Source organism: Callithrix jacchus, chromosome 7, assembly GCF_049354715.1.
Source record: "Callithrix jacchus isolate 240 chromosome 7, calJac240_pri, whole genome shotgun sequence".
NCBI lineage: Eukaryota > Metazoa > Chordata > Mammalia > Primates > Cebidae > Callithrix > Callithrix jacchus.
The window spans coordinates 71,729,405-71,800,895 of record NC_133508.1 but is presented as its reverse complement, the minus strand read 5'-3'; the positions used below and the strand labels follow the sequence as shown (position 1 = coordinate 71,800,895).

At 43.0% G+C, this 71,491-nt stretch overlaps 1 protein-coding gene and 1 long non-coding RNA gene across 6 annotated transcripts; one reads left to right on the top strand and one right to left on the bottom strand.

The window, feature by feature from the left end:
• The first annotated feature begins 36,947 nt into the window (after positions 1–36,947).
• SFPQ (splicing factor proline and glutamine rich) lies at positions 36,948–63,073 on the top strand. Of its 5 annotated transcripts, XM_017974547.4 has the most exons (13): positions 36,948–37,874; positions 38,561–38,749; positions 39,216–39,517; positions 39,595–39,690; positions 40,493–40,689; positions 40,791–40,875; positions 41,750–41,867; positions 42,527–42,575; positions 42,653–42,774; positions 45,180–48,633; positions 51,729–51,776; positions 52,552–52,636; positions 53,146–53,241. In XM_017974547.4, the coding sequence occupies exons 1-10, from the start codon at positions 37,044–37,046 to the stop codon at positions 45,315–45,317; spliced, it is 2,127 nt and encodes a 708-aa protein (XP_017830036.2). In that variant the 5' UTR covers positions 36,948–37,043; the 3' UTR covers positions 45,318–48,633; positions 51,729–51,776; positions 52,552–52,636; positions 53,146–53,241. The 5 variants fall into 5 exon arrangements, with proteins under 5 accessions (XP_017830036.2, XP_054115098.1, XP_017830039.2 ...); XM_054259123.2 differs by lacking the exons at positions 45,180–48,633; positions 53,146–53,241 and adding an exon at positions 62,515–63,073; XM_017974550.4 differs by lacking the exon at positions 45,180–48,633 and having other exon boundaries at positions 53,149–53,241.
• LOC118142896 (uncharacterized) lies at positions 61,572–63,969 on the bottom strand. The gene is made up of 3 exons (XR_004726764.3): positions 63,848–63,969; positions 61,814–61,860; positions 61,572–61,708 (listed from the first exon to the last, which is right to left on the bottom strand). It is a non-coding gene; the product is annotated as an uncharacterized LOC118142896 (long non-coding RNA).
• Between the last annotated feature and the right edge of the window lie 7,522 nt (positions 63,970–71,491).

Below are 71,491 nucleotides of genomic sequence, written 5' to 3'. Positions count from 1 at the left end.
CAAGGTGAAACCCCGTCTCTACTAAAAATACAAAAAATTAGATGGGCATGGTGGCACATGCCTGTAATCCCAGCTACTCAGGAGGCTGAGGCAGGAGAATTGCCTGAACCCAGAAGGCAGAGGTTGCGGTGAGCCCATCACGCCATTGTATTCCAGCCTGGGTAACAAGAGCGAAACTCAGCCTCAAAAAAAAAAAAGAAAAAAAAAGTAGGAATAATGACACCTATATTGTAAGTTCCTGGGAAAATTTGGTAAGGTCATGTCTATTGATGTCTAGCCTAGTGCCAGGTACGTTGTAGGATTGAGGCAGGAGAATAGAGTCTGGAGACAGGAAGCTTAAGGCCAACCCATGGCTGCCTTCTTGGAACTGGACTAAGAGGAAAACCCTACCTTTCCATGATCAAGTAATGAAGGACCAAAGGTCCCTCCCTCTCTGAACCTCTCCTCCTCTACATCATAAACAGGAATGTCTGTAATTGGTCTATTCTGAAACCTTCATTTGCATATACATCACAGGCAGGATGCCTGAATGGCTCTGGGTGTAACCTATTAGAGGTCTCTAAAAGGTACATAGGGGTGTTACCATACTCATTTAATTCAATACAAACAACAAGGAACATTGCAATCAGGGCTCTTGCTCCAGCCATCTCCAACTCTGTGGAGTGTACTTTCACTTCAGTAAATCTGTGCTTTCACTGCTTCATTATTTTGCTGCTTTATTTGTGCATTTTGTTCTATTCTTTGTTCAATATGCCGAGAACCTGGACAACTGGTTGTCAAGACTTTCCAGTAACAGGACCACAATAAATGGGAAAGCCTTCCCTTCCTTCAGTATGTGTTCAATTAACAGATTTGAATAGGGAAGCATTGTAAAGTACAACAAGGGGATTTAGACAAAAGTTTGTGATCCTCAGAATGGTTATTAATAAACAATGCTAGTATTATGATGTCCTAACAGTTGATGTCCTAACACCTGGAGAAAATTTGTTACAAGGGAAATCTAGTGTTTTCTCCATAGGCTTCTGACTTTATCATCCAGATTTGATCTCATGAGTCTTTTTTGTTTGTTTGTTTGTTTGATTTTTTGAGAAGGAGTTTTACTCTTGTTGCCCAGGCTGGAGTGCAATGGCACGATCTCGGCTCACTGCAACCTCTGCCTTCTGGGTTTGAGTGATTCTCCTGCCTCAGCCTCCCGAGAAGCTGAGATTACAGGCATGTGCCACCATGCCTGGATAATTTTTTTGTATTTTTAGTAGAGACGGGTTTGACTATGTTGGCCAGGCTGGTCTTGAACTCCTGACCTCAGGTGATCCACCCACCTCAGCCTCCCAAAGTGCTGGGATTACAAGCGTGAGCCACCATGCCTGGCCTCATGAGTCTTTTTATACTCCCCCAAGAACCCAAGCACTCAAAAGTTAGTAGAATGATCTTTTAGGCTGTAAGTGCAAGTCAGACAAACATCTATGAGATAGTTAAAATTAAGTGAGGTATCATTTAAAATATTCAAAGGAATTGTTTCACCCTGAGAGTATGTAAGAATGCAAGATTCTAAGATCAAGTTCCAGTCTTTAAAACTCAATACATTTTAAATGGAAGACATTAATATATTATCAGATCTCATCAAATTAAATGATTTTAAGAATTCCAAAAAATGACATGTACATATCTCAAGAACCAAAGAAATGCAAAATCAATCAATTAATTAACCTGATGAGAATGTGAGGCCGGGCGCGGTGGCTCACGCCTATAATCCCAGCACTTTGGAAGGCTGAGGCGGGCGGATCACAAGGTCAAGAGATCGAGACCATCCTGGTCAACATGGTGAAACCCTGTATCTACTAAAAATACAAAAATTAGCTGGGCATGGTGGCGGACGCCTGTTGTCCCAGCTACTCGGGAGGCTGAGGTGGGAGAATTGCTTGAACCCAGGAGGCGGAGGTGAGCCAAGATCATGCCATTGTACCCCAGCCTGGGTAACAAGAGTGAAACTCCATCTCAAAAAAAAGAGAATATGAGAAGAAAAAAAATTAGGAAATGAGTATATTTGGCATGGGCTGTGGTATCACTGTGTGGTAACTCCACTTGAAGTTAATGACCCATCGATATAATAATTTTAAAGAGGTTTCAGTATGTCTCTGGTCATTTGTAATCTCAATAAATGTTTCATTTTCTAGTCTATATCTTGAAACTCTGGAATGTTTTATAATGTAATATAGAAAAGTTTAAGGGAATCAATCCATATTATTATTTTTGTGTTAAGAAATTTGTGGCCGGGCGCGGTGGCTCAAGCCTGTAATCCCAGCACTTTGGGAGGCCAAGGCAGGTGGATCACGAGGTCAAGAGATCGAGACCATCCTGGTCAACATGGTGAAACCCTGTCTCTACTAAAAATACAAAAAATTAGCTGGGCATGGTGGCGCGTGCCTGTAATCCCAGCTACTCAGGAGGCTGAGGCAGGAGAATTGCCTGAACCCAGGAGGCGGAGGTTGCGGTGAGCCGAGATGGCACCATTGCACTCCAGCCTGGGTAACAAGAGCGAAACTCCATCTCAAAAAAAATAAAAACAAAAACAAAAGAGCCTATTCTTTCTAACATTTATTATCATTATTATTCTTTAACAAAAAAGAAAACTTTGAAGAGGAACTTTTCTACTTCCTACAGTACTCCATCCAGCATGGATGACAGAGCAAGGTCCTGTTTCTAAAAAGAAGAAGGCTGGGCATGGTGGCTCACGCCTGTAATCCTAGCACTTTGGGAGGCTGAGGCAGGTGGATCACCTGAGGTCAGGAGTTTGAGACCATCCTGGCCAACATGGTGAAACCCCGTCTCTACTAAAAATACAAAATTAGCTGGGCATGGTGGCCCACGCCTGTAATCCCAGGTACTTGTGAGGCTGATGCAGAAAAATCGCTTGAACCCAGGAGGTGGAGGTTACAGTTAGCTGAGATTGTGCCACTGCACTCTGGCATGGGCAACAAGAGTGAAACTCTGTCTCAAAAACAAATAAATAAGTAAATATAAAAAGGCCAGGCGCAGTGGCTCATGCCTGTAATCTCGGCACTTTGGGAGGCCAAGGTGGGTGGATCACCTGAGGTCAGGAGTTTGAGACCACCCTAGCCAATATGGTGAAAGCCCATGTCTACTTAAAACACAAAAAATTAGCCAGGCATGGTGGTGGGTGCCTGTAATCCCAGCTACTCAGGAAGCTGAGGCAGTAGAATTGCTTGAACCCAGGAGGTGCAGGTTGCAGTGAGCTGAGATCACACCACTGTACTCCAGCCTGGGCAACAGAGTGAGATCCTGTCTCTAAATAAATAAATAAATAAAAAGAAAAAAAGAAGAAGGGCCGGGTGTGGTGGCTCACGCCTATAATCCCAGCACTTTGGGAGGCCGAGGCAGGTGGATCACAAGGTCAAGAGCTCGAGACCATCCTGGTCAAAATGGTGAAACCCCGTCTCTACTAAAAATACAAAAAATTAGCTGGGCATGGTGGCGCGTGCCTGTAGTCCCAGCTACTCAGGAGGCTGAGGCAGAAGAATTGCCTGAACCCAGGAGGCGGAGGTTGCAGTGAGCTGAGATCGCACCATTGCACTCCAGCCTGGGTAACAAGAGCAAAAAAAGAAAAGAAGAAGAAGAGAAATCAAAAATAGTGTATCAGTATCTGTTTAAGACATGTGGAAGTAGATATCAGAAAAAATATACAAATAATATAGTTGACATTCTGGGAAGTGAAGCTAGTTGGGTAGGGACTGGTAGGAAAAGGATTACTGGGTTTCGTGATAAGCCTCCTCATATTAATTTATATTTTAATTTTATGTAAGATTTAAAAGTTGAGGCCGGGTGCGGTGGCTCAAGCCTGTAATCCCAGCACTTTGGGAGGCCAAGGTGGGTGGATCACGAGGTCAAGAGATCGAGACCATCCTGGTCAACATGGTGAAACCCCGTCTCTACTAAAAATACAAAAAATTAGCTGGGCATGGTGGCGCATGCCTGTAGTCCCAGCTACTCAGGAGTCTGAGGCAGGAGAATTGCCTGAACCCAGTAGTCAGAGTTTGCAGTGAACCGAGATCGTGCCATTGCACTCCAGCCTGGGTAACGAGAGCGAAACTCCATCTCAAAAAAAAAAAAAAAAAGATTTAAAAGTTATATATATATATATATATTCTATCTATCAATTTATTTATTTATTTTTGAGACTGAGTCTTGCTCTATCAGCCAGGCCGGACAGTGCAGTGGCCGGATCTTGGCTCCCTGCAACCTCCATCTCCCAGTTTGAAGTGATTCTCCTGTCTCAGCCTCCTGAGTAGCTGGGATTACAGGCACCTGCCACCACACCCAGCTAATTTTTATATTTTTAGTAAAGACTGAGTTTCACCATGTTGGCCAGGCTGGTCTCAAACTCCTGACCTCAAGGGATCTGCCTGCCTCAGCTTCCCAAAGTGCTGGGATTACAGGCGTGAGCCACTGCACCCAGTCAATATATTTATATTTTATTTTATCTTTTATATATTTTTTTTTCTGAGATGGAGTCTTGCTCTGTCACCAGGCTGGAGTACAGTGGAGTGATCTTGGCTCACTACCAGTCTCCACCTTCTGGGTTCAAGTTATTCTCCTGCCTCAGCTTCCAGAATAGCTGGGACTACAGGCGCACACCACCATTCCCAAATAATTTTTGTATTTTTAGTAGAGATAGTGTTTCACCATGTTGGCCAGGATGATCTTGATCTCTTGACCTTGTGATCCGCCCACCTTGACCTTCCAAAAAGCTGGGATTCAAGCGTGCGCCACCACACCCGGCCTATATTTTAAAAATGGAAAATGATGTTACAATAAACATCAATGTATATACATCATCGTGCTCATTCTGATTATGTTCTTACAATAAATTCCAAGAAATGGAATTTCAGGGTCAGGAGACATACACGTTAAAGGCTTTTGATACAAGTTACAAAAATAACTCTCCAGCAGAAAAATAGCTCTCCAACAATGCTTGGCTGATTAACACTCCTCTCAGAGAAGTAGCCTGGCCCATCACCTCCCAACCAGATTTTCACTAGCTCCAAAGCTAATATAATAGGAGATTATTCTCCTTAACTTTCTGACTCATTCCTCTGCCTTCTATTAGAAACTAGAATTTTGAACTGGGAAGGTTGTCTGGTCAAATAAGAAGCCTGGGTGAGAAATTCTGTTTTGGCTGTGCTACTGTCTGACTACATGGTTTTGAACACATCTCTTCCTTTCTCTGGCTTCAGTTTTATCATGTCTACAGTGAGGTGCTTGGACCAGATTACTTCTCAATCTTTTTGTCATCCCTCTCTTGAGCACCACGTTTTTATCTGTTAAACAAAATGTAAGCCAGGTGCAGTGGCTCAAGCCTGTAATCCTAGAACTTTGGGAAGCCAAGGCAGGCAGATCACCTGAGGTTGGGAGTTCAAGACCAGCCTGACCAACACAGAGAAACCCCGTTTCTACTAAAAACACAAAATTAGCCAGGCGTGCTGGCACATGCCTGTAATCCCAGCTACTTGGGAGGCCGAGGCCGGAGAATCACTTGAACCCAGGAGGTGGAGGTTGCGGTGAGCTGAGATTGCACCACTGCACTCCAGCCTGGGCAACAAGGGCGAAACTCCTTCTCAAAAAAAAAAAATGCATTTACTAAGAAATTATTTATTCTCCTTCCTTGTATGTATTACTCATATAAGACGACAGTCAGGTGCAATGGCTCACACCTGTCATCCCAGCACTTTGGGAAGCTGAGGAGGGTGGATCTCTTGAGGCCAGTAGTTCGAGACTAGCCTGGCCAATATGATGAAATCCTGTCTCGACTAAAAATACAAAAATTAGCTGGGTGTGGTGGCAGGTACCTGTAATTCCAGCTACTTGGGAGGCTGAAGCAGGAGAATCACTTGAACCCAGGAGGGGAGGTTGCAGTAAGCTGGGGTCACGCCACTGACCTCCAACCTGGGCAACAGAGGGAGACTGTCTCAAAAAAAAAAAAAAAAAGATGACAGTCTATGAGACCTTCTGGGTAGCAGGGAGAGACACCCCTTGCAAACTAACTGAAATAATAAATTTAAGCCAAAAGAATGTTATTTTCCAGCTTGCACAGTTTGACTGTAACAAATAATGAAACTATGTTAGCTCTCTGCTGCTTGTAGGTTCCCCAGGGTGAACAGGGTGAAATAACTGCCTCTGATATTCAGTAATCCATTTTCTCTACCTATACCCCACCATCATCAGGGTTTATTCTGTTAAGACTGCTGCCCCAGCAAAGTGCCGTGGCTCACACCTGTAATCCCAGCACTTTGGGAGTCCAAGGAGGGAGAATTGCTTGAGTCCAGGAGATCGAGATCAGCCTGGGCTGTAGTGAGACCCCATCTCTACATTTAAAAAGAATTTTTTTGGCCAGGCGGGGTGGCTCATGCCTGTAATCCCAGCACTTTGGGAGGCCAAGGCAGGTGGATCACAAGATTAGGTGTGCGAGACCAGCCTGACCAACATGGTAAAACCCCATCTCTACTAAAAACACAAAAATTAGCTGGGCATGGTGGTGCGTGCCTATAATCCCAGCTATTTAGGAGGCTGAGGCAGGAGAATTCCTTGAACCTGGGAGGCGGAGTTTGCAGTGAGTTGAGACTGTGTCACTGTACACTAGCCTGGGTGACACAGAGCGAGACTCCATTTCAAAAAATTCTTTTTTTTAAATAAAAAAGAGACTGCTGCCCAGCTAAATCAGTTAAACGACTGGCCTTGTGCATTATTTGTGGGAGCTAGACTACAGCAAAAGACCAGTGAAGCAAAGATTAGCACCAAGACTGAGCATGGTGGCTCTTGCCTGTAATCCCAGTTACTCAAAGGGGCCGGTGGAGGAGGGTTTTGAGGCAGAAGAATTGCTTAATCTTGGGAGGTCTAGGCTGCAGTGAGCTGATATTGTGCTACTGCACTCCAGCCTGGACTGTCTTACAAAAAGAAATTAAAAGCAAGCCCTGTAAGGAGAGAAGGAGGGAAGGAGGATTTATTTTGAAGTTAATGGAGCTAAAATTTCAGGGCCTTTTACTTGCAGGGGCTCCTCTGAGAGGTGGGAGTTGCTAGGAGTTGTAGTCTACTCTAGATAAGGAGAGGAAGCAGTTTGTAATCAAGAAGAATTTCTGCATAAGCATTTCTGAAAAACTGCCTGAAGATTTCAGAAAAGAGGGATCCGAATCTCCATCTTCAAAAATTTGTCTTCATGTCTTTTCTCATTCTAAACACATATTCACATACATACTTAATAGTGTAGTCATGCCAGGCGTGATGGTTCAAGCCTGTAATCCCAGCACTTTAGGAGGCCGAGGCAGGCGAATCACGAGGTCAAGAGATCGAGACCATCCTGGTAAACCCCGTCTCTACTAAAAATACAAAAATTAGCTGGGCATGGTGGTGTGTGCCTGTAATCCCAGCTACTCAGGAGGCTGAGGCAGGAGAAGTGCCTGAACCCAGGAGGTGGAGGTTGCAGTGAGCCGAGATCATGCCATTGCACTCCAGCCTGGGTCACAAGAGCGAAACTTCATCTCAAAAAAAAAAAAAAAAAAAAATAGTGTAGTCATAATTCTGTATTCTTTTTCTTGGAAAGGGCCTCTGGAATTGCAAAAGCTCAGGCCGTACAAACCTGTATCCAAATATAGAAATGCATCTCTTCCCAGCAAGATAAACGCTAAAGATCTGGCTTATTCACTGGTAGCAGAAGAGAAACAATTCTACTGCCTCTCCATTTTTGACCAGCATATATGGACAAACATCTTCCAAGCCAGGCCTGTAACATGACAGCACATGTGTAACCTACAATTCCAGTGTAGTCCCAGATTATTGCAGCTACCTCTCTGGGGACCCTTAGCATCTATGTGAATGACCAGCCATTCAGATAATTTCTCAAAGTGAATTTCTTCTTAACCATTGCTTTCAAATCTTCTTCCAACATTTTTTTGCCCTCCCTTGTAATCAGAAACAATGAATTTGCTTTCCTATGCCTGGCACATTTGAAAGCATGCAATAAATAATTGTTAAATGAATAGTTTAGGAGAATGAATCCTAGCCTTTCTGGTTCCCAGCCTCTGACAAGAGTGTGAATAAGCTGTAAAATTACAAAAATATGGGCAGTCGTAGGAAGTAGGATGACAGCTTTTCTTTTCTGTTTATTCACTAAAGCAGCGGTTTGCAAACTTAGTGTGTTTTAGAAAGTCATATTTAAAGTCCAGATTCACAGGCTCTGCCCCCAGAGGTCAGATTTAGAAGTCTGAGAAGGGATTCAGGAAGCCACATTTTTATTAATGAACCCTGGTGATTCTGATTGTAGGCCACTGTTTGAGAAACACTGAAAAACATGACCTGGTCTGTCTGGGTACAGAATTTACTGATCTCACCAAAAGCAGTGGCTCACCCCTGTAATCCCAGCACTTTGGGAGGCTGAGGTGGGTGAATTGCCTGAGCTCAGGAGTTTAAGACCGGCCTGGGCAACTTGGCAAAACCCTGTCTCTACAAAGAAATACAAAAATTAGCTGGGCATGGTGGTGCACACCTGGAGTCCCAGCTACTTGGGAGGGCTGAGGCAGGAGAATGGGCAGAGCCCAGGAGGTGGAGGCTGCCATGAACCAAGATCGTGCCATTGCACTCCAGGCTGGGTAACAGAGCAAGACCTTGTATGGGAAAAAAAAATTTACTGATCTCTTGCAACCCACTGTCTGGGGGTGGTACTACAGGTTTGCTCCCTGGAGATTGTAGCAATCCTCCTTTTCTTTTCTTTTTTTTTTTTTTTTTGAGACAGAGTCTCACTCTGCTGCCAGGCGCCAGGCTAGAGTGCAGTGGCCCAATCTTGGCTCACCGCAACCTCTGCCTCCTGGGTTCAAGCAATTCTCCTGCCTCAGCCTCCTGAGTAGCTGGGACTACAGGCACATGCCACCATGCCCAGCTAATTTTTGTATTTTTAGTAGAGACAGGGTTTCACCATGTTAGCCAGGATGGTCTCAATCTCTTGACCTCGTGATGCACCCGCCTCAGCCTCCCAAAGTGCTGGGATTACAGGCTTGAGCCACCATGCCTGGCCAGTTTCTTTTCTTCAGATAAATATTAACAGCTGCTGTAGTGGAAACAATGCAGGTTTGAGAAATCAGACAGATCTGGGTTCAAATTGTTTCATCTCTTTGAGCTACAATTAATGTGCAAAATAGGGATAATGATGCCACCACAATTATTGTCAGAATTAAATACACTGACGTGTGAAAGTGTCATGTACATGCTAGTACACAGAGGCCTTCCCTACAAAGCTGTGCAGTAAAAGCTTGTTTTTACCTCGTTCTTTTGCCTGAATGATTTGAAAGATGAAGGAATTTCCTCCAAGAACCATGGAATTCTCCCATTTAGACATTTACCTCCTAGGCTTCAGTCTTTAGCTCTTGTTAAAATGTATATGGCTCTGAAATTAGTAACCAGGCATCCCACTGTTATTTATATCTTAGTTAAATGTAGTTTTGCTGAATTGTTTTGGGAAAGCAAAGGCTAGAAGAAGGCTTGGGGGTGAGAAGCCTGTGGTGGGAAAGGAAGGAGGGAAGAGGTTGAGGGACAGGAGAAGGATGTAGGGGAAAAACTGAAGGCACATGAGCAAAGAAAACCTTTTCAAACGTTTATAGTCTCAATATGGGGCCAGAAAGCCTGCTGGGAACGAACAATGATTTGTAGCCTATGCTCCTGGTGGCCTTGTGAAGAAACATTCAAGGAGTGCTAAACACAAGGGGTCTGTTGGTGGGAAGGATGTTTTAGTGAAGAGGTGCTGAAAACTTTAATAAATTTTGTGGCCAGGTGTGATACCTAACACCTGTAATCCCAGCACTTTGGGAGGCCAAGGTGGGCAGATGACCTGAGGTCATGAATTTGAGACCAGCCTGGCCAACATGGTAAAACCTGGTCTCTACTAAAAATACAAAAAATTAGCAGGGCGTGGTGGCACATGTCTGTAATCCCAGCTACTCTGGGGGTTGAGGCAAGATAATTGCTTGAACCCAGGAGGCAGAGGGTGCAGTGATCCTGGATCTTGCCACTGCACTGCAACCTGGGAGGCAGAGTGAGACTCCATCTCAAAAAACAAACAAACAATTTTTGTGGCCGGGTGTGGTGGCTCACCTGTAATCCCAGCACTTTGGGAGGCTGAGGCGGGCAGATCACCTGAGGTCGGGAGTTCAAGACCAGCCTGACCAACGTGGAGAAACTCTGTCTCTACTAAAAATACAAAATTAGCCAGGCGTGGTGGCACATGCCTGTAATTCCAGCTACTTGGGAGGCTGAGGCAGAAGAATCACTTGAATCTAGGAGGCAGAGGTTGTGGTGAGCCGGGATCCTGTCATTGCACTCCAGCCTGGGCAACAAGAGTGTCAAAAACAACAACAAAAAAAAACCCACAATTTTTGTAAGGGAAAGTATTTCTTTGGAAAAATATCTTGGCGATCGTCTTGGAATAGAAGGTGAAGCCTTAAGGACATGACTGTGGTTAGATAAACTACTTCAAGTGAGTTGAAGAGTTCAGTTTTTCTCCTGAGTAGGAGGGTAATGGAGAGTGGGATGGAACAAAGAAAGGAGGAATGACATGAAGTTGGTGGCTCTATGGAGTGAAAGTTGGTGTAAAATCCTTAGCAGTGAGCAGCCAGATGACATTAGAAAGGAATATCTGGCCAGGGGCGGTGGTTCATGCCTGTAATCACAACTTTGGGAGGCCAAGGCGGGTGGATCACCTGAGGTCAGGAGTTTGAGACCAGTCTGACCAATATGGTGAAACCTCATCTCTACTACAATAAAAAAAAAAAAATTAGCTGGCCATGGTGGCGGGTAATCTCAGTTGCTCGGGAAACTGAGGCAGGAGAATCACTTCAACCCACGAGGCAGAGGTTCCAGTAAGCCGAGATTGCACCACTGCACTCCAGCCTGGGGAACAAGAGTGACACTCCATCTAAAAAAAATTAAAGAAAAGAAAGGAATGTCTGGTGTTCACATTGACATTTTTGATGATAATATGGAGGTAGTAGTCAATAGCCACTAGAGTGTGGGATTACTGGGTTTTCCATATCCATCTTTCATGGTTAGGATAACTGCAATCCAGTGTTGGCAGAGACTGTTGATTGGCTCCCCCAAAGGCAGCCTTCTCTTCCTTCGTAGTTATAGAAATTTTAGCTGAGCCCAGAGCTGCCTTAAATAACCACATTTTTCTGCCTTCCTTGCAACTAGACGTGGCCAAGTGACTAGCTTCTGGCCAATGGAATATGAGCAGGTTGAGTGAAATGTACAACTTCCAGGTGTGTCTTTAGAAGCAAAGTGTATATCCTCCCTTTCCCAGTGAATGTGGATGTGATGGTAGGTGCTAAAGTACCTATACCCATGCAATCATGAAACTTCCATAGTAGCAAGGGAAGCCACTTGCTAATGAACACAGAACTACAGGATAGAAGAAACCTGCATCTCTTACTAATCTTGTGAAGCAAATTTCCCAAGCAGGCCCGAATTGCTTTGTCTAGACCTTTTGTTTCAGACACAGGGTCTTTCTGCCTCCAGACTGGAGTGCCATGGTGCAATCATGGGTTACTATAATCTTGAACTGGGCTCAAGAGATCCTCCCACTTCAGCCACCCAAATAGCTGGAATTACAAGGACATACCACTACATCCCATTAATTTTTTAAATTTTTTGTAGAGATGGAGTCTCACTATGTTGCCCAGAGTGGTCCCAAACTCTTGGCCTCAAGTGATCCTCCTGCCTTAGCCTCCCTAAACACTTGAATTACAGGAATAAGCCAACAGACTTGGCCTGTCTAGACTTTTTTTAGAGAAAGAACTTCTATCATGTTTGAAATTTGTTGTTGTTGTTGTTGTTACTGCAGCCAAACTTCCAATCTAAGCTAATATATAAGAAAATGCGGCCAGGAACAGTGGCTCATGTCTGCAATCCCAGCACTGTGGGAGGCTGAGGCAGGTGGATCACATGACCAGGAGTTCGAGACCAGCCTGACCAACATGGTGAAACCCTGTCTATTCTAAAAATACAAAAACTAGCCAGGTATGGTGGCACGTGCCTGTAATCGCAGCTACTCAGGAGGCTGAGGCAGGAGAATGGCTTGAACCTAGGAGGCGGAAGTTGTGGTGAGCCAAGATCACGCCACAGCACTCCAACCTGGGCAACAGAGCAAAACTCCATCTCAAAAAAAATAAAATAAAATGCATTGAATTTGTTCTTGAGCAGAACTTTAAAAGAAACTCATTTATTTCTTCATTGCAAAAATAACCTGGCTAGGCATGGTGGCTCACACCTGTAGTCCTAGAGGCTGAGGTGGGTGGATCATCTGAGGTCAGGAGTTCGAGACCAGCTCAGCCAACATGGCAAAACCCCATCCCCACTAAAAATACAAAAATTAGCCAAACGTGGTGGCGGGTGCCTATAATCCCAGCTATTGGGGAGGCTGAGGCAGGAGAACGGCTTGAACCCGGGGTAGGAGGTTGCAGTGAGCCAGGATGGTACCACTTCACTCCAGCCTGGGTGAAAGAGCAAGACTCATCTGAAAAAAAAAAAAAACTACCAACGATACCCTTGATATGATGTGATGAGCATGGTACTTTACTTTTGTGGTCTTCTTCCCGAAAACCCGTAACTCCAGTCTAATCACGAGAAAAACATCAGGTAGGTCCAAACTGAGGTTTATCCTACAAAATACCTGGCTAATGCTCCTCAAAACTATGAAAGTCTTCAAAAAGAAGGAAGCCCCAGAACTCACAACCAAAGGGAGCTTAAGGAGACAGACAACTAAACGTAATGTGGTATCCTCTGAGGGATCCTGGAATAGAAGAAAGACATTAGATAAAAACCAAATAAATCTGAATAAAGTGTGAGCTTTTATTAAGTCAATAATGATTCAGGCCAGGTATGGTGCCTCACCCTGCAATCTCAGCAATTGGAGAGGTTGAGGCAGGCAGATTACTTGAGGCCAGGAATTGGAGATCAGCCTGGCCAACATAGCAAAATCCTGTCTCTACTAAAAATACAAAAATTGGCCAGGCACAGTAGCTCATGCCTGTAATCCCAGCACTTTGGGAGGCCAAGGCAGCCGGATCACCTGAGGTCAGGAGTTTGAGACCAGCCTGACCAACATGGTGAAACCCCATCTCTACTAAAAATACAAAAGTTAGCTGGGCGTTGTGGTGCACGCCTGTAATCCCAGCTACTCGGGACCCAGGAGGCGGATGTTGCAGTGAGCTGAGACGACGCCACTGCACTCCAGACTGACAGTGCGAGACTCCGTTTCTTTTCTTTTTTTTTTTTTAAGCTGAGGTTTCACCACGATGGCCAGGCTGGTCTTGAACTCTTGACCTTAGGTGATCCACCCACCTCAGCCTCCCAAAGTGCTAGGATTTTTTTTTTTTTTTTTTAATAAGACAGGGTTTCACCATGTTGCTCAGGCTGGTCTTGAACTCCTGACCTCAGGTGATCTGCCCGCCTCGGCCTCCCAGAGTGCTGGGATTACAGGCGTGAGCCACCACACCCGGCCAAGACTCCATTTCAAAAAAAAGAGAGAGAGAATCAACATCAATAGAAAGAGTAATGAAAAATAACCCACTGAATAAAATAAGAAAGCAGTTGTACCAGTTTACTCTTCCCTACACTCTTGCTAATAGTAAATACTAGCAATATTTCACTTTGCTAATCTAAAGGGTAAAAAGAAGTAGTATTTTACTATTGTTACAGTTTTAGGAATTGCTACTCATTAAAAAGGAATTTTTTTTTTTTTTTTTGAGATGGAGTCTAGCTCTGCTGCCAAGCTGGAGTGCAGTGGCACAATTTCGGCTCACTGCAACCGCCACGGAAGGTTCAAGCGATTCCCCTGCCTCAGCCTCCTGAGTAGCTGGGATTACAAGTGCATGGCACCACGCCCGGACTAATTTTTTGTATTTTAGTTGAGACGGGGTTTGACCATGTTGGCCAGCATGGTCTCCATCTCCTGACCTTGTGATTTGCCTGCCTCAGCCTCCCAAAGTCCTGGGATTACAAATGTAAACCATCTCGCCTGGCCTAAGCAGGAATATTTATTTATCATATGTATTTCCTTTTCAGTGAATTTTTTATTCCTTTTACTTGCCAAATATTTCAAGTGTGTTATTTATAATTTTCATATTAATACGTGAAAACTCATACACCTTATGAAGACTATCTTCTTGTCTGCCATATGTTTCTTTCAGGGGCAACTATAATATAATGATCAAAAGTATGAACCCTGGAACCAGACTGCATGAGTTCAAAGCTGGGCTCCAACACCTAATAGCTATTTGATCTCTAGCAAAGTATTTAATTTTTTTTTTTTTTTTTATCCAGGGTTTCATTCAACTCACCCAGGCTGGAGTGCAATGGTGCAATCTCAGCTCACTGCAACCTTTGCCTCCCAGGTTCAAGCGATTCTCCTGACTCAGCCTCCAAGTAGCTGGGATTATAGGCACCCAACACTATGCCCGGCTAATTTTCATATTTTTAGTAGAGACGGGGTTTCACCATGTTGGCCATACTGGTCTCAAACTCCTGATCTCAGGTGATCCCCCCGCCTCGGCCTTCCAAAATGCTGAGATTACATGTGTGAGCCACTGCACCCAGCCAAACTTCTGGGTGCACTTCATTCATTTCAAAAAAGATAATAAAATTAAAAATAATTAGACATTCTATCTGAAGAGTAATCACATAATAACCAGCAATTGTTTATCACCTTATATATGACAGCTTCTGTTCTTTTTTTTGAGATAGAGTTTCGCTCTTGTTACCCAGGCTGGAGTGCAATGGCGCGATCTCGGCTCACCGCAACCTCCGCCTCCTGGGTTCAAGCAATTCTCCTGCCTCAGCCTCCCGAGTAGCTGGGACTGCAGGCGCGCGCCACCATGTCCAGCTAATTTTTGTATTTTTAGTAGAGACGGGGTTTCACCTTGTTGACCAGGATGGTCTCGATCTCTTGACCTCGTAATCCACCCGCCTTGGCCTCCCAAAGTGCTGGGATTATAGGCGTGAGCCACCCAGCCCGGCCTGATTTTCTCTTTTGTTAAGGAAGGTTTTATTTTACGAACCCCAAGAATAGAAAAATAAATGTTTTCCAGTATCTCCTTCTAGTATGTGCATAGTTTATTTTCGATGTTAGTATCTATAACAATGTGCCAGGCATTTTGTTGGTTGCTGGGGTTAGAAAGATGAGCAGGACAGAGGTGCCTGTTCCTTGCCCCTCCTGGAGCTTACTTTGCAGTGGAGTAACAGACAAGAAACAAGAAATTGGGCGCGGCGGTTCACGCCTGTAGTCCCAGCACTTTGAAAGGCCAAGGCGGGTGGATCATCTGAGGTCAGGGGTTCGAGGCCAGCCTGGCCAACATGGTGAAACCCCATCTCTACTAAATATACAAAAATTAGCCAGGCGTGATGGTAAGTGCCTATGATCCCAGCTACTCAGGAGGCTGAAGCAGGAGAATCTCTTGAACCCAGGAGGCAGAGGTTGTAGTGAGCTGAGATACTGTGCCACTGCACTCCAGCCTGGGCAACAGAGTGAGACTCCGTCTCAAGAAAAACATACACACACACACAAGAAACCAATTAGTAAAATGATAAATTCGGTAAGTGTCATGAAGGTAAAAAAAACATTATAAATGTCTCTATATATTTATAACCTGTTACTCCCTCCCAAGAAAGTCTTCTCCCCATTCTAATGTAGGGAAAACAAATACAAAAGAAAAAAAGGGAGAAGGCAATAAAGCTCTCCCAGCTGCTTTTGATACAGTTGCATCCCTTTTCCTCCATGTTCTGTGGCCTGGGTATTATCTCCACCGTTCTGTTTTATCATGGAGCTTCCCTGTAACCTTTCCACTGTGTCCTTGCCATTGTTCCCTTAACATAACTCTTCAGACTTAAAGGCTTTGGTGTGGAGCCAAGAAGTGACAAAGCATTCAAGAAGGATGAGGGCTGAAGAAAGGCCTGGACTGGATGAAAGGGGATATCAGTGACCTTCCAAAGTAACAACTACAGTAATGTGGTTGAGATGGGGGCAAAATTTCAAGGCCTTCAAGGTTGTCTTATTTATTTATTTTTCTTTTTATGTTTTTGAGCTGGAGACTCTCTCTGTCTCCCAGGCTGGAGTACTGTGGCACGATCTCAACTCACTGCAACCTCCGCCTTCCAGGTTCAAACTATTCTCCTGCCTCAGTCTCCCAAGTAGCTGGGGTTACAGGGGTGTGCTAGCACACCAGACTAATTTTTGTATTTTTAGTAGAGACGGGGTTTCACCATGTTGGTCAGGCTGGTCTCACACTCCTGACCTCGTGATCCACCCACTTCAGCCTCTCAAAGTGAGAGGCTTGCCTGGCAAACTCATCTTTAGTTATGCTTGTGGGGACTGCCAACCCTCTGGATAAGTCCTTGTTCTCCTTCTTGAGGCCTGCTCTTCCTTCTCTAGAAATTGAGCCACTACTGTTTCATCAAAGCAGAAATTCTGACCAGATGGGTTCACTTCGCCTCTTTCAATGATGAGAAGTACTTTACCCTTGTAAGGTCAGGCATTCAGGTGACCAGATAGGAGAGAGGGATAAGGTTGCAACAGGGTTTGACTAGACTGGGAATGATGGCTTCTCAGAATGTACTGGGGTGGCTGAACTGTTCAAGATCTGTGATGTAAGTTCCACTTGCCATCTACTTAATCGTGTTCAAATCTACATCCTGGTAAAATAATAACGTGCTTTTACAATATGTTTTATGAGCTATCTGCTGTTCTATGTGCTTTAAACACTCATTTAATCTTCCTGATGATAAAGGTAAGTATTGTCATTATTCTTGCATTTCACATTGAGGAAACTGAACAAAGCCAGGCTGGGTGTGATGGCTCAGGCCTGCAACTCCAGCATTTTGGAAGGCTGAGCGGGGAGGATTGCTTGGGGTGAGACGATTGCTTGAGGCCAGGAGTTTGAGACCAGCCATCCAAGGCCTCATATCTACAAACGTTTTGAAATTAGCTGGGTGTGGTGATGCATGCCTGTAGTCCTAACTACTTGGAAAGCTGAGTAAGGAGTATCCCTTGAACCCAGGAGTTTGAGACTGCAGTTTGCTATAATTGCACCACTGCACTGCAGCCTGGGTGACAGAATGAGAGACCCCGTCTCTAAAAAAACACAATCAAGGCTGAGCGGGGAGGTTCATGCCTGTAATCCCAGCACTTTGGGAAGCCGAGGTGGGTGGGTCACGAGATCAAGAGATTGAGGCCATCCTGGTCAACATGGTGAAACCCCGTCTCTACTAAAAATACAAAAAAATTAGCCAGTCACAGTGATGCGTGCCTATAGTCCCAGCTACTCAGGAGGCCAAGGCAGGGGAATCGCTTGAATCCAGACGGTGGAAGATGATGTCAGCTGAGATGGTGCGACTGCACTACAGCCTGGGTGACAGAGCAAGAGTCCATCTCAAAAAAAAAAAAAACCAAAAAACACACAATCAACACACACACACTCACACACACACACACACACACACCGAACAATGATCAAAAAGGAGACTTAACAAAACATTTGCAACTAGTTATTAAGTGGCAGACTGAGTATTTAAACCTAGACAATCTAGAGTCTTTGCACTTTTTTTTGTGATATCATTACACTCTGTTGCCATGCTGGAATGAAGTGATGATGTGATCATAGCTCACTGCAGCCTCAACCTCCTGGGCTCAAGTGATCCTCTCACCTCAGCCTCTCCAGTATCTAAGACTACAGGTGTGCACCACCATACTCAGCTAATCTTTAAATTTTTTGTAGAGACAGGATCTTGCTATGATTCCCAGGCTGATCTTGAACTCTTGGGCTCAAGCAATCCCCCCAAGTGCCTTGGCCTCCCAAAGCACTAGAATTGCAGGCATGAGCCATCCTGCCTGGCCTGAGTCTCTGTCCTTCTTTTTTTTTTTTTTTTTTTTCCTGAGACGGAGTTTCAATCTTGTTATTGTCTTGTGGTGAGTCTCGGCTCACCACAACCTCTGCCTCCTTCCTGGGTTCAGGCAATTCTCCTGCCTCAGCCTCCTGAGTAGCTGGAATTGCAGGTACGCGCCACCATGCCCAGCTAATTTTTTTTTGGTATTTTTAGTAGAGACGGGGCTTCACCATGTTGACCAGGATGGTCTCGATCTCTCGACCTCGTGATCCACCCACCTCGGCCTCCCAACGTGCTGGGATTACAGGTGTGAGCCACCGCGCCCGCTGTCTCTGTCCTTCTTAGTAGCTATGCTATATTGCCTCTCAAGAGTAAATTTGTTTCTATTGCCTGAAGAGTTTTTTGTTATTTATTTATTTACTTTTCTTTTATGACAAAGAAACTGGTTTCAGACATCTGGAGGTAGGCAAATTCCTTGAGAATGTTGAGAGCATGAGAAACATAGCACAGAGCAATTTTCTTACAGAGTTGGAAAGAGGTGGGAAGTGCTAAAGTTTTAGAATTAAGGGTTTTGAGCTTTTTTCAGCATCAAGGATTTCAGACTTGTGAGGCTGAGGTAATTTTCTGAAAAAATTTGTTACCTCGGGGGAGACAGGGAGTAGAAGAGGCCGTTCTCCACGGAGTAGGCCACAGTGGGAAGGCATTCCAAAAGAAGGCAGTGGACAGTGGGGGACGAGTGCTGAAATGATGGCCCAAAGGGGTTGGTGCGGGATTTAACCCACTTTTATGAATATGCTGTTCATAGTTTTAGGCCATCAACCCCAGATAATGGAGGCCAGCTGCAGAGAAGAGAGGGAGCAGGCTGTTTAACTTTGTGCAGTGGATTACCAGGCTGCTGCAGAAGCATCGGATCCTCACTCCCAGGAGGGCTCTGAAGAGGCAGCAGGCACGTGGCTCATGATCTAAATTCAGCACGCAGTACAAAGGCAGTGGGGGAGGGCTGCAAGGTGGGCAATGCCGGATTGTGGAGGAGGTACTGGCAACCTCGGAATCTGGCTTACACGGGCGGGCGTTTGTAGGAAAAAATCTCTCCACTTACCCTTCTGGTTTATTTCCCCTTCTCATCATCTTTTACTCTCTGCCTCAGATTTATGTCTGTTTAAAAGCAGTCTCCTCTGTCAGACCCAGCCCCTGCCATCAGCCATCCCCTAGGTCTGGTGAACCCCGAATCCTGTTTCCAGGCTTGGTCTTGTTGGGGTGACTCACAAGAAGCTCCAAGGGAGGAGGAGGACGCACTTAGCAGAGTCTATTGGTGTCACATAGTGGACTGGAAATAAATGCTGCTGCCTGGGGTAGGGGGATTGGCCCCAGGCCTCCCTGATGACTCACCCTGGGCCCTCCCTCCTGTGGGTAGCATTCCTTGAATGAACCCCAAGGAGAATGTATTTACATCTGTGAGGGTAGACTATCAAAGAGGGCTTAATTAAACCCAGGAATAAAACACTTGAATTTTCCTTCAACTAATGTGCCATTGCTTAGCCAAAGACATCAGAGCACTTTACAGTGACCTCATGTATTCTTACGCCATGAGAATTCTACAAATGAAGGTAACTCAGATTCCAGATTTGTGTTTCCAACTCTTTTGCTTATTAGAAAAGAACTCATTTACTGAGCACCTAAAATTGGCCAGGTCTTGGGGATAAATCTTTTCTTATACTATCCTTTTTAATCCTCACCACAATGTCACAAGGGAGTATTGATTACCCCTATTTTTAGGTGAGGAAACTGAAACTCTCAAGTAACTTACTATGGTTACACAGCTATGAGACTGGGATTCAAATCAGGCCTATAAAGGTTCTAAAATGCAGCCAGGTATGGTGGCTCACACCTGTAATCCCAGCACTTTGGGAGGCTGAGGCTGGTGGATTGCTTGAGTCCAGGAGTTTGAGACCAGCCTGGGCAACATGGTGAAAAAATACAAAAATTAGCTGGACATGGTGGCGTATACCTGCAGTCCCAGCTACTCAGGAGGCTGAGGTTGCAGTGAGCCAAGACTGCACCACTGCACTCCAGCCTGGGCCACAGAGTGAGACTATGTCTCAAAAAAGAAAAGAAAATAAAAAGATTCTAAAATGCATACTCTTTTTCAAAATACTTTGCTTTATTTAACAGTCATGAAACATTCATCAGGCACCTAAGATATGAATTCACCGATGAAAAACATGATCGCAGGCCAGGCATGGTGGCTCATGCCTGTAATCCCAGCACTTTGGGAGGGCGAGGTGGGAGGATCTCTTGAGGTCAAGAGTTCAAGACCAGCCTGGACAATATGATGAAACCCTGACTCTACTGAAAATACAAAAATTACCCAGGAGTGGTGGTGCTTGCCTGTAATCCCAGATACTCAGGAGGCTGAGGCAGGAGAATCACCTGAACCCAAGAGGCAGAGGTTGCAGTGAGCCAAGATCATGCCATTGCACTCCAGCCTGGGCCACAGAGTGAGACTCCATCTCAAAAAAAAAAAATGATAAACATGATCTCTGCCTTCAAAGAACTCACAACCATGTAGAGTGGTAGGTACAGTGAGAAACCAGGAACAGGAGATTTAGGGGCCCAAAGGAGCAAATGATGGGCCCTGCCCGAGGAAGTCTGGGGAAGGTGAGCATGGAGATGCTGAAGAAAAGTAGCTGACGTTTCTTGGCGGGCATTGTACTAAATATGCATTATTTCACTTAATCCTCACAACCTTGATCCTAAATTGGGTATTGAAGGATGGCAAAGGTGTTTATAGGAATGGCCCCTGTGCAGTAAGGTGTTCATGGAGCTGGAGGCAGGTTACTCAATAATAATGAGAGCCTCGAAGAGTGGCAGTAAGCCTGGAGCTAAGGCCTCACTCATTCTGGGCCTGTCTGGGGGGAAGCAGGTGAGATGAGGCTCTTTTGCTGCAGTGCCAGTGTCCAATCTGGCTTTCTCCGCAGTATGAGGAGTGCAGGAAGCCTATCCCTTTTGTGGTCTGAAGACTATTGAAAGCTAATCATGCTTGCCCCAAATACTCCCCTGCAGTGCATAGAATGCCTGTGAAAAACCAGCCAGACTTGATGATTTCGCCTGCTTGGCCCTGACCTTACCTTCCAGACTGTTCCCTTATCTTCTCACAGGAAATATCACTCAGGCCGTGCTTCCATTGTGTTCTCTGCTCAAGCAAGTGAGATGATAGATAGATAGATAGATAGATAGATAGATAGATAGATAGAGACAGCGTATCGCTCTGTTACCCAGGCTGGAGTGCAGTGGCTTGACCTTGACTCACTGCAACCTCCACCTACCGGTTTCAAGCTATTCTCCTGCCTTAGCCTCCCAAGTAGCAGGGATTACAAGCAAGCACCACCACACCTCAATATTTTTTTTTTTAATTTTTGTAGAGACGAGGTTTTGCCAAGTTGGGCAGGCTGGTCTTGAACTCCTGACCTCAGGTGATCCGCCTCCCAAAGTGTTGGGATTACAGGTGTGAGCCACCACACCTGGCCAATAAAAAGAAATTTAAACAGATATAACTAACTATACATCAAAAAGAGACTTCATAATTGGGTATTTGGGATTCTTCCATTTTATTTGTTAATGAAGTCTTGCATTTGATTTTTTAAAAAAATCAGTTACTGTATTTACAATTTATTTAATTGCATTTTAGGTTTTGGGGTACATGTGCAGAACATGCAAGATAGTTGCATAGGTACACACATGGCAGTGTGTACAATTTAATTAGTGAGCTTAAGGGAACACATTTTGTTTCTAAGAGATAGACACATTTGGGGGCTACTATTAGTATGCAGTTTCCAAATAACATTTGTGAGCATAGGTAATCTTTATAACCCCATAAATGAATAAGAAGTCCAACCAGTTATAGTTATCCCTATGGGCAGGATAACTGGATTTTTAAAAGTCTGGATATAGACTATGCAGGTGTAAATCTTGGTTCTACTACTTCATAACTGTGTGACTCTGGGTGACTTAATCCCTTATCTTAAAATAAATGGGGGGTAAAATAAGAAAAATAAGAAACTATGGGGTTGTGAAAATTAAATGAGTTAACGCATGTAAAGCCCACATACATGTAAAGTCCATTTTAGAAAATCTAGAAATTGCAGAAAAATAGGAAACCAGAAATTATCCAACCTCAGTAACTTAATGGACAGTGGTTAATACCAATGGTGCTTTTGTACAAATTAGAAAAGTTGGCCCTTCCTCAATATACTTGACTGCTATCAGCCAGAAAGTTGTCTTAATAGGGGGGCACTATTTATTAATTACACTGGGATGTAAAAAATAAACCAAGATTATCTTGAGCAAAACAAGACCTTGCCTATGGATGAAAATGTAGGATGTTTTTGATTTAGTGCTATTACTATTCATGTGGAGATTAACAAATTTATACATAAATTTTTTTTTTTTTTTTTTGAGACAGAGTTTCACTGTTGTTATCCAGACTGGAGTGCAATGGCATGATCTTGGCTCGCCGCAACCTCCACCTTCTGGGTTCAAGCAATTCTCCTGTCTCAGCCTCCCGAGTAGCTGGGACTACAGGCGCGCACCACCATGCCCAGCTAATTTTTGTATTTTTAGTAGAGACGGGGTTTCACCTCGTTGACCAGGATGGTCTTGATCTCTTGACCTCGTGATCCACCCACCTTGGCCTCCCAAAGTGCTGGGATTATAGGCGTGAGCCACCGTGCCTGGTCCAAAATTTTTTCTGTATTTAGAATTTAGGCTAGATTCCAGAACCTGGCAGGCACACAGAGGGTATTTGCTAAATAAATGAATGAATGAAAGGAGGAGGAAGTAGAGAGGGAGGGAGGGGAAGGGAAAAAGAGAGAGAGAGAGGGAGAAAATGAATTTGCCGAATTATTTTCCAAAAGAATTATATCAGTAGTGGCTGTTTAAATTTGTGTTGAGATGAAAAAGTCTCTCATTTTAATTTCCAGTCCTGTAATTATCATCAGAGGATGAATATTTTCCGTGTGTTCATTTATTCGGGCTATTAATTGGAATCTTCATTGTTTTTCTTATAAAATTGTATACATCCTTTACATAGGAAAGATATTAACCACTTATTATAATTTTTTTCTTGAAATTATTGTTTCAATTTAACTTTTAATTTTTATTATTGTCTTGGTTTTTCACATGGTGGTTTCTAATCTTCATTCAGGGAAATTTACTGATATTTTGTTTTGTGATTTATTCTATCAGATTAAATCTTAAAAATTGCTCTTCCTAATAAATATCTGATATTCACTTTTATTTTCTTCTCATTCTTTCTGGGTTTGTTTAAAAATATGTATTTTTTTTTATCCATCTGGAATTAGTTTGATTTTATACACACACACACACACACACACACACACACACACATATTGCAAACTAATTATTCTAATACAATTTGTTGAATATTTCTTTTCTTTCTCATTAATTTCTGAAATACCCTCACGGTAAAAATTCATACCTACCTCTGAGCTATTGTCCTCCATTTGATGATTCTTTAAACTCCATTTTTTTTTTTACCTTTAAAATCAGTTCAAATGGTGAACTTTGGGTCAGTTGAAAATAAATGCCTTCAAGACTAAAGTAACTGTGGAAAAAACATGTAAAGACATTTAGTTCAGTGTGGGGGTGAGAGGTGATGAAAATGGGTTCGCTCATCATGACTAAGGAAGACCTCTGCCCATCCCCCAACAACAATAAAGAAATAAATTCGATGGAGAAATAATTAAATAAATAAAGGTACTACAGAGGCACGTTTTCCCTAAATAAAGGAAGGCAATAGCAGAGGAAGACACTGCAGTTAATTCAATGTTTCTATTATTAAGAGAGGCAATCTAGATACTGATTAGACCTACTGGAAAATTTACCCAGGTATTGAAATCAACCCTTCCAAAAGGTTCTTTGCTTGGAGGCTCAGTAACAATAGAGTAATGGAGTGTATGCAGCTAGCTGCTTTCCAAGGAGATGGAGGAAGTGGAACGGCCACTGAGACACCTAGTGGTGAGGGTCTTTACTGCACAGTTATAGAGTTTGCCAGTTGGGCCCATTTAAGAGCCACTTCCTTGGGAGAGGCGGTGTGCATTAGAGGACCTTAGATGCCCTTCTTTTAGCTCCCCTTTTCTGCCCCCAACAAAATAATTTGAGCTCTCTGTTGTGTGCATGAAGTCTCAGAGACAAGTGCTAATAGATCCGAAAACCGAATATCCTCTGCAAAGAGAAGGAAGAGAGAACTCTTCCCTCAACTCTTCTCTCTCTCAAAGAGAGAACTACAAAGCTAAATTAACACATGCTGGCCAGCATGGTGTTTCAAGCCCTGGGATACAGTTGAAGATGTAAATTTAGTCAATTGAATTGATATTCATTAGGGAGCAGCAGCGTGTTTCATCAAGCATATTATTTCTATCCCCTACCCTTCTAGGCCTTACAAAAACTCAAACAAGAGGATAATTATAATTTTCATTTTATTGTAATTATAGTGTTTGAATTGTAAGTTCACCCACATTCAGAGTATTACCAGGTAAAGATTGTTCTACATACTATTCAGGGATGATAATTTACCACAGATGTGAACTACAGAGTTGTGTTTAATATCTAAAATTAGTCATTTATGTTGAGGACATTCTTCAATGGTTCAGAAAAGAAATGATTAGTGGATTCATTCACTTATTCATTCGTTCAAATACATACTGAGCAGCATAGCACTAGGCCCTGAGGATTTGGTGCTTAAAAGAGAAGCTCAGTCATTGTCCTCGTGATCTTACAGCCTGAAGTGTACAATTTTGCAAGTCTCTGTAATAAAGTGGGATGAAGCTTATAAGAGTGAAAGTACAGGATGCTAATCAAATGGGGCAAATTGGTCGCTGGGGTCACAGAGGGCCTCCAGAGAAGGGCAAGTATAAGTTGAGTCCTGAAAGATAGATAAGAGCCGACCATAAAGGAGGGAGACGGTGACCAGGAAGAGATTATTTCAGGTGAGAGCATGAGAAGTTAAAAGAACTAATGGCAAGCCAGGCACAATGGCTCACACCTGTAATCCCAGCACTTTGGGAGGCTGAGGCTGGTGGATCACCTGAGGTCAGGAGTTTGAGACTAGCCTGACCAACATAGAGAAACCCCATCTCTACTAAAAATGCACTATTAGCCAAGCATTGAGGCACAGGCCTGTAATCCCAGCTACTCAGGAGGCTGAGGCAAGAGAACCCAGGAACTCCTGGAATCCAGGGGGCGGAGGTTGCAGTGAGTCGAGATTGCGCCATTGCACTCCAGCCTGGGCAACAAGAGTGAAACTCCGTCTCAAAAAAAAAAAGAAAAGAAAAGAATTAACGGCACTCAGTGTGACTACAGCAAAGAATTCAGGAGTCAGCATGAGGGTGGAGAGGAATGCAATGGCCAGGGAATGGAGAGAAAGGTACTACAAACAGAGCACGCTTTCCCTAAATAAAGGTACTACAGATCATAGGAGTTAAGGAAGTTTTTTTGTTTTGTTTTCTTTGAGAGAGTCTGGCTCAGTCGTCCAGGTTGGAGTACAGTGGTGTGATCTCGGCTCACCACAACCTCCACCTCCCAGGTTCAAGTGAGTTTCCTGCCCCAATCTCCCAAGTAGCTGGGACTATAGGCGTGTGCCACCATGCCTGGTTAATTTTTTTTGCTTTTTTAGTAGCGATGGTTTCACTGTGTTAGCCAGGATGGTCTCAATCAGCTGACCTCGTGATCCGCCTGCCTTGACCTCCCAAAGTGCTCGGATTACAGGCTTGAGCCACTGTGGCCGGCCCATTGTTTTTTCTTCTAAGGGCAATAGGAAGACAATAAGGAGTTTAAAAGCATCAGATTTGCCTTGAAAAATGATAATTTGCTTGCTGCCTGGAAAATAGGAAAGAGGAAGGCAACTGGGATGACCAGCTAGAAAGCTTTTGCAGAAGTCAAGGTGAGAAATCATGTTACATTGTTAGTTTCCAGTGTGTATCCTGGATCTAACAAAACAATGTTAGCATGGCTGGGCATAGTGACCTATGCCTGTAGTCACAACTACTTAGGAGGCTCAGGTGGGAGGATCACTTGCGCACAGAAGTTTGACACCAGCCTGGGCGACATAATGAGACTCCACCTCTCAAGAAATCAAAAAAGAGAGAGAAAGAGTGATGTTAGCTTGGATTACAACAATGGTGGTTTTTTTAATCTGAAAGATGAGAAAAATAATACTATAAATCTAAGAGTTGTATTGAGAATTCAGTATTAAGGCTGGGTGCAGTGGCTCACCCCTGTAATCCTAGCACTTTGGGAGGCTGAGGTGGGTGGATCACCTGAGATCAGGAGTTCAAGACCAGCCTGGCCAACATGGTGAAACCCTGTATCTAGTAAAAATACAAAAATTAGCTGGGCTTGGTGGTGGGTGCCTGCAGTCCCAGCTACTTTGGGAGGCTGAGGGAGGAGAATCACTTGAACTAGAGGCAGAGGTTGCAGTGAGCCGAGATCGCACCAGTGTACTCCAGCCTGGGCAACAAGCAAGACTCTATCTCAAAAAAACAAAACAAAACAAAAGAAAACAAAAACAAATTCAATATTAAGTACAGACTACATTGTAAGGCATAAACTAAATGGTCAGTTGATTTTGGCTATTTGATATTGGCTATTGTTTGAAATAGATATTACTTATAATATTAAATAATTACTTTTCTGGTACACATACCAAACTTTTTTTTTTTTTTTTTGAGACGGAGTTTCGCTCTTGTTACCCAGGCTGGAGTGCAATGGCGCGATCTCGGCTCACTGCAACCTCCGCCTCCTGGGTTCAGGCAATTCTCTTGCCTCAGCCTCATGAGTAGCTGGAATTACAGGCACGCGCCACCATGCCCAGCTAATTTTTGTTTCTTTAGTAGAGACGGGGTTTCACCATGTTGACCTGGATGGTCTCAATCTCTTGACCTCGTGATCCACCTGCCTCGGCCTCCCAAAGTGCTGGAATTACAGGCTTGAGCCACTGCGCCCAGCCCAAACTTTTAATTTTTATTTAGAGACAGAGTCTTGCTCTGTCAATCAGACTAGTGTTCAGTGGCACCATCACAACTCACTTCAACCTCCAACTCCTGGGTCCTGGCTTCAAGAGATCCTCCCACTTCAGTCTCCCAAGTAGCTAGGACTGCAGGCACCTGCAACTATGCCCAGATAATTTTTCTTTTTTTCTTTTTTTAGATATGGGGTCCTGCTATGTTGCCCACACTGGTCTCCAAAGTATTCCTCCTATTTCAGCCTTTTGAATAGCTGGGATTACAGGCTCAAACCAGTGTACCTGGTTTTACTGAGCACTTAGAAAGTACTAAACACTTCATACAGTCCTCACAATAGTCCCCCAAAAGCAAATGTGTCAGAAAAGTGAAAGATCTTGGGACAACACCCTGCTCAGATGAAAACAGCCTGTTCTTCACCATTATCCTTTTATTTTTTCATTCACTCAACAAATACTTACTATCTCTGTGCTAGTGTCTGTTTTAGGTGCCGTGGTACAGCCTTAAAGAACTGAGTTTCAGTCCAACAGAGGAGACAGACAATAGACAAGTGAAGAAATAGGCTGTATGCGGTAGCTCACACCTGTAATTCCAGCACTCTGGGAGGCTTAAGGTCACTTAAGGTCAGGAGTTTGAGATCAGCCTGGTCAATATGGTGAAATCCCATTTCCACTAAAAATACAAAAATCAGCCAGGTATGTGAGACGAGATCGTGACACTGCACTCCAGCCTAGGTGACAGAGCAAGACTCTGTCTCAAAAGAAACAAAATGTAATAAACAAGAAAACAGAAGTTGTGAAGAGAGCTATCAGGTATATTACATACAGGATTATTGTAATAGAGAGCAGAAGCCAACTTTAGATGTGATGATGGCCACAGAAGACTTCTTTGAGGTGATTTTCAAGCTGAGATAGTAGGATGAAGAGATCATTCCATAAAGCAGGGAAGGAAAAAGAAAAAATAAAGATGAAGAGGAGATATCTGTGCAAAGAGCCCGGGGTGTGGGAAGGGGGGAGAACACTACAGGCTGAGTAAAGAGCAAGTACAAATGCCCTGAGGCAAAACATGCTGGTAAAGTGACTTGATAAATCTTTTTTTTTTTAGGCTGGAGTGCCATGGCACGATCTCAGCTCACCGCAACCTCCGCCTCCTGGGTTCAGGCAATTCTCCTGCCTCAGCCTCCTGAGTAGCTGGCATTACAGGCACGCACCACCATGCCCAGCTAATTTTTTTTGTATTTTTAGTAGAGACGGGGTTTCACCATGTTGACCAGGATTGTCTCGATCTCTTGACCTCCTAATCCACCCACCTCAGCCTCCCAAAGTGCTGGGATTACAGGCATGAGCCATCGCGCCCGGCCCGGCCTGTGATAAATCTTAAGAAGGGCTAGGGCTTAGTGCAAATGGAGTAGGGAACTAGGGAGATAAGACTGGGAAGACAGGCAGGGGTCAGACCAAGTCAGTATTTGTAGACCTTGCTAAAGTGTTTGGATTTTATTCTAACACAATGGGAAGCCACTGAGGGTCTTTAAATGGGGGAAATTATTGACATTATTTGAATTTTATTTATTTATTTATTTATTTTTGAGATGGAGTCTTGCTCACTTGATCTTGGCTCACTGCAACCTCCGACACCCTGGTTCAAGCGATTCTCCTGCCTCAGCCTCCCGAGTAGCTGGGATTACAGGCATGCACCACCATGCCCAGCTAATTTTTGTAATTTTAAAGAGATGGGGTTTCACCATGTTGGCCAGGATAGTCTTGATCTTCTGACCTCGTGACCTTCCCGCCTTGGCCTCCCAAAGTGCTGAGATTACAAGCGTGAGCCTGGCCTTTTTTTTTTTTTTTTTTTGAGATGGAGTTTTACTTTGTCACCCAAATTGTAGTGCAATGGTGCAATCTCAGCTCACTGCAACCTCCGTTTCCTAGGTTTAAGCGATTCTCCTCCCTCAGCCTCCTGAGTAGCTAGGATTACAGCTGCCCACCACCATGCCCAGCTAATTTTTTGTATTTTTATTAGAGACGGGGTTTTGCCATGTTGGCCAAGCTGATCTGGAACTTCTGACCTCAGGTGATTTGCTCGCCTAGGCCTCCCAAAGTGTTGGAATTACAGGTGTGAGCTACCATGCCTGGTCTGAAATTTTTTTTTTAAGATCACTCCAGACTTGGTGTGCCACTGCACTCCTGCCTGGGTGACAGTAAGACCCTGTCTCTAAGCAAATAGTCCTGGCATGGTGGCTCACGCCTGTAATCTCAGCACTTTGGGAGGCCAAGACAGGAGGATCACTTGAGATCAGGAGTTCTAGACCAGACTGGCCAACATGGTAAAACTCTGTCTCTACTAAAAATACAAAAATTAGCCAAGCATTGTAGTGGACACCTGTAATCCCAGCTATGCGGGAGGCTGAGGCAGAAGAATGGCTTGAGCCTGGGAGGTGGAAGTTGCAGTGAGCCTATATTGAGCCACTGCACTCCAGCCTGGGAGACAAAACTAGACTCTGTCTTAAATAAATAGTCCATTCAGTAGCTCATGCTGGTAATCCCAGCACTTTGGAAGTTGAGGTGGGTGGATCACCTGAGGTCAGGAGTTCAAGACCAGCCCGGCCAACATGGTGAAACTACTCCTCTACTAAAATATAAAAATTAGCTGGCTGTGGTGGTGGACACCTGTAATCCCAGCTACTTGGAAGGCTGAGGCAGGAGAATCACCTGATCCCATGAGGCAGAGGTTGCAGTGAACTGAGATGGCACCATTGCACTCCAGCCTGGGTGAGACAGTGAGACTCTGTCTCAAAAATAATAAATAAATATCACTATAGTTGTCATATGGAGAATGAATCAGAAGACCCAGAAAGATTAGTGGTTGCAGCACTTTATGTGAGACATAGAGATGGAGAAGATTAGGATGTAGTGGTAAAGGAGGAGGATTCAAGATATACTTTGGAGGTAGAACCAATCTTTGGATTTTTATAAAGAGGACGAATTCTAGGTTTTTGTTTTGAACAACCAGGTGGTACTACTTTCTAGTCTGGGAGAGTTTGCGGGAAGGAATAGGTTCAGTTGATAAAAATCAATAGCTCCAGTTTGTACATATAAGATCCAGCACTTTGGGAGGGTGAGGTGGGAGGATCACTTGAGGTCAGCAGTTCAAGACCAGCCTAGCCAACAGGTCGAAATCCTGTCTCTATTAAGAATGCAAATTAGCCAGGTGTAGTGGCATGAGCCTGTAGTCCCAGCTACTCGGGAGGCTGAGGAAGGAGAATCGCTTGAATCTGAGAGGGGGAGAACTGAGCCCTAAATATTTTAATGTTTGGAGGTCCTGCAAGGGAGGAGATGGGATGACCAGTGAGGCTGGAAGAGAAAAATCCTGAGTGTGGTGTCACAGAAGGTCAGTGAGAAAAAGTGCTTCACAGACAGATTATTATCTATGTTGAATGTTGCTAGCAGGTAAAAAAAAAGATGTCTACAGATAAGTGTTTACTGGATTTGGCAACATGGAGATCATTGGTATCCTCCAAAACAGTTTAGGAGGAGTACTGTGGACAGACTGGGGTGGACTGAAGAGGAAAGAGAAGTGAGGAAACAGAGACTGTGAGTGTAAACAACTTGTTTTAAAAGTTTTGTTACAAAGATGGCCGGGCATGGTGGCTCACACCTGTAATCCCAGCACTTTGGGAGGCTGAGGCAGGCAGATCACTTGAGGCCAGGAGTTTGACACCAGCCAAGCCAGCATAGCAAAAACCCGTCTCTATTAAAAATACAAAAAAGTTAGCTGGTCATGGTGGCACATGCCTATAATCCCAGTTACTCAGGAGGCTGAGGTAGGAGAATCACTTGAATCTGGAAGGCGGAGGTTGCAGTGAGCCAAGATTGGGCCACTGCACTCCAATCTGGGAGACAGAGCAAGGGTCCATCTCAAAAAAAAAAAAATTTTTTTTTGTTACAAAGAGAAGCAAAGATGGGATAGGACAAAAGAAATGGGATGGTAATGATTGAAAAGAAGTAACGATACTATAACGAACAATTCTGGTGAAGACTTGTGGAGATGGGATCCATAGCACAAGAAGAGGGTTTGTTTTTTTTTTTTTTTAATAGTACCAGTCAAGTGGGAATGGAGAAGGAACAAATAAATCTGAATCTGTAACTGGTTGTGACCAATTAGTTGTAAACACCACTGCACTCAGACCAGCCATGGGTTTGCAAGTTGATAGGGGCAAAGACACATTTTTTGTGCTATCAGGGACAAAGATTAAAAAAGACAAGGCAAATGTAAGTAGGCTCATGGCTTTCTAGTCAGGTGAGAAAGTTCCTCTCCGATGACTGTTATATTCTCAAAGAAATATGAGGAGAGGGGCTGGGCGTGGTGGCTCACACCTGTAATCCTATCACTTTGGGAGGCTGAGGTGGGCGGGTCACCTGGGGCCAGGAGTTTGAGAACAGCCTGACCAATATGGTGAAACCCCATCTGTACTGAAAATATACGAAATTAGCCAGGCATGGTGGTATGTGCCTGTAGTCTTAGCTACTCAGGAGGCTGATACAGGAGAATCAGTTGAACCCGTGAGGCGGAGGTTGCAGTGAGCTGAGATTGCACCATTGCACTCCAGCCTGGGTGACAGAACGAGACTCCATCTCAAAAAAAAAAGTAAAAAGAAAAATATGAGGAGAGGTCATTAGTTATGGCGGAATAAGAGAATAAAGTGTAGAAGTCTGAATAGAGAAAGCAGAAAATAAACTACCTTTGGAAGTGAAACCTCAACCTTTTCCTTTTCTTTCTCTCTCTTTCCTCCCCCCTTCCTTCTTTTCTTAGATGGGGTCTCGATGTCACTCAGGCTGGAGTGCAGTGGTACAATCACAGCTCACTGCAGCCTGCAACTCCTGGGCTCAAGCAGTCCTCCCCACTTAGCCCCCACAGATGCTGTAACTATAGGAGAGAGCCACTGTGGCCCAGCTCAGAAAGTGAACTTACTAGATAAATTCAGTAAGATTGCCAGGCAAATTCAAATAACCTTTCAAAGCTTGTGGTCAAGAATTTAAAGTGGGGCCGGGCGCGGTGGCTCAAGCCTGTAATCCCAGCACTTTGGGAGGCCGAGGTGGGTGGATCATGAGGTCAAGATATCAAGACCATCCTGGTCAACATGGTGAAACCCCATCTTTACTAAAAATACAAAAAATTAGCTGGGCATGGTGGTGCGTGCCTGTAATCCCAGCTACTCAGGAGGCTGAGGCAGGAGAATTGCCTGAACTCAGGAGGCGGAAGTTGTGGTGAGACAAGATTGCACCATTGCACTCCAGCCTGGGTAACAAGAGCGAAACTCCGTCTCAAAAAAAAAAATAATTTAAAGTGAAGCAGGTTGCAGTGGCTCAGGACCGTAATTCCAGCATTTTGGGAGGCTGAGGCAGGAGAATCACTTAAGCCCAGAAGTTTGAGACCAGCCTGGGCAACATATTGAGACCTCGTCTCTAAAAAAGTTTCAAAAAAAAAAAAAAAAATCTAGCCAGGCGTGGTAGTACGCATCTGTAGTCCCAGCTACTCAGGAGGCTGAGGCAGATCACTTGAGCCTGTGAGGTTGAAGTTGCAGTGAGCTGTGAGCATGTGACTGCACTCCAGCCTGGGCAACAGAGAGAGATCCTGTCTCATCCTTAAAGAAAAAAAAATAAAAGAAAGAAAAAAGGAAAATTTAAAGTGAAAGTTTCAGTCCCTGCTAAAGAAGGTAAATTGGTGGATTCACCTAGAGTTGTGATTTTACCAATTGAGCATAATGAAAAAAGAGGACAAGAAGAGTTGTATAATCATAACAACTGAACTGAATGAGGCAAGTTACGAGTATAAGATTATGAGAAATAATGAAAAATAATACATTTCATGTTTTGGAGGTTTTCATGAACTCAAACAATCATAGGTTACTGGCCAGGCGCGGTGGCTCACGCTTGTAATTCCCAGTACTTTGGGAGGCCAAGGCGGGTGGATCACGTGAGGTCAGGAGTTCAAGACCAGACTGGTCAACACAGCAAAACTCCATCTCTACTAAAAATACAAAAATTAGCCTGTAACCCCAGCACTTTGGGAGGCCGAGGCAGGTGGATCACGAGGTCAAGAGATCGAGACCCTCCTGGTCAACATGGTGAAACCCCATCTCTACTAAAAATACAAAAAAAATTAGCTGGGCACGGTGGCGCATGCCTGTAGTCCCAGCTACTCGGGAGGCTGAGGCAGGAAAATTGCCTGAACCCAGGAGGCAGAGGTTGCCGTGAGCAGAGATTGCGCCATTGCACTCCAGCCTGGGTAACAAGAGCAAAACTCTGTCTCAAAAAAAAAAAAAAATACAAAAATTAGCTAGGCATGGTGGCATACCTTTGTAGTCCCAGCTACTTGGAAGGCTGAGGCAGGAGAATTGCTTGAACCTGGGAAAGCAGAGGTTGCAGTGAGCCATGATCGTGCCACTGCACTCCAGCCTGGGTGACAGAAAGAGACTTGGTCTCAAAAATAAATAAATAGGCCGGGCTTGGTGGCTCATGCCTGTAATTCTAGCACTTTGGAAGGCCGAGGTGGGTGGATCACCTGAGGTCAGGAGTTCAAGACCAACCTGGCCATGATGGTGAAACCCCATCTTTATAAAAAAAAAATAAATAGATAAATAAGTAAATAAAAATACAAAAATTAGCTGGGTGTGGTGACAGGTGCCTGTAGTCCCAGCTACTTGGAAGGCTGAGGCAGGAGAATTGCTGGAACCCGGGAAGCAGAGGTTGTAGTGAGCCATGATTGTGCCACTGCACTCCAGCCTGAGTGACAGAGAGATACTCTGTCTCAAAATAATAATAATATAAAGAATCATAGTTGGTGATGGCAGGTGCCTGTAATCTCAGCTACTGGGGAGGCTGAGGCAAGAGAATCCCTGGAACCCAGGAGGCGAAGACTGCAATGAGTGAGCCATGATCATGCAGCTGCACTATAGCTTGGGCAACAGAGCAAGACTCTGTCTCAAAAAAAAAAAAGAGTCATGGCTGGGTGAGGTGGCTCACTCCTGTAATCCCAGCACGTTGGGAGGCTGAGGCAGGCGGATCATCTGAGGTCAGAAATTTGAGACCAGCCTGGCCAACATGGCGAAACCCTCTCTCCACTAAAAATATAAATAATTTAGATGGGTGTGGTGACATGCACATGTAGTCCCAGCTACTTGGGAGGCTGAGGCATGAGAATTGCCTTAACTCAAAAGGTGTTCTGGTGTGCCAAAATTGTGCCATTGCACTCCAGCCCGGGTGACAGAGTGAGACTCTGTCTCAAAAAAAAAAAGAATCAGGTGGTTATTATGCTATGGGAGCCAGAAGGAAAAGTGATGATCAGTAAGAGAAATGCTTGAACTAAACATTTCAGAGATAATGTAGTTACTGGAATAGCAAACAGGGGTGTGATGAGGGGAGGGTGGGAGTGTGGATGGCTGATACAGGCTAGAAGGAATATTGTTGGAGGAGGTAAGGAACTGAGCATTAGGGTATAGGGTGGGTCATCTGCCTGGATTTTTTTTTTTTTCCCTAGAGTCTCTGTGCCCAGGTTGGAGTGCAATGGTGCGATCTTGGCTCCCTGCAACCTCTCCCTGCTGGGTTCAAGCGATTCACCTGCCTCAGCCTCCTGAGTAGCTGGGATTACAGGTGCATGCCATCACACCTGGTTAATTTTTGTATTTTTACTGGAGAGGGGGTTTTGCTATGTTGGTCAGGCTGGTCTTGAACTCCTGACCTCAGGTGATTCTCCCATTTCAGCCTCCCAAAGTGCTGGGATTACAGGCATGAGCCAGGGCACCCAGCCCTGGCTCGATCTTGAATGAAGAGAATTAGAGGCAGAAGGGAAGATAATAAGCTATGAGCTAATGTTGAGGGAGGAATGATTCCCCAAGATGCCTGTGGACCTCAAAGAAACTGGAGATTTTGAAATACAGGCCAGGCATGGTGGCTCACACCTGTAATCCCAGCACTTTTGGGAGGCCTACGTGGATCACTTGAGGTCAGGGGTTCGAGACCAGCGTGGCCGACATGGTGAAACCCTATCACTACTTAAAAAAATAAATAAATAAATAAATAATTAGGGCCGGGAGTGGTGGCTCATGCCTATAATCCCAGCACTTTGGGAGGCCGAGGCAGGTGGATCACGAGGTCAAGAGATCGAGACCATCCTGGTCAACAAGGTTAAACCCCGTCTCTACTAAAAATACAAAAATTAGCTGGGCATGGTGGTACGTGCCTGTAGTCCCAGCTGCTCAGGAGGCTGAGGCAGGAGAATTGCTTGAACCCAGGAGGCGGAGGTTGTGGTGAGCCGAGATCATGCCATTGCACTTCAGTCTGGGTAACAACAGCGAAACTCCGTCTCAAAAAAAATAAAAATAAATAAATAAATAAATAAAATTTAAAAATTGGCTGGGTGTGGTGGCGCACACCTGTGGTCCCAGCTACTTGGGAGGCTGAGGCAAGAGAATCGTTTGAACCTGAGAGACAGAGGTTGCAGTGAGTTGAGATCGCACTACTGCTTGGCTCTTCAGCTTGGGCAATAGAGCGAGACTCTGTCTCAAGAAAAAAAAAAAAAAAAAGAAAGAAATGAAAAGAAATACAATTGATGCAGCTGACTGGTTAATACCCTATAGATATTTTAACATTGTAAATTTTTTTTTTTTTTTTTGAGAGTTTCGCTCTTTTTGCCTAGGCTTCAGTGCAATAGCGTGACCTTGGCTCACTGTGACCTCCTGGGTTTAACCAATTCTCTTGCCTCAACCTCTCAAGTGGCTTGGATTACAGGCATGCACCACTATGCTCGGCATTTTTTTTTTTTTTTTTTTAGGCAGAGTCTTGCTCTGTGGCCAGGTGCCAGGCGGGAGTGCAGTGGCGCGATCTTGGGTCACTGCCTCCAGGGTTCAAGCAATTCTCCTGCCTCAGCCTCGCGAGTAGCTGGAACTACAGGTGGGCGCCACCACGCCCAGCTAATTTTTGTATTTTTTAGTAGAGATGAGGTTTCATCATGTTGGCCAGGATGGTCTCAATCTCTTGACCTCGTGATCCGCCCGCTTCAGCCTCCCAAATTGCTGGGATTATAGGAGTGAGCCACTGTGCCCAATTTTTGTATTTTTTAATAGAGACAGGGTTTCGCCATGTCGGCCAGCCTGGTCTCAAACTCCCAACCTCAGGTGATCTGCCTGCCTTGGTGTCCCAAAGTGCTGGGATTACAGGAGTGAGCCACCGAGCCTGGCCTAACATTGTAATTTTTAAGTGCCTTAGTCTCTTCATAAAGTGTTGAGTGGAATATTTACATTCCTCCTGAGATTGGTGTTTGTAAATTGTGTGTGTATATGTGTATATATATATATATACCCGTATACACACACACAAGGGCTCTTTTTGAACAAAGAGCTCATCCACTGAAACCTATGGAAAAGTCTACACTGCTACACAAATCTGTATTTCTATGAGGTCCCATAATGAAATCAGTAGGACTCTGCGTGTGTTTCAAATCGGTAAGACTTTACTTCTCTAGTTTCACTGACTTGGCACGAGGTAGGGTAGATAACAAGCACTCAATTTCTGATTTTGAACCGGAAAACATTTGTTTTTCTGGGCAAGGATATCAGCAAATTACTCCTAGGGACAATCAAGAAAGAAAAGAGATCTCCATCCCCATCCCGTCTCCCTAGGAGCGGATAGGGCCCTGGTTACTTGGTTGCAAGTGAAAATTGCCCTGACATAACCATTCAAATTTCTCCTAGCAAATCACAGTGGACTACATCCAACGCCTTCTTCGCTAATTGGCCAACTGGAAACTTCAGTTCCTCCATGCCTCCCGCCTCTCACCCAGGAGCCAATAGGAAAGATCAGAGGTTCGCAACTTAGCGTCATAAAACATAGTAATTGCAATTGGCTATTGGAGCTGTCGATCGAGGAGTAGGCGGGGCCGTGCCAGCCGGCCTATATAAGAAGAGGACAAAGGCGGCGCACCGCCTGTGTCATCCGCCATTTTGTGAGAAGCAAGGTGGCCTCCACGTTTCCTGAGCGTCTTCTTCGCTTCTGCCTCGACCGCCCCTTGACCACAGACATGTCTCGGGATCGGTTCCGGAGTCGAGGCGGTGGCGGTGGTGGCTTCCACAGGCGCGGAGGAGGCGGCGGCCGCGGAGGCCTCCACGACTTCCGTTCCCCGCCGCCCGGCATGGGCCTCAATCAGAACCGCGGCCCCATGGGTCCTGGTCCGGGCCAGAGCGGCCCCAAGCCTCCGATCCCGCCACCGCCTCCACACCAACAGCAGCAGCAGCCACCACCGCAGCAGCCACCGCCGCAACAACCGCCACCGCATCAGCCGCCGCCACATCCACAGCCGCATCAGCAGCAGCAGCAGCCGCCGCCACCGCCGCAGGACTCTTCCAAGCCCGTCGTTGCTCAGGGACCCGGCCCCGCTCCCGGCGTAGGCAGCGCGCCGCCAGCCGCCAGCTCGGCCCCGCCCGCCACTCCGCCGACCTCGGGGACCCAGCCAGGGTCCGGGCCAGGCCCGACCCCGACCCCGCCGCCCGCGGTCACCTCGGCCCCTCCCGGGGCGCCGCCACCCACCCCGCCAAGTAGCGGGGTCCCTACCACACCTCCTCAGGCTGGAGGCCCGCCGCCTCCGCCCGCGGCAGGCCCGGTCCCAGGTCCGGGGCCTAAGCAGGGCCCAGGCCCTGGCGGTCCCAAAGGCGGCAAAATGCCTGGCGGGCCAAAGCCAGGTGGCGGCCCGGGCCTAAGCACTCCTGGCGGCCACCCGAAGCCGCCGCATCGAGGCGGCGGCGAGCCTCGCGGGGGCCGCCAGCACCACCCGCCCTACCACCAGCAGCACCACCAGGGGCCCCCGCCCGTTGGGCCCGGCGGCCGCAGCGAGGAGAAAATCTCGGACTCGGAGGTGAGTGTCTACGGCCGCGACGCGTCGGCTCCCTTAAGATGGCGGCGGCTCGCCTCCGCCCCCGCGCGGGGGCCTCCATTTTGTCGGCGGTCGGGAGGGGCGCTTGCGCGCGCTGCCGCAAGGGCGGGGCGGCTTCTCAGGGCCGCCAGTAGGCCTGGGATTGGCCGTCGCCTCGCCTTGCTCTCCGGGTGGGCTGAAGGCTAGGGGAGGACCTTATGGAAGGAACCACCGGGCCGCGGAGTCGGCCCTGGAGAAGGTAGCGGGTCCTTGGAACCTGGGTAGTGCAGAGCGTGTGGCGTAGGTTTGGAGAGATATCCGGACAGTTTCGTTCTTAAAAACAGCCCAGATCGTGTAGGTTGCAGTGTCACTTGGAATTGTGTTGCTTGTCTGTTTTAATTTTCGTACTGCGATTTAGATTTGTTAGGGACACTCAGCATGTGTTGCTGATGGAAGTCTACTCTTTGGGGAAGTTTGTCTATTCTCGAGCATTCTGGATGATGGGGGGGGGGGCTTTTTCGATGTTAAGATAGTGCTCATTTGGAAATCTCACAAACATAGCAAAACCTTGATTATGACCAAACAGAACAGAAAGGTAACTGACAAGTTGCAGATAAGCAAATACTGTTTTGGGGTTTTTCACTTGCATAGGTCTCTGGTGTTTGAAAACTCCCTTCGTTTTTCATTAGGGGTTTAAAGCCAACTTGTCACTCTTGAGGAGGCCTGGAGAGAAAACTTACACACAGCGGTGTCGGTTGTTTGTTGGGAATCTACCTGCTGATATCACGGAAGATGAATTCAAAAGACTATTTGCTAAATATGGAGAACCTGGAGAAGTTTTTATCAACAAAGGCAAAGGATTCGGATTTATTAAGCTTGTGAGTGTAATTGTTTGAATTTATGTAGAATTAAAAAGGGTGGGTTGTTTTTTTTTTTGTTTTTTTTTTTTGTCACTACAAACGCTGAACGGGTGGTTTTTAAACTGGGGAGAATAAATTGGTCTTTTAAATTTTCACTTTTTTTTTTTTTTTTAAAGACGGGGTTTCACCATGTTGGTTAGGCTGTTACTGAACTCCCGAAGTCGGGTGATACACCCGGCCGAATTTTCACTATACTTACAAGAAAAATATGCCTGCGGTATAATGCATAATTGTTGCTACCTAAGAGAAAAGAAGGGTGGGATGGGGAAAGCACTTACCCTAGGTGGTGTGAGGGGGCGCTGCCTATAAAGATAATGCTTGAACTCAGTTGGAGGAAGAAGAGTAGGAAGTAGGCTTATGACAGTTTAAGAGTAGACACAACCAATTTTGAGGTCATTAACATTAGAGTGTCTGTTATTTACAGGAATCCAGAGCTTTGGCTGAAATTGCCAAAGCTGAGCTCGATGATACGCCCATGAGAGGTAGACAGCTTCGAGTTCGCTTTGCCACACATGCTGCTGCCCTTTCTGTTCGTAATCTTTCACCTTACGTTTCCAATGAACTGTTGGAAGAAGCCTTCAGCCAGTTTGGTCCTATTGAAAGGGCTGTTGTAATAGTGGATGATCGTGGAAGATCTACAGGGAAAGGCATTGTTGAATTTGCTTCTAAACCAGCAGCAAGAAAGGCATTTGAACGATGCAGTGAAGGTGTTTTCTTGCTGACAACGTAAGTTGTATTAACTTAGATGAGATGGTGTCAGTAAAACTGGAACAAAGGTAAGATGGAACCGTTTTTGTTTTTAGAACTCCTCGTCCAGTCATCGTGGAACCACTTGAACAGCTAGATGATGAAGATGGTCTTCCTGAAAAGCTTGCACAGAAGAATCCAATGTATCAAAAGTAAGATTGATTAAACTTTTTGGCAGTTTTAAATTTTAAGTGTAAAGAAGAAATTTGTTTTAGTAGTTTTCCAGTTTTTCTTAAAATACATAACATGATTTGATGTGGATGTAAAAATCTCAGGCTGAGAAAGATTTTTTTTTTGAAGCTGTTACTCAGATAGATGTTTGTTTCTGAGTTGGGTACATTCACATGCAGTCCTGTTTTGTCCCTACAATAATCGCATGAAGTCTTTTTGGTGAGACCGAGTCTCACTCTTGCCCGAGCTGGAGTGCAGTGGCATGATCTCAGCTCATTGCAACTTCTGCCTCTTGGTTTCAAGGGGTTCTTGTGCCTCAGCCTGTTGTGTAGCTGGGACTACAGGCGTGAGCCACCATGCCTGGCTAATTGTTGTATTTTTAGTAGAGATGGGGTTTCACCATGTTGACAAGGTTGGTCTCGATCTCCTGATGTCAGTTTATTCTCCTACCTCAGCCTCAATGTATTGGGATTACAGGCGTGAGACATCATGCCCGGCCAAAGTACATTTTTGTGGGTGGAAAAAAAAATAAGCCTCGGTAAGCAATTTGGCTAGAGGAAAACAGAAAATGAAGAAGATAGGATTAATCTCTTAGTACCTGTATTCTCTTTTATTGAGTATTCTGAATATTTTTGCGGTGAAGATACTTTAGATGAAACAGGATAGTTTTTGCCTTTTGTGCTCTTTACAAGTAGTGGAACAGGAGAAAGACCAATACTAGGGCAAGTATCTTCTGGTATGCATTCACAAATTGTTTCATGTTTAAATTTTGTGTGTTATTAGAGAGAGAGAAACTCCTCCTCGTTTTGCCCAGCATGGCACATTTGAGTACGAATATTCTCAGCGATGGAAGTCGTTGGATGAAATGGAAAAACAGCAAAGAGAACAAGTTGAAAAAAATATGAAGGATGCAAAAGACAAATTGGAAAGTGAAATGGAAGATGCCTATCATGAACATCAGGCAAATCTTCTGCGCCAAGGTAAAAAGATCTCTGCATGAGCATCACTGCTAAGATCAATTGTTTTTTTGAACTTGTTAGAACCTTGTTAATGTGAAACCAAAATATTTTCCAATGTTCAGATCTGATGAGACGACAGGAAGAATTAAGACGCATGGAAGAACTTCATAATCAAGAAATGCAGAAACGTAAAGAAATGCAATTGAGGTAAAGTTGTGGTTAAGCCTTCATTTCTTTTAACTTTTTTTTTTTTAAGATTTATCACTCTCTTGCCCAGTTGGAGTACAGTGGTGCTGTCTGAGCTCACATAACCTCGGCTTCCTGGGTTCAAGGGATTCTCTTGCCTCAGCCTCCTGAGTAGCTAGGATTATAGGCATGCACCACAACACAAAGCTAATTCTTTTTGTATTTTTAGTAGATACGAGGTTTTGCCATGTTGGCCAGGCTGGTCTGGAACTCTTGACCTTAAGTGAATCCACCTGCCTCTGCCTCCCAAAGTGCTGGGATTACAGGCATAAGCTTCCATGCTCTGCCATCTTTTTTCTTTCATTTTTGAAATGGGCCCAGGCTGAAGTTCAGTGGCATGGTCATAGCTCACTACAGTCTCAAATGGCTGAGCTCAAGTTATCCTCCTGAGTAGCTGGGACTATAGGCACAGGCTACCCACACCCAGCTAATTAATTTTTTTATATTTGTGGAGACAGTCTTCCTGTATTGCCCAGGCTGGTTTCAGACCCCTGACCTCCTGAAATAACCGGGATTAAGCCTTGATTTCTGTACTAACGTTTATTATATTCTTGACTTTTAGGAAAAGATGTACTTAGTTTTTCAGGTCAGGCAAAATACAAAGGTTAAATATTAATGTCAGTGTTGGTTTAACATTTAAAATTGAACAGTCTTAAGATTTTCCTTAATGTCGACATTCTTTGCCAGAACGTCTTTACTGCTATGCCCCTAGACTCAGACTCTTAACTAAGGCTTTGTGCTTTTTTAGCTCTAACCTAGTTCTTAGGCCAGTTGCTAGGTTTCTTCACATAAAAGATGTAAACACTTCAATTATATGCCTGATGGGTATTTCTAGGCAAGAGGAGGAACGACGTAGAAGAGAGGAAGAGATGATGATTCGTCAGCGTGAGATGGAAGAACAAATGAGGCGCCAAAGAGAGGAAAGTTATAGCCGAATGGGCTACATGGATCCAGTAAGTCAACTTTTATTGCCTTCTAATTGGAGTTGTCTCTAGAACTTGCAGGTACCTAGAAGGAAATATAGGAAATATTAATATCTCAAATTATAGTTTTATGCCTTTTTTTTTTTAACCAAGTATATTATGTTTGATTGCCTTGTATTGGTCAGAGGATTTAATTGAATAGGACAGTTTTTTTTGAGATGGAGTTTTGCTCTTGTTTCCCAGGCTGGAGTGTAGTGGCACGATCTTGGCTCACTGCAACCTCCTCTGCCTCCCGGGTTCAAGCAATTCTGCCTCAGCCTCCTGAGTAGCTGGGATTACAGATTGGCACCACCACACCTGGTTAATGTTTTGTAACTTTGGTAGAGACAGGTTTCACCATGTTGGTCAGGCTAGTCTCAACTCCTGACCTCAGGTGATATACCCGCCTTGGCCTCCCAAAGTGCTGGGATTACAGGTGTGAGCCACTGTGCCTGACCTTGAATATTAAGTTTTATAGGTCGTTGGATAACTGAGTCTTAGTTTCCAGAATATTGATTTCAAAAATAATTCAGGTGATGAAAACTGCCTTTTGAACTTACCCATATTTTTTAACTTGAAAATTTCTCAGTTCCTAAGAATGCTTAGTGTGGGTATAGTGCAGGTATATGAAAGGAATTTTTTTCTTGCAGAGAGAAAGAGACATGAGAATGGGTGGCGGAGGAGCAATGAACATGGGAGGTAAGTATGAAATTTAAGTTAACAGAAGTAGAGAGCGGTATTCTGGTGGAGTTGTAACCACTATTTTTGTCTCTTAGATCCCTATGGTTCAGGAGGCCAGAAATTTCCACCTCTAGGTGGTGGTGGTGGCATAGGTTATGAAGCTAATCCTGGAGTTCCACCAGCAACCATGAGTGGTTCCATGATGGGAAGTGACATGGTAATGTATCCTGTGGGACGTAGTACCAAGGAAATTCTCATTTTTACAACTTAGGTTTTTTTTTTTCCTGTTTTTTTTTTTGTTTGTTTTGTTTTGTTTTGTTTTTTTGTAGGTGACTGGACCTCTTTTAGTTTCCCCTACCAATTTCATGCATAATTATGTAATATTGAGGAATACTTTGGCAACACAGAAGAACTTGGTGTGTGGTAACCTAAACAGATAATGGTTGCCAACAAGGAATCAATGCTGTTAGTATGGAATTACTTTGGCAATAAGTAGATTTTAGGTGCTTTTGAACTCTAGTGCATGGCAAATCCAAATTCTAGGCGCTAGATAATGTATCTGATTATTCTACATCCAAGGGAGAGTAATCAAATGGCAAACTGTCATTCTTTAAGTTGGTATTTGCCATAAGTAGGAATCAGACTTGTAGTTTGAAGCTTTAGGCATGTTTTAGTGATGTGTAGAACTTTGACCTTTATTTGGTGTGGCTTCTATCCTATGGTAAGGGAATTGAGTGTTTTGACTCGTCGTTCCCCACCTGTTGGGCCTGTCTGTAGGTATACCTTCTAAAATCAACTGACATCTCCATTTTGCTACAGAGTAGCAAAAATCAACAATTTTTAAGCATACTAATGGTGTGCATTCCATCTGACCTTCTTGATGCTATCATGTTTCAGCTGTAAATATAGCCTGCCAGATGCTTAGAACAATCAGTTGAACTGTTATGAGTGGCTGCATTAGGGCCTTACAAATCATTAGAACTGAATTTTGGTGGGTTTAGAGAGTGCATTTTTATAGCTGAGTTGAATGTGATAAGTTCACTACAGGCTTTTGGCAAAGGAGGGGAGCTGCAGTGTGTAGCTCATGAGATTTCATTTTATACATGGAAACATAAGCATTTAGTTTAGGGCCTCACCTGTTTATAATCTTACTTAAGACTTTGGGAATTAAGTTAGAGTTATAAATGGCTGGTTGGGTAAAATGTAGTAATACTATGGGCTTGCTTCAGATTTTTCAGAGTGTGTGGGTAACATTTTGGTTTATATGCTTCCTAAAGACAGATTGTTAGATAATCTGTATAATCTAATTTGACCATATGTTCTTACAATTAAAGGTTTGTATTCTAGGTACCAGCTCCTGGGGTCTCAGCTCTTGTAATTAACATAATCATGAAAGCCCCCAATTTTTCTTTTTTAACTCTTAGAGGTACAATATAGAACAATGAGCCCAAAATTCTATAATTTATGATTTTGAAAAATAAAAAGATTAAGGTTTAGCCATTTTGAGTAGCTCTATAGTACTTTGTTTTTAAAAAATGTTGAAATTATATATAGGAACAGTTAAACCCTGATACCATTTTAGTTTTTTATTTGGACTATTCTTAGTAACTGATCTATTATAAATGGAATAAGAAAAAGAGTGTAGGCTGTGTTTGCATACCTAAGGGGTTTGCTCTTTAGGCATATGTGTTTCTATTGAAAACTTCTATCTCTAGAAGTACCTAAAACGAGATGGGAATAATGAAGTCACTCACTGCTTTATTGCAGTTACTTTAGCTTGGTGTTTGGGAAGTATCTAAAACATGGAATCAGAGCAGTGTCTGTACTTTTCAAAGACCTAAGGGGAAAGATGGACTGCTATGAAGGTGGGTGGGGTTTGTTCATTCAGTTTGCAACAATAATAGAATAGTGCTGAGAACATAATTGTCTCTGGTTATATAGTGATGGCTCTGAAGGTGTAGTATGCCTGTGAGAATTTGGTAACACAAGTTTTTTGATTAAGTTATTGTGCCGGTTAAGTGACTAAAATTAGTCTTACATGCTTTTTCTTTTTGTAGTCTGGTAGCATTTTATTAAAACTTTCAACCTTTTAAGATTTCTGCAACTTAGCAGATGTGTCTTAAGATCTTGAAAAGCACAAGGTTTCTTAAGCAGCACATGCCACTAACTGGTGAGTAGGTCTTTGTCACTTCATTGAGTGAATTGAATCTCTGGTTGGGCTTGTTAGGCTTACTTGGAAATTAAATTTCCTGTTCAGACCTTGAAAGTGAGAGTTTGCAAGCTTTTTCAGTGGGTTAATCTGATGTGAAATTTTTTAGAACTCATTTTGGAATGGATTTTCACATCTGCACTAATTTCTTAAATTTTTTAGCACTACAGGGAAGATCTGTTCTTTGAAACAGGTGTATGAGAATGGCTCAAGTGGGAACATACCACAAGGCATGTATTATCGTAAACTAATTTTCAAATTACCCTTTTTTCCTTTCTATGTTCCCGGTACCTGTGGATCGGCTCATTGGTGATTGTATCGACGAACGTTGACTACGGAACCTTCTAAAATATTTACTTAACACACATGGACATCAACTACATATAATGAACTGTTAATTACTGTTCCAATAGCGTACTGAGCGCTTTGGGCAGGGAGGTGCGGGGCCTGTGGGTGGACAGGGTCCTAGAGGAATGGGGCCTGGAACTCCAGCAGGATATGGTAGAGGGAGAGAAGAGTACGAAGGCCCAAACAAAAAACCCCGATTTTAGATGTGATATCTAGGCTCTCATTCCAGTTTGTTTTTGTCTTTTGTTTAGATACCAATCTTTTAAATTCTTGCATTTTAGTAAGAAAGCTACCTTTTTATGGATGTTAGTAGTTTATTGACCTAATATTTGTAAATGGTCTGTTTGGGCAGGTAAAATTATGTAATGCAGTTGTTTGAAACAGGAGAATTTTTTTTCTTACTTCCTTACTTTTTCTTTTTTTTTACTGTATAATGTCCTTCAAGTTATGGCAGTGTACCTTGTGCCACTGAATTTCCAAAGTGTACCAATTTTTTTTTTTTTACTGTGCTTCAAATAAATAGAAAAATAGTTATAATATTGATCTTCAACTTTGCCATTCATGCTTCTATGCACATTAGGCTAGGTATTCTACATTGAAAGCATGCGAGTGTCTAGGCCTTTGAATGGCATATGCCATTTCTGGGAAATGTATCTGGAGGCTGAGTATTGCTTTCTACAGATAACTGCTGCCCCCTTTGTTTTAAAAAGAAGAAATGCATATTGAAGTAGTTTCATGATTTGTTTGGCATTATATAGGATGCACACTGGTGCTAAGTATTTTTTAAATGGTTATATAAGCAAAGCTGAACTGTAAATCTTAATTCAGGAATATGTATTAAGATTGTGGAATGGGTGTAAGATAATTGGTAGGGGGTGAAAGTGGGTTTGATTTAAATTAATCTTTTATGGCCCTATGATCTATCCTTTACTTGAAAGCTTTTGAAAAGTGGAAAGATCATTTTGTTGCATTTCCCCATTTCTTGTTTTTAAAAGACCAAGAAATCTCAAGCCCTATAAATGGCTTGTATTGAACTTTTACATTTGAATTAAAGATTGTTAAACATGAAGCCTTTTCATGTATTCAAGTGATTTATAAAGATGGGGTGTAGTCTAAAAAATTAAACTTGAAGGTAAGAAGGTCTAGTAATTGGGCTGGGCGTGGTGGCTCACGCCTGTAATCCCAGCACTTTGGGAGGCTGAGGTGGGTGGATCACGAGATTAGGAGCTCAAGACCAGCCTGGCCAACATGGTGAAACCCTGTCTCTACTAAACATACAAAAAATCTGGGCGTGGTAGTGCGCGCCTGTAATCCCAGCTACTCAGGAGGCTGAGGCAGGAGAAAGGCTTGAACCCGGGAGTTGGAGGTTGCAGTGAGCCGAGACTGTGCCACTGTACTCCAGCCTGGGCAACAGAGCGAGACTTAAAGGTTTAGTAACTGAAGTAGGTTTAGTTATGTATAACATTTGTACTCTGTAACTTCTCCTTGTGCTACTTCTGTTGGGCAAAATCTATAGCACTAAAAATCTATTAGTTCTCATCTAAGAGCTAGTGGTGACTGTTAATGACAAATAGGGTTGCAGATAATCATTTTAAATTTGTTAACTTGTTTTTACATAGTCTCCTTTTGACGTAGCACTAAATCTGGGGAGAGTTGTTCATGCTACACAGTACAAATATCCCTTCCTCCCACCATAAAGGCTTGAAATGTTTCCATGGTGTCAGTTGATTGTCAACTTCATCAAACCCCCTTCCATTAGAACCAGAGACTTTGACTATTAAAGTAGATGGTTTATTGTTGCCTGTTAGTATAATGGGAGCCTGATTTCCCAGTGTAAATGTTAGAGGAACAACTTCCTAACAGTAGGTAAGGTAACTGAATGGTTTGGCTTTGTTCTTAGTTATGTTCCAATCAAATCTGTACATTATAGAACTCTTATTATGGAATGTGTCTTCCTCCTTTTCACCTCTATTCTTGGTGCTAATTGGCAAAAGAAAAATTCTAAGTCAAACCTTTGATAACATGCTGAAGTTTAGTATTGTGCCTGTGTATAAAAGGAGACCTATTGTTGGAACAATCTGAGCACTTTTTGCATAGGAAACAGGATAATGAAAGTAAAACAATAGTGTATAAAAGCATCTCACTAAATTCTGGTTGTATGACTGACAGGTACATGGTATGCTAATAAGGGAGACAATCTCATTAGAAAATAATGCTCATTATTTGTGTTCACCAGCACACTCAGGAATAAGAGTAGTTTTACCATGGTTACATCTATGAGGAAGTTTTGTCCCAAAACAGGTTAATTGTTGATACATAAGAGATTTTCTGTATGGAAACAAGGGTCTTGATTTGAAAGGAGTCCATTACAGTTTGGTTGAATTATATAGTAGGGATTCTGCTAACGACAAGAAAATAAGGGGTGTTCATGGGACACCCATAGAGGGTGAACTTTGAATGTGTGTGGGTGGGGGCTGGCGGGGAAATGGGAAAATCTGCCTATAAAATTAATGTTTCAGTTTATTTTTCAGATTACATGCCTTTCTTTATAAGGGATGCTGGCACAGACCCCTAAAATAAGCTTTTGGTAGTACTGTACCTTTGAAGGAAGAGTGGTGAAGGATGCTAATGGATAATCTCCTGAAAGTTGTGGCTTTTGATACCCTTACTGTGGACTGTAGAATTGCTAAACATTGTTTAGCAAATAATGTTGCTTAGTTTCAAATGACATTGACTTTCATCACTGAAACAGCAATGTACCCAGGGTTGTAAGCTTACTCAAATAGACTTTCAATAAGTCTTCAATGTATATGATAGTTTTTAGCTTAATATGAATTTAAATCATCTTAGTAAGTAGTTTCCTAAAAGTTGATCTGAAACTTGGGGTGGGAAAGGGGAGGTAGTAATTTTGAAGTATTAGCCATTTTTCTCATTTAAAGAAATCACTTGTCCCCATTTCCTCTTCTCCACTTTCTCATAATTTTGTTTTAAGAGGAACACTGGTTGTTTTTTATACTTTATCCTAATCTTTAAAAACTGCATACTCTTTTTAAGACCCCAGTGTATTTAACAGGTATTTTATAAGCATAGCCCATTGGCTCATGTTACTTAGTGAAATCATCATAATCCTCTTTGCTTAGAACATTAAACTTCTAAGAAACTCCTACTATGAATCCCACCACTCTATAGATGTATTATTCCACTAATATAAACAGCTAAAAAATTGGGAAATTGTAATGTTACGCCTGTGCAATTTTTAAGTGGCATATTATGGCAGATTAAAATGTAGATATTTGGCTTTTCTTGGGCAAGCCACTTAGTTGTGGTGGAATGTTTTCTGGTGTTCTTGGACTGCAATTATGCACTATTAAAGTAGTGGCCTGCTACATAACTGCATTTAGCCAGCATTTCTGCAGTGCGTAACTGTGAGGAACGTAGTACCGCAAATGGCAATGGACATTAGGACCCGGATGTAGTATTCCTGCTTGCTCCGAGATTCTCATTGCCGACTGCATACAGGTAGGTAACAAGCAATATAATCTAACTTGGTGACTTGCTATGTACTTTTATTCCGTGGGCATTCTGGCATCACACTTCTGACAATGAAATTACAGTGCAGCACCTAACCCTTGTATGGTAAAGCTAGCTTACATCAGAACTGTGTGGGTGTGGGGTTAGAGCTGTAATTTGTCAGGCAGAATTCAGTGCTGTTGCAGTTCTCAGATAAAAAGTGCAAACTTGATTCTTTGGTATATCTGACTCCGTTGTGTGGTTTCCTTTAGTTGCATTGTAACTCAAGATAACATGGAAAAAACACATCAGTGGTGTGGGGGAGAGGGAAACTATGCTTGGGAACTAAGGTGCTTTTAGCACCTTGACCATGGACTGTATAGCATGTGATAATTAGTCTCTATTGTAGCAAACTGACCTGCCCATAGGTTGGCAATATCAGTAATTTCAGTATGCAATCTTTGTAATTCTGCAAGTTCAGTTGAACTAAAAGTACAGGTTTTTTTGTAATGTGATTTAAAATTTTTAAAAACATGGGCTTCATGAAAACACCTTTGTTACTAACTTGGGCTTAGATGGGAATCTAACGTGAATAGTTCAAGTTACGGGACTTGTCTAAATATGTCTATACTCTAAACTTGGGGGAAGGTGGTATGGAACATTGACTTGACTACAGTGGAATACATGTTTGGGAGTCATTCCCAATCATAAGACATCGTCGTTTCTATAGGATGACTGCATATGTTCAGAGTAGCTTTTTTGAATTTGGTTTCCTTAGCTTTAGGGATGTGATGTTACAGTCCAAATGTTTACAAGAAAACCTAAGTCTTCAAAAGCACTTCCTTCTATTGCTTAGGACTTTGCATCAACTATTGTTCCAGACCTCAATTCAACTTTTTGGTCTCTGAACTGGTTTTTAACTAGCATGAATGAGAAACAGCTTTCATGTATAATGTTTCTGCTCTGTAACTGGAAAGTGGTTTACTTTGCATAAATGCTGATGAAAACTTATGACTCTGAGAATTTTCTGTGTATCAAGAAAAAGCTTGCTCATTAGCAAGCAATTCACAAGGTGGGGACAGACTTGTTTTTTAGCATGTAGTCCATTCAAGCAAAACAACTTTGGACTTCTGATAGGTGAAAGAACAAATGATGACTAGTTTAGCCTCTGCATATCCATAATATAATGCAGATCAAGTATAATGCTCAGTATTAGTGACATGAGTATCACTAAATTACATAGAACCCTGATGGGGTTTCCTGTGTCGTAATTCATTAAATCGGTGGCCAGTGCTTGCTGCCGTGGTTTAGTGATTGTTAGAAATAAAACCTCAGGTCTGTTTGTTACTAACAATATTTAGAGAATGTACTTGGTATAATATATGGACTTAAGGAACTTCATTGGGGTGGGGGGTTAATTTTGCTTTATCCTGTTCACTTTAAGATTATTAGGCTTTTGCACTTCAGATTGAGAAACTTGTGATGTTAGTCTGTTCTTACTAGCTTTAATTTGTGTGTAGCTATGAATTGTGAATCTTAGTGCAGTGGATTAAAAAAAAAACTCAAAAAGCTGGGAATTAAGTGGGTTTCAGTAATAATGCTATACCGAGGTGCTTGCATTGTATTTCATAATCTTGTTACAAACCAAAATTCGTTTTAATGAGAGCAGTCTTGGGTTCAGAGGTGTGATGCCAGAATGTATTTTCGTACTGTTAGGCCCTTGGAACAGATACCGGTGCTTTCTGAAAGATGAAAGAAACGCAGTGGGTGCTCTTCATGCAAGGTTGCAAACCTACCAAGAATGCATAATAGTCTCACTTTCCCCAGTAAAGAGATGTGTGTGACTAGTTTCGGACTTTTAACTTTAATGGGGGTTGCATGTCTCCTATTGTTAATCATTGTCAGCTGCAGTGACATGATCCACCGTCCTGCATTTACTACCTTTCCCTTAATGATATTGGACAGGTTTTAGAGAGCCAGGATTATTGGTCTGGGCCTTTATTTGGTTTTGGCTTTAGCTGATAATGTTTCAGTGATGTCAGCTAGTGCAGTTCTCAAATGGCTGCCTATTAGGGAAAGAAAGAATTCAGAGGATTTGACTGCTCCTAATCATCTGTCATTGCTGCTAGATAATGATTGGCAATTTTTAAGACTCAACTGGAAATCTCAACAGTTGCTGGTAAACCATTAACCATAAAAATGTTGCTTTTGAACACCAGTGCTGAAAAAAAGATTTATTTTTTTATTTTTTGAGAGCAAAAAAGGGGCTGGACGTAGAATAGGATAATCTGGAGAATGAGGGGGAAGAATGCAAAACGATATAGTATCCCTTATGGATGGTACATGTGCAACAGGGAACTCTTACTTCATATGCCCTTTCCAGTAATCATACAGGGAGGAAGAAAAACCTGGAACTTGAATGAAGGCTGATCTTTGTTTTGTGCACTGTGGCCCTGCCAGGCATATAGTGAAGGTGAATGTCTTCTCCCTCAGAAAAACTTGGTTCCTTGCTGTCCCAGTAAGGCATAGCTTTCCTGCCCTAACTTTAAAACTCAGTGAGGACTTAGATGGGAAAGAATGAGGTAAATACCAAGGATTGCAGGATAACAACTGCAGCATTGTGTACTGTGGGAAGGGGGATTGGACACTCTTGGAGGACTCCTGCTGAAGGTGGTCAGCCCGCCTGACAGTGGAAGACATACTTGAACGGGGAGCAGGGTATGTGCTTCCATGTGAAAAAGCTGATGTTAAAACTCATTTGGCAAGGTCAACGTTGTCACATACCTTCACATAAGGGATAGTATATTTTGGGTTGCAGTCAAACTTCATTGTGCTCAGACTGGTGAAAATAAGAGTTACATTTTAAAGAAAATACAATTTTCATTCTAATTCAGGTGTCTACTTATTTTATGTAAGAATAATTTTAGACCACCCCCCCCATGAAGTTTCTTTCTTTTTTTGTTTTTGTTTTTTTTAATGCTGTAACTTACCCCCAATCTTTATCTCTGGAATTTTATTCTTTAAATTTTGAAGTTGACTAGCATTTTCAAACCTTTATTTTATACCCTTGTCTTTCATACTAACTTTTTCTTATTATTCTTTAGGTAAGAATAATTGATGTTGGCTGATACTGGAGTGCTCGTTCACATGAAGTAAGTTTCCTTAGAAATCTTAACCCCTAGAGGCAATTTAAAAGAAATTTATATAATTTTTTAAGGTATTTGTGGTGAAACTTTGAGCCTTTTCTAAGATAATATACCTGTATTTTTTGTTTGAAAATAGGGCTGTATGTGAGAAAGCAGGTGAGAGGCATTATTATAAAAATGTCAAACAATAGAATTCAGAAAACGTGGATAGTTATATAATAATCATAGAAGAACAGAAAGCTTGACTTAAGGGGAAAGGCCATATTTTCAGTACTCTAAATTCAATTTTAGACCCCATCCCAAATCCCCATGATTCTTATTTTTTTACTTAAAGATGTAAAGTAAAAAAATGTAGAAGGCTGGGCCTGGTGGCTTTATACCTATATTCCTAGCACTTTGGGAGGGAGATGTGGAAGGATTGCTTGAGCCCAGGAGTTTGAGACCAGCCCAGGCAAAATAATGAGATCATGTCTCTACAGAAAGAAAAAATAGCCAGGTGTGGCGTGTGCCTGTGGTCCCAGTTCCCTTGGAGGTGAGGTGGGCAGATCACTTGATCCCTGGGAGGTTGAGGCTGCAATGAGCTGTGATCCTGCCACTGCTGCAGCTTGGGTGACATTGAGATCCTATCTCAAAAGAAAAAAGATAGATAGAATAGAATCTTACGGTGGGCCATGTCTTAACAATAGATCACTGATTGGAACTCATGCCAAAAAAGTTCATACTGTTTAAAAAGTAAATGTAATAGCTGAACTTATTTTAAATAAATTTTTTTTCATTATAGGTGGATAGATACTTCTCAAGATACCACACAGCGTGAGCCAACCAAGGACGGAAGCCACAAGTTGTTAGACTGACAGTCTGTCTAGGTAAGTTGAATGATTCTTATTCTGTTACGTTGTCTTCAGAAAGGCTCTTAGTGGTACAAAATGACAATACTAGTGTGGGAATCATTAATTACTTTTTTTTTTTTGAGAGGTTGAGACGGAGTTTTGCTCTTGTTGCCCAGGTTCGAGTGCAATGGCGTGATCTCAGCTCACTGCAACCTCTGCCTCCTGGGTTCAAACTATTCTCCTTCCTCAGCCTCCTGAGTAGGTGGAAGTACAGGCATGCGCCACCATACCCAGCTAATTTTATATTTTTAGTTTTGCCGTGTTGGCCAGGCTGGTTTCAAACTCCTGACCTCAGGTGATCTGCCCACCTCAGTCTCCCAAAGTGCTGGGATTACAGGCTTGAGCCACCCCTCCAGGCCCATTAATTACAATGAATGCCATGTTTTTGAGAAGATTTATTTGGTATTAGGGAGCTCACTTGACTGTTTGAGAATTTGATAGCTCTGATTCTTGTATCCTTTGGAGTAATCATACCCTTTAATTAGCAGGATCAGGTGAGCTGTGTCCAGAAAACGAACGAGGAAGAGTGCAAAGAGGAATGAACAATGTATTTCTCACTAATAAAGACATTATCTTAATGATCCTTTGTTTTTTTAGTACTTATTTATTTTCTAGAATTTTCCTGACTTGTTTTATTCAGTGACATTTAATTTAAAAAGTCTGCATTACAGACACAGAACCAGATATAATACAGGATCCTATTGTGACTGTTTTGGCAGTGTTGACTTTCAATCTCAATTACTGATCAATTTTTATGCCCCTTTTTAGATACTTGCCTTCACTTTGTAATCTTTTTTGAGATAGAGTCTTGCTCTGTTGCCAGGCTGGAATACAGTGGTGCAATCTTGGCTCACTGCAACCTCTGTCTCCCAGATTCAAGTGATTCTTCCTCAGGCTCCCAAGTAGCTGGGACTACAGGCATGTGCCACCACACCCAGCTAATTCATTTGCATCTTTAGTAGAGATGGAGTTTCACCATGCTGGCCAGGACGGTCTCAATCTCTTGACCTCTTGATCCCGCCTGCCTTGACCTCCAAAGTGCTGGTATTGCAGGTGTGAGCCACCGTGCCTGGCTATAATTTTTTTCTAAAATTAGCATGTTACTAATACAGCAGTTACTACCTACATACCTTTCCTTGATTGGATTTCAGACATAATAGTATTTGGTATTTCCAACTTCTGTATGTACAAAATAACATGGTGGTTATGGATAGTCACACATTGCTTTACAAACAAGCCTAGTCAAATAATGTAGTATCCTCTTATCTGCAACCATGGTCAACCGCAATCTCAGAGTTAATCTTAAGTTTTAAATTACGTGCAATTCTGAGAGGCATCCTTTCTTTCTCACCTTAGATGGGATATAGGTGGGAAGGTTGGATACAGCATATCCATGCTGTGTATACACTACCTGTCATCCAAAAAAAATGGCCATGTAGGCTAGGCTAGGCTTTGGTACCATTTGTGGTTTTGGGCATCCACTGGGGGGTGTTGGAATATGTCTCCTCACAGACAAGGGAGGACTACTGTGTTTTGGTTGCTGTAAGTAATAATGAAGGGCTATCAATTTCTCAAAGTCAAAATTGGACATTGGATATGCAGTGTGATCTGGGCATTTTTTGAGAATATCTAAATGTAAGGAAAATCTGGAATTGACTATAAAAGCTGCTTAATAAAAATTACAAGTCAAATGATCTGTCCCCTTCACTCTTGGAGCCCTTATACTAAATAAAACTTGCCAAGCTGTTAGTCTCACACCAATTTTTTTTTTGAGACTAAAATAATCACAAAGGAGGAGTTAAGGTACATCATCTGCTCATCCCATGAAATTTGTTTTGAGTAGCTGTGTACAGTTAATCCCAGGAATGAGACCAAGATATGTTCAATTTTTTTTCATTCGTTGTTTTTGAGATGGAGTTTAGCTCTTGTTGCCCCGGCTGGAGTGCAATGGTGCAATCTGGGTTTAACACAACCTCTGCCTCCTGGGTTCATGGAGTTCTGCCTCAGCCTCCTGAGTAGCTGGGATTACAGGCACTTGACACCACACCTCGCTAATTGTGTGTTTTTTGGTAGAGATGAACGGGGTTTCTCCATGTTGGTCAGGCTGGCCTCCAACTCCTGACCACAAGTGATCCGCCCACCTTGGCCTCCCAAAGTGTTGGGATTACAGGCAGAGCCACCCTACCCGACCATACTTTGTATTTTTAAAATAATAGGTCAGCTACACCCAAATCAAGAGTCTTGTTATAGTTGAGTTATTGTTGCTCAATTCTGTTAATAACAGCTTTGCCAGCTGTGGCTCTGAAGCCTTGTAGATCTCAAGGCAAAAGCAATGTAACAGTATGATACAGTGGTTAGGGGTATATGAGGTCAGACTACCAGAATAAATACATTATTTCTGCAGTTTGCCTAGCTGCATTATCTGGCAAGTTTCTTTAGTTTGCTCATCTATAAATAAACACCTTTTTCATAAGGTCATTGAGATAGGAAATTATGAAAAAGCATTTAGCAGTGCCTAAGGGTACAAAAGGAGCACATGGTATTTTCAAGTCTCTTTACCAGTGACCAAGGCTCACAGGCAAAAAGGATATTTCCCTTAGTATACCATGTAATGAATAAAGCCTGGTTAGCAGTTTTTTGATAGCAAGGCAGAAATTTTAACTTTTGTATGATGGAGTCCATAGGGGACAATTAGTAACAGCCTGCTACTGAAAGGAATGGAAGCCCCAGGAAGGCCATTGTTGTAAGTTTAGGTAACCTCAAATGACAAGAATTAAATACAAGGATTCCTGCCTAGCAGGGTTGTTGATTAGTTGGTATGTTAAGTACTTGAGGCGGTACTTGACTCAGGTGTTCTAAAATAGTAGTCTTTAAGGGTGGAGAAGCCTAGAACTTAAATCATGGCAAAGTCCACATTTTAACAAAATAGTGGGCACATAATGTTTTGTATGTAAAATAAGTTTAGTTGTTAACAGACTTGAAAGAAGCATATGCACTATTGAAATAATTGAAAGACTTAGAGGAAAAGATTGTGGAAAGAAGACATAATTGGGGAAATACTCCATAATATTGTTAACATGGTAATACTTGCCAAACTACAGATTCAACATAATCCTAGCTGATTTCTTGAAATTAATAAACTGATTATGAAATTCACATAGAATTTTAAGAGACCCAGAATAGCAAAACACTATTGAAAACAAATCTTGAACGAAGTTGAACACACTTCTGATTTCTTTTTTTTTTTTTTTTTTTTGCCAATCAGTTTGAGCTTTATGAGGTTGCTCAGGTTAGCCTTGAACTGATGACCTCGCCTTCGCGAGCGCCATGACTTCCGGCGGGAGCCACTTTGGACCCCGCACACTTCTGATTTCAAACCTACAAAGCAGTGGTAGTCAAAGCTGTTGTACCAGTACAAGCATAGACATAGATTAATACAGAGTTGAACGTCCAGAAATAACACTCATGGTCAACTGAGTTTTGACAAGGATTCCAAAATTATCCGATGGAGAAACAGTAGTCTTTTCAACTGTTTGAAAGTAGTTCTGGGAAACTTGGTAGTCAGTCACATGCAAAAGAATAGTTAGACTCCACCTCACACCATATACAAAAATTAAAATGGATCAAAGTCCCATAGATAAGAACAAAAGCTATAAATACTGCAACTGGTAAGGGACTTGTATGTAGAAATCACGAGGTCAAGAGATCAAGACTATCCTGGTCAACATGGTGAAACCTCGTCTCTACTAAAAACACAAAAAATTGAGAGATCCAAGATGGCTGATCACTAACAGCTCAGGATTGTAGCTCCCAGTGAAAGCTCAGAGAACGAGAGGATGCCACACTTTCAGACGAATTTTCGTTGTTCACGGACCAGCAGATTTTTTAGTGGAAGAGCCCCACGGGTTGCCAGCGCGACTCTTGTGGCCGGGTGCAGCGATTTTGCCAGCGCCTTGGTGTGGCAGCTCTTCATGCAGAGTAAACAGGACTGGTTCCCTTACTGACTGGTGTTTGGAGCTCCGGGAAGGCAGAGCCACTTGTTGCGGACTCGAAAAGGAAGCCAGACCAGAGATTCCTGGGCAGAAGAGCACCATCAGTCTTACCGCTGCTATTTTGGCTGGCGCAGTGGGTTGCTTGAATCCCAGTACTGGGAATCAATAAATTGGACGTCAACTCAGAAACCTAATTGTAAAGACGACAGGTGGATAAATTTATAATAACGGGAAAAAACCAGCCTAAGAAGGCCGAGCATACCCAAAATCAGAACCCCTCTCCCTCTACAGGGGATTGTAGTTCCTCATCAGCAATGGAACAAGCCCTGATGGAAAAGGACTGTGTTCCATTATCTGAAGTAGGCTTCAGAAGGTGGAGAAGAAACTTCTGGGAATTAAAAGAACTTGTTCTAACCCAATGTAAAGAAACTAAGGACTTTGAAAAAAGGTTTGACAAAATGCTAAATAGACAATATAGAGAGGAATATAAATGAACTAACGGAGTTAAAAAATACAACACGAGAACTTAGTGAAATATGCACAAGTTTAGCAGAATGGATCAAGCAGAAGAAAGGATATCAGAGGTCAAAGACCAACTTAATGAAATACAACGACAAGACATGAATAGAGAAAAAAGGATGAAAAGGAATGAGCAAAGTCTCCAAGAAATATGGGACTATGGGAAAAGACCCAATCTACGTTTGATTGGTGTACCTGAATGTGATGGAGAGAATCCAAGCTGGAAAATACTTTTCAGGATATTATCCAGGAAAATTTCCCCAATCTAGCAAAGCAGGACACTATTCAACCCCAGGTAATACAGAGAACACCACAAAGATATTTCTCAAGAAGAGCACCCCCAAGGCACATAATTGTTAGATTCACCAGGATCAAAACGAAGGAGAAAATACTAAGGGCAGCCTGAGAGAAAGGCCAGGTTACCCATAAAGGGAAGCCTATTAGACTTAGCAGATCTCTCAGCAGAAACCCTACAAGCCAGAAGAGAGTGGGGGGCCAATATTCAACATACTTAAAGAACAGAACTTTCAGCCTAGATTCTCATATCCTGCCAAACTAAGCTTCAGAATTGAAGGAAAAATAAAATCTTTTATGAACAAGCAAGTACTCAGAGATTTTATTACCACCAGGCCTGCTTTACAAGAACTTCTGAAAGAAGCATTATACATAGAAAGGAATAACCAGTATGAGCCTTTCTAAAAATATACCAAAAAGTAAAGAGCATCAACATAAAGAAGAATTTACATCAATGAATGGATAAAATAGCCAGTTAACATCAAATGGCAGTAAAATTTAAATAGACTAAATCCTCCAATCAAAAGATACAGCCAAAACCTAATGGTATATCCAAAGATACACAAAGACTCAAAGGGTTGGAGAAAAATTTACCAACCAAATGGAGAGCAAAAATAAATAAACAAAAAGCAGGAGTTGCAATTCTCACATTTGATAAAATAGATTGCAAAGCAACAAAGATACAGTGGTAAAAGGATCAATGCAACAATAAGAGATCTTAATACCCAGATACCTAAGACCCATAACGAGATTTAGACTCAACGAGACAGAAAATTAATAAGGATATCCAGGACTTCAACTCAGATCCGGAACAAGTAAACTCAATAAATATTTATAGAGCTCTCCATTTTAAATACACAAAATATTGATCGGCCATTATTATTACCCATTTTTAGAATGAAGCGATATTCTCTCCCTCTTTTTCTTCCTCTTCCTTTCCTCTCCTTTTTTTACTTTTCAACATCCTAGTTCCTCACCTCTACTCAATACATTCCTCTGAACACCTGATTCCTTGTGATTCTCCCGTCCCACTGAAACCTCCAATCCATTAAAAAAAAAAAAAACTAGCCCCTTTTCGTCCTTCTCCCCTTGGCCTATTCAACATGAAGAAGGCAAGGATGATCCACTTCCACTAAAAAAAAAAAAAAAAAAAAAAAAAAATTAGCTGGGGATGGTGGCACGTGCCTGTAATCCCAGCTACTCAGGAGACTGAGGCAGGAGAATTGCCTGAACTCAGGAGGCGGAGGTTGTGGTGAGCCAAGATCGTGCCATTGCACTCTAGCCTGGGTAAGGAGCAAAACTCCGTTTCAAAAAAAAAAAAAAAAAGAAAACTCATGCCTATAATCTCAGCAGAGGCTGAGGCAGGAGGATCACTTGAGGCCAGGAATTAAAGACCATCCTGCATAACATGGCAAGACCCTGACCACAAAATACTTAAAAATCAGGTGGGTGTGGTAGCACACACCTGTAGTCCCAGCTACTCAGGAGGCTGCGGTGGGAGGATCACTTGAGCCCAGAAGGCTAAGGCTGCAGTGAGCTGTGATGGCATCACTGCACTCCAGCCTGCGTCACAAAGCAAGACCCTGTCTCAAAAAAGGAAAAAACACACACTTGAAATGTAGGCACTGATGCCTATAATCCTAGCACTTTGAGAGGCCAAGGCAGGCAGATCACTTGAGGCCAGAAGTTCAGGACCAACCTGGCTAACACAGTGAAACCCTGACTATACTAAAAACACAAAAAATTAGCTGGGTGTGGTGGCTGGCACCTGTAATCCCAGCTACTCAGGAAGCTGAGGCAGGAGAATCACTTGTAGAAAGCCCGGATTGTGCCACTGCACTCGAGTCTGTACAACAGCAAGAATCCGTTTCATTAAAAAAAAAAAAAAAAAAAAAAAAAAACACATAGGCAAAGAAGATGAATAGATATTTCTCAAGGAAGATTAGCAAGTGGTTAATAAGTAATAAGTACATGAAAAGATATTAGACATTATTAGTCATTGGAGAATTCTATCAAAACCTCATTACACTCACTAAAAAGGCTAGAATCAATGCCGGCCTTGGTGGCTCATGCTCATAAACCCAGCTGTTTGGGCAGCTGAGGTGGGTGGATCACTTGAGGTCAGGAGTTGAGACCAGCTTGGCCAACATGGCGGAACACTGTCTACTGAAAATACAAAATTAGGCCTGGTGGTTCATGCCTATGATCCCAACTACTTAGTAGGCTGCAGCAGGAGAATCGCTTGAACCTGGAAGGCGGAGTTTGTAGTGAGCCCAGATGGTGCCGTTGGGCTGCAACCTGAGCAACAAGAGCAAAACTACATCTCAAACAAACAAAATAAAGGCTAGAATAAACTCAAAAAATGTTGGCAAGGATATGCAGAGATTGGAACCCTTATACACCACTGGTGAAAATGTAAACTGGTGCAGCCATGCTGGAAAACAGTCTCGCGCTTTGGCAAATAATGAAACATAGAGTCACCGTGTGACCCAGCAATTCCAATGCTCAAGAGAAACGAAAACATTTGCTCCATAACTTGTATGTGGATATTTATAGCATCATTAATAATACCCAAAAGGGCCAGGCTTGGTGGCTCACATCTGTAGTCCCAGCACTTTGGGAGGCCAAGGCAGGAGAATGGCTTGAGCCCCAGAGTTTGGGACTAGCTAGCCTAGGCAGCGTGGTAAAACCCCATCTCTACAAAAAATACAAAAATTAGCTGAGCATGGTGGCACTGTACCTGTAGTCCCAGCTACTCAGGAGGCTGAGGTGGGAGGAACATCTGAGCCCAGGAGGTTGAAGCTGCAGTGAGCTGTGACTGTGCCACTGCACTCCAGCCTAGGTGGCAGAGTGAGACCCTGTCTCAATAGTAATAATAATGATAGTAGCTAAAAGGTAGAACCAACCCAAATGTCCATCAACTGATGAATGGATAAACAAAATGTAGTATATCCATACAAAAGAATATTATTAATCCATAACAAGGAATGAAGTACTGATAACATGTCACAAATGGATAAACCTTGAAAACATGCTAAGTGTGAAAGAAGCCAGTCACAGAAGATCACATATTGTATTCACATGAAATGGCCAGAATAGGGAAATTACAGAGACAAAGCAGATGAGTAGAAGTGGCCAAGAGAGTGATGGGAAATAATAGGTGGATCATAGTTGAACAATGCGGGGTTTCTTTTTGAGGTAATGAAAATATTCTAGGTAAGGCACTGTGGCTCACACCTGTAATCCCAGCACTTTGGGAGGCTGAGGCAGTTGGATCACCTGAGGTCAGGAGTTCAAGATCAGCCTGGCCAACATGGTGAAACCCTGTCTCTACTAAAAATAGAAAAATTAGGCTTGATGGTGCATGCCTATAATCCCAGCTACTTGGAGGCTGAAACATTAGAATCACTTGAACCCAGCAACTCAAGTTTGCAGTAAGCCAAGACTGCGCTACTATTCTCTAGCCTGGGCAACAGAGTGAGACTCCATCTGAAAAAAAAAAAAAGGGGGCCAGGTGCAGTGTAATCCCAGCACTTTGGGAGGCCGAGGCGGGTGGATCATGAGGTCAAGAGATCGAGACCATCCTGGTAAACATGGTGAAACCCCGTCTCTACTAAAAATAGAAAAAATTAGCTGGGCATGGTGGCGCATGCCTGTAATCCCAGCTACTCCAGGAGGCTGAGGCAGGAGAATTGCCTGAACCCAGGAGGCAGAGGTTGCGGTGAGCTGAGATCACACCATTGCACTCCAGCCTGGGTAACAAGAGCAAAACTCCGTCTCAAAAAAAAAAAAAAAAAAAAAAAAAAAAGGTCTTTTAGTCACAGGTGAGATCATAAAAGCCCTTGCAGACCATACTAAGGACTTTAGACTTTATTTGAAGAGCAATGGGAATTCCTGAACAAGAGGCACTGAGAGCATCTGGATTATTAAAATCAATTCCTCACTGGTTTTACCCCCTGCTCCACTGTGGTCTGTTTCTTAGCACTACCTGTAGTTCAGGTATCTATTGCTTCCTGACACACTACCCCTCAACTCAGTGGCTTTAGACAACAACTCATTATGGTTTTGAGGGTTGGCTGGGCTCAGCCAGTCAGCTCCAGGTCAGAGGGAGACCAGGGCTGAAGTCTTGGCTATTGGTGTCCAAGTCCAAGATGGCTACTTTTCTCGCATGTCTGACAAGTCTGCTGTGATGGTTGGAACACATATTCTTCTCTTTCCTCAAAGTGATTAGATGTCTCAATTCCTAAAGGAAAAGGCAATGGTGATTGTTTTTGAGGACAGTGAGGAAGGGGGCTTTTGTACAGGGTTCTACCCTGAGGCTGTGGTATGGAGAGGGAGAAGACCTTACCTGAAAGACAGACTCTGGTAGTGATCACAATGGATTGGAAAGCTGACCTGCGTCAAGAGAAAAGGGAAACAAGGGAGGCCAGTCAGGATAGGGCTTTGAACTGAGCAGTAAAAAACATTTGTATAATGACTTCTCCCTTGGCAAGACCCAAAGAAGGAGAAGAATTTCATCTGAGAATTCATTGATATTTTATCTTATGTCTTAGGGATACTCTCCATTTTCCTATTGGTTTGGAACCAGGAATTTTTCATCGATTTTTTTTTTTTTTTGAGAGGGAATCTTGCTCTGTCACCCAGGCAGTAGTGCAATGGCCTGATCTTGGCTCACCACAACCTCTGCCTCCTGGATTCAAGTGATTCTCCTGCCTCAGCCTCCTGAGTAGCTGGGATTACAGGCATGCGCCACAACACCTGGCTAATTTTTATATTTTTAGTAGAGAAGGGATTTCACCATGTTGGCCAGGATGGTCTTGAGCTCCTGACCTCATTATCTGCCTGTCTTGGCCTCCCAAAGTGCTGGGATTAAAGGTGTGAGCCACTACACCCAGCCCTGTTTTTCATCAAATATTAAGACAACATAAAAACCTTTGGCTGGTGCATTTAACAAAATGGTAGTAGTACCACAAGGACTTCTGGAAAAAACTAAAGATGATCTTGACAATATGCACCCGGTTTATTTTGTTTTCTTATTTTCTGTTTCAGACTTTTTTTGAGACTGGGGTCTCACTGTCTTGCCCAGGCTACAGTACAGTGGCACGATCACAGCTGACTACAGCCTCGACTTCCCTGGCTCAAGCAATCTTCCTGCCTTAGTCTATTAAGCAGCTGGAACCACAGACATGCACCACCAAGCCTGGCTCATTTTTTTATTTTGTAGAGATGGGGTCTCACTATGCTGCCCAGGCTGGTCTCCAACTCCTGGGCTCAAGTGATCCTCCTACCTCAGCCTCTCGAAGTGTTGGGATTACAGACATGAGCCACCACACTCAGCCCTTTATATTTCTTTTTTAAATTTTATTATATTTTCTTTTTTTTTTAATTAAAAACTTTATTTCTTGGGACTTCTGATGGGCAGGCCCTTTATATTTCTTAAATGTCTTTAACCTCAGCATTTTTTGTACCTGCCAGCACAGTTTGAATTCAGTGTCTCAATTTATATAACCCCAATGGACTCTACCAGTATCCCTTATCCCAATCTTCCTGCCTTTTTTCTCTCTCTTTGTTGACAAATAAAACTTACATATATATTTATGGCATACCACATGATGTTTTGAAATATTTATACACTGTGGAATGGCAAATTGAGCTAATTAACATATGCATCACCTCACATACTTATTGATCTCTGGTGAGAACAATGAACACCCATTCTCTTAGCAATTTGCAAGTGTGCAATACATTGTTATCAACTGTAGTCACCATGGTATACAGTGGAACTCTTGAATTCATTCCCCCTAACTGAAATTTTGTGTCCTTTGACCAACATCTCCCCAATCTTCCTTCTCACCCTCCATCCCTGGTAACTGCCATTATACTCTGCTCCTATGAGTTTGACTTTTTTAGATTCCACATATGAATGAGACCATGAAATATTTGTCTTTCTGTGCCTAGCTTCTTTCACCTAGGTAATGTCCTCTAAGTTCATCTGTGTTATCAAAGATGACAGAATTTCCTTCTTTTAAAGCTGAATAGTACTCCACTATGTAAGTAGCTTACATTTTTGTTTTGTTTTGTTTTGTTTTTGAGACAAGAGTCTTGCTCTGTAGCCCAGGCTGGAGTACAGTGGTGTGATCTCGACTCATCGCAACCTCTGCCTCCCGGGTCCCAGTTCAAGCAATTCTCCTGCCTCAGCCTCCAGAGTAGCTGGGATTACAGGCACGCACCACCATGCCCAGCTAATTTTTGTATTTTAAGTAGAGACGGGGTTTCACCATGTTGGCCTGGCTGCTCTTGAATTCCTGACCTTGTGATCCGCCCACCTCAGTCTTCCAAAGTGCTGGGATTACAGGCGTGAGCCACCATGCATGGTCCTTACATTTTCTTTATCTGTTCATCCATCAGTGGACACTTGGATTGATTCCATAGCTGCCTTCACTCCTGCACCTTTTGTTCATGACATAGTTTCCTTCCTAAAACTTACCTGATCACTTCTCTTCTGCTTAGAATCACTTTCTCCTGTACAACAAAGTTCAAAATTCCTTATGAGGTCACAGAAATCTGGTTCTTTTTTTTTTTTTTTTTTTTTTTGGAGACAGTCTGGCACTGTCCACCCAGGCTGTAGTACAGTGGTGTGATCTCGGCTCACTGCAACCTCTGCCTCCTGCATTCAAGCAATTCTCCTGCCTGGTTCTTTCTTTAGTTACATCTTGTGTTACGCCATTAAAACTATGCTATACATAAACCAAACTCTGTTTCCCTGAGTGTATCTTGGGTTTTCTTCCTCTTTGCCTTTCTATACATTGCTCCAGCTTTGCCCTTCATTTGTCAGGCTGGCAAAAGCTAGCTTTTATATATATTATTTTCTAGGGCACTCTTGTTATAGCTAATACCAACTTTATTCTTTTTTATTGTAAATTGACAATGTATAATTGTATGGATTTATCGGTTCTGTGAAGAAGGTGTTACATGGGGAAAAATATTATGGGGTACAAAATGCTGTTACAATTTATGAATGCAATTTGAAATTATTAAATCAAGCTAGTTAACATATCTGTCACCTCAAATACTTAACATTGTTTGTGGCAAGAACACTTGAAATTTACCTAGCAATTTTGAAATTTACAACACTCTACTATTAACTATATTCACCATGCTGTGCAACAGAATACATATAAAGAGAAAACATATTCTCTCTGAAATTGTATACCCTTTGGGCCAGGCACAGTGGCTTATGCCTGTGGCTGAGGTGGGTGGATCACTTGAGGTCAGGAGTTCGAGACCAGCCTGGCCAACACGGTGGAACCCCGTCTCTACTAAAAATACAGAAAAAAAAAAAAATAGCTGGGTGTGGTGGTGCGTGCTTGTAATGGCTGTAGTCCCAGCTACTTGGGAGGCTGAGGCAGGAGAGTCACTTCAACCTATGAGGCAGAGGTTGCAGTGAGCCAAGAATGCACCACTGTAGTCCAGCCTGGACAACAGAGTGAGACTCACTCTCAAAAAAGGAAAAAAAAAACAACAAGAAATTGTATATCCTTTAACCATCACCTCCTCATTTCCCCCAACCTCCAGCTTTTGTCACCACCATTCTATTCTCTGCTTCTTTAAATTTGTTGTTTTAAATTCTACATATAAATGAGAACATGTTGTATTTGTCTTTCTAGGCCTGACTTATTTCACTTAGCATAATGTTCTCCAATTCTGTCAATGTCGTCACAATGTCAGAATTTCCTTCTCTTTTTCTGTTCTTTTTTTTTTTTTGAGATGGAGTCTCACTCACTCTGTAACCCAGGCGGGAGTGCAGTGGCATGATTGCAGCTCACTGAAACTTCTGCCTCCCAGGTTCAAGTGATTATCCTGCTTCAGCCTCTGAGTAGCTGGGATTACAGGCATGTGTCACCATGCCCAGCAAATTTTTTTATTTTTTAATAGAGACGGGGTTTTGCCATGTTGCCTAGGCTGGTCTCAAACTCCTGATCTTAAGTGATCTGCCCACCTTGGCCTCCTAAAGTGTTGGAATTACAAGCACCAGCCACTGCACCCAGCCAGAATTTCCTTTTTGTTTTTTTTGGAGACACAGTGGTGTGATCTTGGTTCACTGCAACCTCTGCCTCACAGGTTCAAGCCATTCTCTTGTCTCAGCCTCCCGAGTAGGCGTGACTACAGGTGCATGCCACCATGCACCTGTTTTTTTTGTATTTTAGTAGAGATGATTTCACTGTGTTGCCCAGGCTAATCTTGAACTCCTGAGCTCAGGCAATCCACCCACCTCACTATCCCAAAGTACTAGGATTACAGGTGTGAGCCACAGTGCCTGGCCCAGAATTTCCTTCTTTTTAAAGGCTGAATAGTATTCCATTATATATATGCACTATATTTTTAAAAAAATCTATTCATCTGTTGATGGGCAGAGATTGAATCCATAACTTGGCTACTGTGAATAGTGCTGCAATGAACATAGGAGTACAGATATCCCTTTAACAAACTGATTTCAAGTCTTTCACATTAATATTCAGAAGTGGGTTTTCTGCCCGTGAACGCCGCCGAAGCAGCATCGTTAAAGTCTCTCTTCTCCCCGCGATCATGTCTAAGTCAGAGTCTCCTAAAGAGTCAGAACAGCTGAGGAAGCTCTTCATTGGAGGGTTGAGCTTTGAAACAACCGATGAGAGCCTCAGGAGCCATTTTGAGCAATGGGGAACGCTCATAGACTGTGTGGTCATGAGAGATCCAAACACCAAGCGCTCCAGGGGCTTTGGGTTCGTCACGTATGCAACTGTGGAGGAGGTGGATGCAGCCATGAATGCAAGGCCACACAAAGTGGATGGAAGAGTTGTGGAACCAAAGAGAGCTGTCTCAAGAGAAGATTCTCAAAGACCAGGTGCCCACTTAACTGTGAAAAAAATATTCGTTGGTGGCATTAAAGAAGACACTGAAGAACATCACCTAAGAGATTATTTTGAACAGTATGGAAAAATTGAAGTGACTGAAATCATGACGGACAGAGGCAGTGGCAAGAAAAGGGGCTTTGCCTTTGTAACCTTTGACGACCATGACTCCGTGGATAAGATTGTCATTCAGAAATACCATACTGTGAATGGCCACAACTGTGAAGTTAGGAAAGCCCTGTCAAAGCAAGAGATGGCTAGTGCTTCATCCAGCCAAAGAGGTCGAAGTGGTTCTGGAAACTTTGGTGGTGGTCGTGGAGGTGGTTTCGGTGGGAATGACAACTTTGGTCATGGAGGAAATTTCAGTGGTTGTGGTGGCTTTGGTGGCAGCCGTGGTGGTGGTGGATATGGTGGCAGTGGGGATGGCTATAATGGATTTGGTAATGATGGAGGCAATTTTGGAGGTGGTGGAAGCTACAATGATTTTGGCAGTTACAACAATCAGTCTTCAAATTTTGGACCCATGAAGGGAGGAAACTTTGGAGGCAGAAGCTCTGGCCCCTATGGTGGTGGCGGCCAATACTTTCCCAAACCACGAAACCAAGGTGGCTATGGCGGTTCCAGTAGCAGCAGCAGCTATGGCAGTGGCAGAAGATTTTAATTAGGAAACAAAGCTTAGCAGGAGAGGAGAGCCAGAGAAGTGACAGGGAAGCTACAGGTTACAACAGATTTGTGAACTCAGCCAAGCACAGTGGTGGCAGGGCCTAGCTGCTACAAAGAAGACATGATTTAGACAAATACTCATGTGTATGGGCAAAAAACTCGAGGACTGTATTTGTGACTAATTGTATAACAGGTTATTTTAGTTTCTGTTCTGTGGAAAGTGTAAAGCATTCCAACAAAGGGTTTTAATGTAGATTTTTTCTTTTTCTTTTTTTTTTTTTTTTGCACCCATGCTGTTGATTGCTAAATGTAATAGTCTGATCCTGACGCTGAATAAATGTCTTTAAAAAAAAAAAAAATTCAGAAGTGGTATTTCAGGATCATGTGATAATTCCATTTTTGGTTTTTTTTTTAATTCCCATATGTTTTTCATAATGGCTGCACCAATTTATATTTCCACCAACAGTGTACAAGCATTTCCTTTGCTCTACATCCACACCAACACTTATCTTTTGTTTTTTTATTTGAAAATACTCTGTTTTGAAATAAAGTACAGGATGATTAAAAATATAATAAATATTTTAAAATACATTTTGACAGGTGAAAGATCTCATTTTGGCTTTAATTTATATTTCTCTAATGATTAGTGACACTGAGCATTTTTTATTATCTGTTGGCTATTTGCATGTCTTCTTTTGAGAAATGTTTTTATCACTGGAATGCAAGGATGGTTCAACATATGCAAATCAATAAATGTGATATGCCGCATAAACAGAATGAAAGACAAAAACCGGCCAGGCACAGTGGCTCACACCTGTAATCCCAGCACTTTGGGAGACAGAGGAGGGTGGATCACAAGGTCAAGAGATCGAGACCATGGTGAAACCCCGTCTCTACTAAAAAAAAAAATACAAAAATTAGCTGGGCATGGTGGTGCGCACCTGTAGTCCCAGCTACTCGGGAGGCTGAGGCAGGAGAATTGCTTGAACCTGGGAGGCGGAGGTTGCAGTGAGCCGAGATCACGCCATTGCACTCCAGCCTGGGCAACAGAGCAGGACGCCGTCAAAAAAAAAAAAAAGACAGGCCCACGCCTGTAATCCCAGCACTTTGGGAGGCTGAGGCGGGGGATCACGAGGTCAAGAGATCGAGACCATCCTGGTCAACATGGTGAAACCCCGTCTCTACTAAAAATACAAAAATTAGCTGGGCATGGTGGCGCACGCCTGTAGTCCCAGCTACTCGGGAGGCTGAGGCAGAATTGCTTGAACCCAGGAGGCAGAGGTTGCAGTAAGCTGAGATCGCGCCATTGCACTCCAGCCTGGGTAATAAGAGTGAAACTCCATCTCAAAAAAAAAAAAGAAAGAAAGACAAAAACTATATAATCATATCACTAGATGCCAAAAAGGAGCAAATACTAACTTTTAAGATACTTGCAGTTTTCTTTCTTTTTTTATTTTTTATTTGACAAGTCTTGCTCTACTTCCCAGGCTGGAGTGCAATGGCTTGATCTCAGCTCACTGCAACCTCTGTGTCTCAGGCTCAAGCCATCCTCCCACCTCAGCCCCGCAAGTAGCTGGGACCACAGGTGCACACTGTCACACCTGGCTAATTTCTTTGTATTTTCAGTAGAGACCAGGGTCTCTTCATGTTCCCCATGCTGGTCTCAAACTCCTGAGCTCCAGGAATCCACCCACTGTGGCTTCCCATCGTGCTGAGATTGCAGTCTTGAGCCACCATGCCTGGCTCTTTTTTGTTGTTGTTGTTTTTAATTTTAAAAATGTTTTAAATTTCAATGTTCCCATAAGTTATTGGGGGTACAGGTGGTATTTGGTTACATGAGTAAGTTCTTTAGTAGTGATTTGTGGGATTTTGGTGCACTCATCACCCATACACTGCACCCTATTTGTAGTCTTTTATCCCTCACCACCCTCCCACCATCCTTCACCCCACCCACCTGTTTTATGTTTTTTTGATGAAGTTATTTCTAATTGGTACCTGCTTAAGGGAGGTGCACGCATGCACACGCGCACGTGCGCACACACACACACACACACAAATAGAAACGATTATTCATTTTTAAATTTTATTTTAAGAGATGGTACTAGATTCCAACTCCTGGGCTCAAGCAGTCCTCCCACCTCAGCCTCCCAAGTAGCTGGAACAACAGGGCCTGGCCCCACTGCACCTGCACTTGTGCTCTTCATTGTTTACCAGTCATTCTCTATTGGATATATTTTTATCTTTCTTTAAAAAATATATTTACATTTTAAAATTCATTTATTATATAGAGACCTTAAAACTGAACACTTACTGTATTCTTTTTTGTCTTAACAACTTTTATTTTAAATTCAGAGGTACATGTGCAGGATATGCAGGTTTGTTACACAGGTAAATGTGTGCCATGGTTGTTTGCTGTACAGATTATCTCATCACTTAAGCCCAGCATCCATTAGCTATTCTTCTGGTTGCTCTCCCTCCTCCCACCCCCAGCCTCAAGTGATCCTTCTGCCTTGACCTCCCAAAGTACTAGTATTACAGGTTCAAGCCACCCATGCCTGGCTCCCACGAAACTTTAAATGGCAGGAAGCATGTATTATTGGACTTTATATCCTCTGTGGCACAGCTGACATGAATAAATTCTAAGTAGCCATATAATGAAAGAGTCCCTACTTCACTGAGGAGACAGCCAGAGAGAATGTGGATTATTTAAAGTCTCAGAGCTAGTAAATAGCCGAATCACACTCAGATCCAGGGTTTTTTATTCCAAGTTCAGTATCCTATTCACTGTACCTGAGATACTTTTTTTTTTTTTTGAGATGGAGTCACCCACACTGGAGTGCAATGACTCTATCTTGGCTCACTGCAATCTCCACCTCCCGGATTCAAGTGATTCTCCTGCCTCAGCCTCCCAAGTAGCTGGGATTACAGGTGCCCACCAGCAAGCCCGGCTAATTTTTCTATTTTTGGTAGAGACAGGGTTTCATCATGCTGGCCATGCTGGTCTCGAACTGCTGACCTCAGGTGATCTGGTCACCTCGGCCTCCCAAACTGCTGGGATTACAGGTGTGAGCCACCGCACCCCACCTGTACCTGAGATACTAATGATAGCTTATAGTTTATTCAGCCAACAAATATTTGTTATTGTCTACTCTTAGGAAATAAACTAGTCCTTTGCTTTGAGACATAGCATCTCCTAAAAAAGTGTCTTAAAGTTGTGGGAGAAAAGTGATGTCTTTAATAGTTCACACTGAAGATTGCAGATAACATAATCTTATATTTTGTTGCTTTTGAGAAATAGGCTTTCTTCATACTAAACACCAAAGCTCACTTTTGTTTTTACCCTATCTGGTAACTAGACCTTTTCTGCGTGTACTTTCCTGGCAGCTTTGCATTTCACTTTACTTACTATTTTTCATTTTTCATAAGGGTCATTCTAATTTTGAATTTTTAAAAAAATCCAACTCTGCTTTACATTCCCAGTTGAAACACAAAAATGTTGAGATAGATATAGATTTATCTTCTTGTCTAATTACCTGGGCCTGGTACTGAGTTCTTTTAGTAGCAGATAGGTCCGTTTGTAATAATATTTATCATGGCTACTACCCAGGATAATAGTTTTAAGAATTACTATAGCAAAATCAAATAGGTGAAATAACTTTGTAAACTATAATTTTCCATTGTATAGTTTACAAACTTATTTCATTCCTATTTTACTTCTCCCCACACTATAACCTTGAATGGTGGTAATGATAAAACTCATTTATTTGTTTTACCTGATTTTTTTGAGACAGGACCTGGCTCTGTCACCCAGGTTGGAGGGAATCGGCAAGATCTCAGCTCACTGCAACATCTGCCTCCTAGGCTTAAGCCTTGCTCCCACCTCAGCCTGCCAAGTAGCTGGGACCACAGGTCCATGCCACCACTCTTGGCTCTTTTGTCTTTTTTATTAGAGACCAGGTTTTGCCATGTTGCCCAGGCTGGTCTCAAACTCATGAGCTCAAGGGATCCACCTGCCTCGGCCTCCCAAAGTGCTGGGATTACAGGTGTGAGCCACCACACCGGCCATATTATCATTAATTTTTAAGAGACAAGTTCTCACTCTCTTACCCAGGCTGGAGAGAAGCAGCCCAATCACAGCTTACTATACCTGGAACTCCTGGGCTCAAAGGATCCTTTCATCTCAGTTTCCTGAGTAACTAGGACTACAGGTGCACACCACCATTCCCAGCTAATTTTCCTTTTTTTTTTTTTTGAGGTGGAGTTTCGCTTTTGTTACCCAGGCTGGAGTGCAATGGCGCGATCTCAGCTCACCGCAACCTCCGCCTCCTGGGTTCAGGCAATTCTCGTGCCTCAGCCTCCTGAATAGCTGGGATTACAGGCACGTGCCACCATGCCCAGCCAATTTTTTGTATTTTTAGTAGAGACGGGGTTTCACCATGTTGACCAGGATGGTCTCGATCTCTTGACCTCGTGAT

Excerpts from the sequence above, each read along its gene's own strand:
- SFPQ (XM_017974547.4), top strand. The coding sequence starts at position 37,044 with ATGTCTCGGGATCGGTTCCGGAGTCGAGGCGGTGGCGGTGGTGGCTTC. Across the intron at positions 40,690-40,790 it reads GGCAAATCTTCTGCGCCAAG|ATCTGATGAGACGACAGGAA; the intron begins GTAAAAAGATCT and ends TCCAATGTTCAG. Across the intron at positions 42,576-42,652 it reads AGGAGCAATGAACATGGGAG|ATCCCTATGGTTCAGGAGGC; the intron begins GTAAGTATGAAA and ends TTTGTCTCTTAG.